This window comes from Podarcis raffonei, chromosome 7 (assembly GCF_027172205.1).
Source record: "Podarcis raffonei isolate rPodRaf1 chromosome 7, rPodRaf1.pri, whole genome shotgun sequence".
Classification (NCBI taxonomy): domain Eukaryota; kingdom Metazoa; phylum Chordata; class Lepidosauria; order Squamata; family Lacertidae; genus Podarcis; species Podarcis raffonei.
Window position 1 is genome coordinate 7,560,305 of NC_070608.1, and position 71,376 is coordinate 7,631,680.

Sequence of the window (71,376 nt, forward strand, 5' to 3'; positions counted from 1 at the left end):
TACACTTTTTCTTGGCTGCTGCCTTCTTAATCTCAGTTTTAATCTCTCTTTTTTTAATTTGCTGATGGTTTTAATTGTTGTTTAAACCTTTTAACTAGTTTTCCTTAACTGTAACCTTTTGCTTTTAACTGTTTCTTGTAAACTAAAGAAGCGGATAAAATCAGCAAAATAATAATAAAAAGCAAATAGTAATTTACATGTCTGGATAGGCTTCCTGACATAAAAAAAGTTTTTCACGGGCATCCATGAGAGTATAGCAAGTGTGCCCGCCTAATGTTGGCAAGTCTTGAGATAGTTTCAGCTCTAAACTGGGGAAAAATATCCCTCCATACCTACAGTACAACATGGGAAGAAGCCTTAAAGAAGTGCGACCTGATGGGTGCTGTCCATGGTTCTGAATTTTGCTTAAAGTGCTCACTCTGCCTGAACTGACTGATGTGCTCAGTGTGAGAAAAAGAACAGGGTCGGGAAGTTTGTGAGGATTTTGTGAGGTTAATACCCTTCAGTGCAGAGGTCAGCAAACTTTTTCAGCAGGGGGCCGGTCCACTGTCCCTCAGATCTTGGGGGGGGGGTATATACTGGGGGGAAATGAACGAATTCCTATTCCCCACAAATAGCCCAGAGATGCATTTTAAATAAAAGGACACATCTACTCATGTAAAAACATGCTGATTCCCAGACTGTCTGTGGGCTGGATTTAGAAGGCGATTGAGCCGGATCCAGCCCGTGGGCCTTAGTTTGCCTACCCATGCTTCAGTGGCAGGCCAGACGATGGACAGAGTAAGAGAAATTATGATGTGATGGTAAGAGCTACGGGCACACAAGTGTGACATACTCAACCAAAGAAGAATGGCAATGAGCTGACAGAATATGCACAACTCACAGACTTAATATATAGAATAAGAGAACAAGAATAATATATGTTTAAAGAAGATTGGAAAACGTTTACTGAATATATGGAAAATAATTGTGTGCAGTTGACAATGCTGGCAGCATTAAGATAGTTTTAACAGTGTAAAAAAGTTTTGATGGGTGCAATAATGGAATACTGAATGGTATAGTTTTTGTAAAATATGCAGGGATTTACGATATGTAAAATGAACCAATGAAAGAGAAGAAGGGAAGTCATTGATATCTTAAGGATGTAAAATGTTCATTGTGTATATATATATATATATATATATATATATATATATATATACACACACAATGAACTAAAAAAAATGTTTAGATATACGGTACCTTCCCAAAAAGGCTGGAGGCATTTCTTTTAGGCATGGTTGGGGATGAGATACCAAAAGAAGGTGAAAAACTATTTTTGTATGCGACAATGGCAGCCGGAGTTTTGATAGCTCAAGGATGGAAACGTCAAGATCTGCTGACTATTGAGGAATGGCAAACAAAGATGGTAGAGTACGCAGAATTAGCCAGGCTGATGGGACAAATCCATGAGCAGGATGACCAGACGTTCCACAAAGACTGTAAGAAATTTATAACTTACCTTGAGAAACACTGTTTACCTATAAAGAAGACTGGCAGGTCGGAGATAAACCTTACAACGTATGGAGCATTATATATGAGATTATAGAAAGAACCATGTATAGATATGAACAGTAAGGTAAAGGTAAAGGTACCCCTGCCCGTACGGGCCAGTCTTGTCAGACTCTAGGGTTGTGTGCTCATCTCACTTAAGAGGCCGGGAGCCAGCACTGTCTGAAGACACTTCCGGGTCACGTGGCCAGCGTGACAAAGCTGCTCTGGCGAGCCAGCACCAGCGCAGCACACGGAAACGCCATTTACCTTCCTGCTATAAAGCGGTACCTGTTTATCTACTTGCACTTAAGGGTGCTTTCGAACTGCTAGGTGGGCAGGAGCTGGGACCGAAAGACGGGAGCTCACCCCGCCGCAGGGATTCGAACCGCCGACCATGCGATCGGCAAGTCCTAGGCACTGAGGTTTTACCCACAGCGCCACCCGCTGTGAACAGTATGCTGATATAAATCCATGTGTAAATGTTATAATGTGGAAACAAGAAAACCAGAAGAGGGGTAGAGGGAAGTGGTAATCCTGAGAGTTTTAGGTTACTAATATTGTAAGAATGTACTGTATAAATATACAATATGAAAATCAATAAAAAATTGCAAAAAAAGGATGTAAAATGAGTATTTTAAATTGTAAAACAGAAAACTTCTTTATTTATACCCCACCCAAATGGCTGGGTTTCCCTGCTGGGATCAAGCAGGTGTGAGATATCACCCTTCAGAATGTCAGAATCTTATTCACAATCTTTTTCTAGAGTTCATTCTGGGTGGAGAATATCGGTGAAATGTTTTCACTCATTTCAGTGAGGGTGGCACATCGTAATAATATCGTGTTTAAACTTCCTACCAGCCTATTAGGTAATGTTCCATTATCCTAGATGCTTTGACAATGTTCCCAGTGTGAAAGAAATTGCTTCCTGTGAAAAAAATTGCACTCTTTTGGGTAATACCTTGCAGGTTATTTATGAAAGAAAGGGTAGCCATTTAGGCAACTTGAAAATTCAGCTCTTTAGGTGTGCCCTTTTTTTATAAACTATAAGAATGCCATTTCCCATCATTTTTTTTGTAACTGTGGGATGGCATTCACCTGGCAAACAAATACTTCAGGTTTGCATTTTAGGTTTTTTTATGTCTGTCCAAGAAAATTGGGTGAAGAGGAATGGCCAGATTCAACGCGCACACACACACACACACACACACAGAGAGAGAGAGAGAGAGAGAGAACTGGTTTTGCAGTATTTTAAAAATTAATTTTATTAAAAACACAATTATCCAAAGTTACACTTGTTTTCTTGACTGCCATAATACCACAGAACAATGACTCTGATCCTCAATTCATCATCACTGTCATGTTGACTCACCAAATACTCTCAGTAGGAACCCAACTATGGATCTGGGTTTACTAGACATTTTCAATCAATATATCCCCTCCACAGACACCTCTGTGATGATGATGGCGTAAAATTATCCTGTTCTTCTTCAATAAAAAAGGAGACTAAATTGTGTCAAAGACTTCTTTTTGCCTCTGACTATTTGCGATGACACGAGAGGCCTTCTGAAAGAGCAATGTTCCAGATATTATTAACTTAAGCCTCTAGTGGTATATTAGAGTTTTCTAATCATAGGGCAATAACTAGTCTAGCTGCTGTTAACAGGAAGGAAATTAATTCTTTTGATTTAAGGGTAGAATTTGTGGTCAAATCTAATGATAGTAAGGCAAGCACCTGATAGATAGTTTAGTGATTTTGGAGGTCAGATAAAAGTATTTTCCCTAAAAGGCGCGGACCAGGGTGCACTCCCACCAATCATGAAAATAGTAACCTCATTCTCCACAGCTTTTCCAACATAACGGTGAGCTTGAAGAATTTATTTTTGGTTTGCAGTATTAAATCAAAGAAGTTCATCCATCTATTTAGCACAGCACTATTGGACCCACTATTGGACTGTTTATAGTGCCCTAGCTGTTGAATTCACAACTGAGAGGCCATCAGATTAGCAATGGAAATCTGCAGCTTTCACAGCATCACAACCTGGCTTCTATGTGGCTGGTCTCCTGCACAGATTACATGAAAAGGGAGGATTTGGCCAAGGGCTTCTTGAACAGCCAGTCAAAAAACCATCTTTTGTAGGCTGCAGAGGAAAGGCATAAATAAGTAGATCTCCTTTCAAATCATGACTGAGTCAAGAGCCCAAACCAAACAATTTGCAGAAGGGAGACATTTTGCCACTTTCTATCCTGTTGGAGTGGGACACGAGTGGCACTGTGGTCTGAACCACTGAGCCTGAAGTAGAGAACATTTCCTGGATAAGCTTGCCAAGACATCCTGCTACCACTATCTAAAGGTCATGATTCATGAGACTCCTAGAATATGTGTGTGTGAAACATGCGTCTACCAAAAAGGATTGCCAACAGGGGAATAACAGCATAGATGGACTATTGTGCTCATGCGCTGTTTGTGGGCTTCTCACAGGCATCTGATTGGCCATGGGAAGGAACAGGATGTTGGGTTAGGTAGGCATTTACTTAGGATGTTGGGTTAGGTAGGCATCCAACCAAGATACATCTAGACTCCTCATAAAGTACAGAAAGTAGTTCCTACATGTTCAGACTGTTAATGGAGAAATCTGAGAGCTCCCTTGGACAAAAAACAAGGACACCGGCCAGGAATACCAGAGCAAAACAGCAGCCAGTAGGCTTGGTCTTTATTGAAGACTGCCACGACAGGACTCCCACCTGCCACAACGTAGAACAAGATGGAAGCCCCGAACAAAAGAGCACCCAAACTTTCATTAGCTGTTACATTCCCCCCCTCAAACTGCATCACTAATACATCATGGTTACATCATGAGAGGGGTGGTCTGGTGGCAGTAATCTGAGCATCCTGGACCCTGCCCCATTCCTCCCCTTGCCCTCCACCAAACACCCATCAAGTGTAACAAAAGAGATATTTACATTTCCCTGTTTCCCAGCCAGGTTAATCACACCCTTTTGTCTTCATCTGGGTTTGTTATTTCTGGAATGGCTACCTGTCTGGCACTCAGGTATCAGGATGCCAGGAATTATCACTCAGGCAGAGGGGCTGCTGAGTAGCTGAGCTCACATGTCTATATGAATTTCTGAAGTTTTCCCAGTGAGCCAGTACATAGATACATTTATCAGTGAATTGTTACATTTGGTATCGTGCAGCAAAGGCCCTTTGAATAGATAGGAAGAAATTGTGATGAAGTGTTTTGTGGGGACAAATCACAAAAGCCACAAAAGTGATTGTGCTGATTTTGGTAGTGGGCTGCATGTGCATGATATCTGCTGGAGGGGCAACCCCCCCACCTGTACATAAATTCCTGCAACAAGACAACTCCACGTCTGGGGAAAAAACCAAGTTAGAAGAAAGGAGATTCTAACTAAACATCAGGAAGAACTTTCTGACAGTAGTTTGACAATGGAACAGACGCCCTTGGGAAGTGGTGGACTCTCCTTCACTGGAGGTTTTGAAGCAGAGGTTAGATGGTATCTGCCAGTTGAGACCCCTGCTTTGCAGGGGGTTGGACTAGATGACATTGGGTTCTTTCCAAATCTACTATTCTATGATTCCATACAGTGGTACCTTGGGTTAAGTACTTAATTCGTTCTCGAGGTCCGTTCTTAACCTGAAACTGTTCTTAACCTGAATCACCAGTTTAGCTAATGGGGCCTCCCGCTGCACTATTTCTGGGTTAGCGGAGTCTGTAACCTGAAGCATATGTAACCTGAAGCGTATGTAACCCGAGGTACCACTGTATCCTCCACCAGCTGGAAGAAACAGAAAATCCTCTTTTCGTTTGTAAGCTCTGGGTTCACAAAGAGTTAAATCTTCCGCCATGCAAAGTTTCCTGTGCGCAGGAGATCGAAATCTTCACCAGAAAGACTGCTGGATCACTTTGCAAAGTCTCCGTGGCCTGTCTCTGGTACATCAGCACCACAGATAACCAGCTCCTTCTGCAAATTGTACTTTCCTTTTTAACTGAGAGTAGCATTCAAGCCTCTTTTTAAAAAAAATGCAGTCTGTGTAGTTCCCTCCCAGGCTCAGCATGCACACTGTGTACATGTGCTCTCAGATCAGTCAGCAGCGAGAGCCAGGGGGAAAGCAGTTCGTGCCCTCTCTTCTTCAGAAACAGCAGTACTTGCTCTGGACTGGGGATTTCCTAGGCTGAATGAACATCCGGAGATTCTCAGGAATCTGTGAAGTCTGGGAGGGGGTGGGGTGCGTGGGAAGAGGGCGGATCTGGCTAGAAGGGGTAGAGGAGGGAAAGAGCTGCTGGAGAGACGCCAGTCGAGAAAAAGCAGCGAAGAAGAGCAAGAGAGCGAGAATCAGAAGGGCGTGTGAATAACAGGAAAGCAAGCAGGGAGAAAACATTCCCGCGCGGAAGGAGGAAGGAAGGATTGCTACTAGCCAGCCAGATCGCGCGTTTTGCTGGAAGCTTTAGGTCCCCCAGGAGGGACTGGACAAAGAAAGGATCTGTAAGTTATGTCTGTAACTTTTATATCTGTAAGTTTTGATTGTCCTGTTTTTGTTTTTTTAAAAAAGAGTTTTGTGTTCCTATCTCCTCACTTGGTCCTCCTTCAAAAGTTCCAGGTTTTGGTGGGGATCTGTGATGTTCCTGAGGACCGCTTCTCTGGTTTCTCAATCTCTCCTTAACCAGGCACTCCAGAGGGCACCAGTAGCCATGGGTGTAGCCAGGGGGGCACTTAACTGCGCCCCCTACATAAAGCCTGCCCCCCAATATAAATCCAGGCTATGCCTTGCATTTAGGTGGGGGTCAAGTCACTCTGGCTTGCATCCTGAGTTGCCCTCTGTGAACACGGAATTGTGAAATGAGAAGGAGCCTGGAAACTCATCCAGCCCTCTGGTGAGGCTGGGGTCCCACCAGGACATCGTTGCTGATAGGTGGCCATCCAGCCTCTGCTTTCAACCTCTAATGCAGGAAGGTGTCTCTTTGAAGGGACAGGAATAAATCAAATCCCTTTCTCCGGACAGAGTCTGATCCAAAGGAGGCTGCCACTGTTGAGAGCATGGAGAAGTTTTTTTTTAGTACTGTTCTCAATATTTTTCATGGCCAGGTCAAGATATTTCTCTCCCCCACACTCACCCCTTTTCATTTCTTAAGTAGTATTCAAAATTGTAAATTTTTTTAGTGGTTTCTATCTAACCACAATGAGGCTCCAAGAATTTTTAGATGTCTGAGTGTGATGTAAAAGCAGTTTCTCTCCCAACACTTCATCTGTGAGCTGATTCAGCTTCTGCTTCCATTCATTCTTGTCATTCTTCTGCCTTAACCTCCCAGCCCCCATATTTTAGCAACGTAAGTGTTGCTCTTAAATATCAGTCGCCGGATGCATAATAACAGTAGAATGAATAACAGTAATCTTTAAAACAATTTTATGGAAGGTTTATAACATTTTGAGCATTAAAACCCAAATGCACTTATAAAAAGATAATAAAAAGGAGTATATAAAAAAAGAATAACAACAACAATAAAAATACCCATGATCCTTACAAAACACAATTAAATAAAAAAAGAGAAAGAGAAAGAACAAATTAAAAATAACTAAAAGAATAGAAAAGACTAGGAAAAAATGATTAAAAAGAAGAACTCCTGCCTCCCTATCTGACAATTATCTGTTACAACAGTTATTCAAAGTATTTAACATATGTACTCCGTAATAGTTTTGTCCCCTCTGTAGGCTGTAACTTTGCCCAAATTTCCCTCTAGCCTTTAATGTTCAGTTACTCAGACAGCACAAAACGACTCTTCTAACATCCATCTAGTAATCCAAATTGATATTTCTCCTGTTTCTATTTAAAATCTCTTATAAAGTCCTTTTAAACAGTTACAATAATAGTAATGGTAATGCTAGAATTCAGCTGGAAAATCTACTATTTTGGATGATTGTTTTTTAACTCTGTGTTTGGGCACCTATCGAGATATTGCATTCTTATTTTGCATGATGGTTCCTGAGATCAAGGGACAGGGTTTGTCTATGTTTTAATACAACTGGATGTCATTATGAATCAAGATGGCAGACTGAAACTTTCAAAACTTCGCTGATTTTAACCACTGATTTCAAAACTTCACTGATTTTAATCACTGATTTCAAAACTTTGCTGATTGTTTAGGTTTTTTGGGAATTCTCATGCAAAGCCATATCTGGAGCTTCTAATGTCACCCGTTCATGCCAGCTTTCGGTTGCCTCGCCTTATAAAATAGTAAAAGTGTTGATGTGAAATGTTCAAATACTTCTGTAGTCCAGCTCAACCAGAGTGACTAATTCCCCTCTGTTTCCACTCTCCAACAGAACAGAAAACGGTGTGGAGTATTATGAGCAGCAGTGAGTGGGGCAGCAACATTTTCACCATGGGCACTGAAAACACATATGAAGTACATGGAGAGCAACTTCGCGCAACATGTTTCGAAGAAGAAATCTACAGATATGCATTTTTTGAATTGGTTTATTATACAAAACCAATTGCCATCCTTATCTGCATATTTGGGTTGTTGGGGAATGGATATGTTTTGTGGCTCCTTGATTCCCATATTAAGAGAAATCCTTTCACCACCTACATCCTGAATTTGACTGCAGCTGACTTTGGCCTGCTCATGTTTTTGTCTCTGTCCCTTATCTTTTTGTTCGCTGATGACCTCTGTGGATTACCGCTCCCTGTCCGCATTTCTGCAATACCCCTGTTGCACTTATGCCAATTTTGCTATACTGCCAGTCTCTGTTTCCATACACTCATCAGCATAGAAAGATGCCTCTCTGTCTCTTTTCTGAGCTGCTACCAACATCGGCGGCCACAATCCCTTTCGTCTGGGCTATCTGTGCTAGTCTGGATCCTGTGTGTCATGTTCTGCGGAATGGAAATTTCATTTTACCTGGTCTATAATATGGTATTATACCCAGTTGTCAAGAACATGTTCATTGTGGTCATATGGGTTTTGCCTCCAATTTTAGCTGTCTTCACTTTGCTCCTGCTGGCCAAAATGTGTTGCAACTCTCAGCGCCGACTGCCAGGAAGCCTAACTACTGCCATTCTTCTCTCCCTCCTGTTTTTCCTCCTCTGCCATGGCCCATGGAGCATCGCATTTCTGCTAACCTCCCCTAAGCATTCACAAACTCTTATTGCACTTTCACAGCTCCTCTACTCTGTCAATGGCAGCATTAAGCCAGTGCTTTATTACTTGGTGGGGAAAGGGGGCAAATGTTCCTCTACAGAACCCCTAAAGGTCATTTTCAGGAGGGTCTTCCAGGATGAACACTATCCTCTGCAAGAGAATGTGTTGACTGATGCAGAGAAACTTAGTGCAGTAACTTGTTCAACCCAAGCCATCAACTGACTTAGCCAGCATTGTTCTTGAATAGAAATGCTTTGATCCTGGAACATGTAAGAATAATTGCTCATAGTGGACTATACCATGAAGCTCAATCTCCTTACCCAGGAATGAAGATGCAAGATGTAATCAATAGGCACAACAAAAAGCCACAGCTTTGTTAACTCAAAGGAATGCTTTTCTCTTGCCATACTGATTTAACTGCCACTTCTCTCTAGCTCAGTATTGATAAAGTTGCTGCAGCATAGTCCATTGCCGTCAGGAACCTCAGGGTACCTCCCTGTGTGGAGTAAAGTCAGCCATGTTGATGACTATCACTGCCTCTTGTGGGAGCATAGTCCCATAGTAAACTGCTCAGGACCACAATACCTCAAGGATGACCTCCCTCTGTGTGAACCTACCTGGACCCTGAGATCCTCATCTGAGGCCCTCCTTCATGCGCCTCCTCCACAAAGAGGTCTCAAGAACGGACCTTTTCTGCAGTGGTCCCCCATTTGTGGAATGCTCTTCCCCAGGGAGGTTTGCCTGGCACCATCCTTATGCACCTTTAGGCACCAGGCAAATACTTTCCTGTTTAACCAGGCCTTTGGCTGATTCACATCCAATACCCTTTTAAAATGTGTTTGGGGGCGTCGTCAACTGTTATTGAGTTGCTTTTGTTTGTATTCTATATTTTGTGCTTTTATATTGTGATTGTATTTTGTGAACCACCCTGAGACCTGCGGGTATAGGGAAGTGTACAAATTTAATATATAATAATAATAGTTTTAACTATGCACTGTGTGAATTGATTTGTCTGTGTGAAGAAATACTTTCTTTGGCCCCAGATGCTGTAACCTTTCCTCAGGGGGTAGTTTGCTGTGAGATTGCTGGGTTTTTACTGCCTATGTGTTTGTCAGGAGTCAGGGAATCTGCTCCCTCCCAGAGTGGCAGCCAATAAGCAGATAAAAAAGAAGAGTTCTTACCAAGTCTTTTATTCAAGATTCACAGTAGAAGACATAGCAATGCCACCTCTTTCAGATAATGGCATTGCTCTGTGTAAAGTTCCACCGCCTCCGTCTCTCCTATCATACATCATCCCTGCTCTGGCTGATCTGTGCTTTCTGGCTTTAATCCTTCTGTTCTACTACTCTCAATGCTCTCCAGGACCTGGGATAAGGGGAGGGGTCTGACATGCTTTCCAAAGACGCTGAGTCTGTCAGCTGTCTCTACCCTGGTGCTTCTTCCTCCTCCTGCTCCTCTCCCAATATTTCCCAGCTTCTGCCCTCTGCAGCCTCTGAACTGTGACCTTCTGCAAACCACTGTTCTAAATCTATACTGTCTCCCTCTTCTCTTTGAAGTGCAGGAGGAGGAGTGGGGTGGTGGTGGTCTCCACCATTCCTCCTCAGACCAGTCCCTGACAGTGTTTCATATGTAGTCTTTTTAGGCACTGCCATGGGTTCTTTGAAACATTTGATTAGGAGGAATTCAGTGATGTACTAAAGCAGGGGTCAGCAACCTAAGGCCCATGGGCTGGAAGCGGCCCACGGAGGCCACTTAACCGGCCCCCAGCCGCCCCCGAACTGAGCTGCCTGCTCAGCGAGTCCCTGTGTGCTGCACTAAACCAGCGCAGCGCAGCATGGGGACTCTCTTCCGTGGCTCCGGAAATCACTTCTGTGCATGCCCAGATGCTAGAAATCGTGTCTGCGCATGTCTGCGGTGCCGGATATTGCTTCTTCACAAGCATAATTTCCAGGGTCTGGGCATGCGCAGAAGCAACTTCCGGCACCACGGAAATGCGCAGACTCGATTTTCGGCGTTGTGCTGCACCGGCCCAGCCCATGAAGGATCTCTGCAGGAGTGATCTGGCCCATGCCCAGTAAGCCTTGCCAACCCCTGTACTAAGGCATCCATTCTGTCTAATTAACCATCTTTGCTTGCTAGTCAGAATGATCACCCTCTTCTGCCGCACTTCATATTGCAAGGTTTATCCCAATCCCTGCAGGCCAATTTGGGTGAGCACATAGGGGTGGAAAATTTGCTCAGGGCTTCTGCTGGTGTGGTTTGGTAGCTGAATTATCAATGGAAATCTGCAGCTTTCACAGCATCACAACCTGGCTTCTATGTGGCTGGTCTCCTGCACAGATTACATAAAAAGGGAGGATGTGGCCAAGGGTTTCTTGAACAGCCAGTCAAAAAACAATCTTGTGCAGGCTGCAGAGGAAAGGCATAAATGAGTAGATCTCCTTTCAAATCATGACTGAGTCAAGAGCCAAAACCAAACCATTTGCAGAATCCCTCCCGCTTTATTTGCAATTCACCTTGGGGTCTTGAATAAGACAATGAATGAATAAGGTTATTCAGAAGAATAACAACAGCATATGCAGCTGCTGTCCCTTTCTATGAACTTGCATGTTGCCTTCTAAAGTGGGAAGCAGGTGGCCAAGGAGGTTGGAGGAGGTGGATTTAGAGCAGTGTGGCCTTGGTTCAGTATACCTGAAGGAGCGTATCCACCTCCATCGTTCTGCCCAGACACTGAGGTCCAGCTCCGAGGGCCTTCTGGCAGTTCCCTTGCTGCGAGAAGCCAAGTTACAGGGAACCAGATAGAGGGCCTTCTCTGTAGTGGCACCCGCCCTGTGGAATGCCCTCCCACCAGATGTCAAAGAGAAAAACAACTACCAGACTTTTAGAAGACACCTGAAGGCGGCCCTTTTTGGCGAAGCTTGTAATGCTTAATAGATTATTGTATTTTAATATTCTGTTGGAAGCCGCCCAGAGTGGCTGCGGAAACCCAGCCAGATGGGCGAGGTATAACTACTTCTTCTTCTTCTTCTTCTTCTTCTTCTTCTTCTTCTTCTTCTTCTTCTTCTTCTTCTTCTTCTTCCACTGCACTGGGGTCAATGGAAGACATCACCACTCTGACATAGTGCATGTACTGAATGGAAGGCAAGAGTTGCAGGGCGCAATTTTTTTGCCTTGCAGAGGGTGCCAGTGAAATAGTGAAATTTGAAAGTCCAAAGACTTTGAGGAGGACTGACCTGATGATGTACCACAGCCAGATCCACAGTTTCTTCTGCTCCTGTCCAGGCGAGCCAACAACCATGACCCCCCTTGCCACTGATTTGCCTGTCATAGCAACAGCTTATTATTAGATGTAAAAGGTTTGCCTTTTGTATTCTTTGGGGTACTACTGAATATCATGTTGCTTTTTATGATCCCAGAGCTGCACCACCCCATTCATGGTTAGCAGTTTTTAAGCCTTTTGACAATGTCAATAAATAGGTAATGAAATGAAAGACTAAAGCTAGTCAATATTGATTCCTTTCTCTGTTCCAACTGTTTCTTTCTCTTTGAAAATGTCCCCATGTGTACAGGAAGGAGTGATGCTTAGTTCTCATGTTCAGTGTGTGTGCCTTTGACAGTGCAAGTAGCCATGTTGGTCTGACGCACTGAAAATATATAAGAAAAATAATAAAAATGTCCAGTAGCACCTTAGAGACCAACTACATTTGTTCTTGGTATAGGCTTTTGTGTCTATGCATGCAAGAACAAACTTAGTTGGTCTCTAAGGTGCTACTGGACAATTTTTTTAAAAAATATATATTTTAAAAGATTGTTTAGGTAGAGGTTTAACAACCACCACCACCACCACCACCACAACAACAGTAATAATTTTATTTATATCCTGCCTTTGCCCTGACAGGGACTCAAGATAACATACAGATAAAAACAAGAATGGCTAAAAACATAAAAAGAAACAATAATTAAAAACAAACAAACAAGTAAACATTGATGGAACAACTTCACTCTTAAACTGTAACATTTGATGCAATATATTAGTTAACTTGAGAAGAAATGAGATATTCCAGCATATTGTGTGCACCATAATATTTAACCTTGAGTTGCATCACATTGGCCAATGACCCAAAGCAAGGTCATGACTCATGTTTTCCCCAGTCAAGCTAGCTCTCTGAAGAAAGGAAAGTTCATAGCCTCCATTCTGCCCTTCTTCCACTGCCTGCACAACACATCACTCTATATATTTAGTAAGATAAACAGTGGCCTACTTTAGAAGAACAAGAGGAAGGAAAATAAAAGACAGGATACATGACAGCAGAGAAGAAACCAAGGCAATTCTCTGAGTGGCTACCAAGGTGCTTACTTTATGTTGCCCACAATGATTGCCAAGATGAGCCTACGATTCAGCAATTTCCATTATTGCTATTATTCATTTCATCACTATGCCTCTATATTTTTTTAAAAAAACCTCAGTGGGGTTTAAAACACATTAGAGCATCAAATCCAGGATAAAACAATACTGAAGAAAGTTAAATATACATTCAAAGCAAAATGGTTACCAGGAAACTATTATATTGTCTTAAACATTTCAAAAGAAAACATTACTAGAAGAAGCCAAATTTTTTAAAAATGCACATTTAAAACAGCACAATTGACAAGGTAATAAACTGTTATTGTAAGCATAGAACATGTCTGCTCCTGTTGTTGCCAATCCTGCGGAGTCCGCAGTGTCATTAAGAAGTATGGCTTATTTACACATATTTACACCTGAGTTTTGAGGGAGGGAGTTCAGGACCTCCTCCCCAAGAGTGCCTCTTGCTGCTTCAGTCAGCTTGAGTCCAGAGCAGTCAGTTATGCTCGCCAGTCTCTAGGTTGCAGCCTGCACTCATGAAGTTCTCACTTTTGTTCTCTTTCCTCTTCCCAGAACATATCCAGGAATATATAGGGGGGAATCTGACACACAGGGATCTGGGGATACCTTGTAACAATATTATCTGTGGTGGAACCAGGTTGGATTAGAGATGCAGGAGGTTCTGCCAGGGGACCAGGTGGCTTTTATAGCAGCTCAAGCTTCACACCTAATGACCAGGTGTGTTAAAGTCACACTTTCACACCAAGCGTGTGCAGAGCTTCCAAAGGGATGGAGTTGAAAAGAATCCTGCTTATGCCTTTGAAGTATTGGAGCCCTTGGTATTTGAACAAATCCCACTTGGTGAATGATTAATTTTTCTTTATTAAATTGTATGCCACCTGATGTTCATGTTAGCTACTAAGCAAATAACAAATATAAGAACTAAAAGAGCAAACATTAAAAGATAAACACCCATGATTATAAGATGCAGAAAAGAAGCAGAAAAACACGAATCTACAGACTTTTTTTTTAAGAATAAACCTATGTTGTTGGTCATCTCTAATGCCATCCCCACAGCTTAGCTTACAAGGAGAGACTTAAGGAGTCATCATCATTGAATCTGTTGCGGCTGGAAGACTCCGATCTTCTCTGCAATCAGCTTTGTCACTAAAAACTCTTTCCAGCACCACCTTCAAGGGTTCTCTGGATCGATGTGTCTTTTTCCTTCCGATTAAGAAGTAAATGAATGGATTAACACTGCTGTTGATAACAGCAGATACTACTCCAAATAATGCCGTTATTATATTAATATCACCAAGAAGATATTGAACAGTTATTATGACACTGAGTGGAACACCAAAAATGAAGAAGAAAAGAAGAGCAAGCAAGAGCGCTGTGTAGAACTTTCCTCGTTGGCGTTGATGTAAACTGCAGCAGACCTTGATGAAAAGGATCACAGTACAGATGACCACAACAAGTGTGCAAAATACAGAGCTGATCATATGAACAACACAAATCATTATGTCAAAGTCTGCATATTGGGTTAAAATGAAAAAGTGATAGATTCCAAACACCAGAATGGACATTGCCCATATTAATGCACAAACAATTTCAGACAGGTGTTCTAGACGGTGGCATCGATACCAGATTGGGAAGACAACAGAGAGACATTTCTCGACACTGATGGCTGTCAGTAGATATAAGCTAATGGCATGTGTGGAAATAAACAGTTCAAAACCCAGCCGAGAGGAAATTCCTCCTACATCCCAAAATCTAGCTGAAATTGAAAATGCTAAAAATACAAGGACACAAGAATCAGCTACAGCCAAGTTCAAGATGTAGGTGGTGATGGGATTCTTCTTCACGATGAAGCAGAGAAACCAGATGACAATTGCATTCCCCACCAGGCCACATATGAATATTGCAAGGATGAAAAGAAAGAAAAAGAGCAGCAGGTAATATGTGAAGGAAGAAAGTTCAGATTCATCATCTTCCTCTGGGAATGCTGAAGGGCTGTAGTCTCCAGAAAACCCATCAATGGTTAAACCAAGTGATGCTGCTGTGCTCTGCTCAGCCATAATGAAATCTTTTCTTTTGGATTCTTCCTTCTTCCCCGTTCTCTGCACTATGTCTGCAAGCAGAAGGGATGAGGATCAGAAGGGATAATCACTAAAAGTAAGTGCCTACACAATTCCAATATGGAAAGCTTCTAACTCATTTTATATAGGAGCCCAGGAAAGAGATTAACACTACTCACCTGCTACAGCTTCAAGAAGAAGAATAGAAATATAAAATTGTCGAGTCTGAAGGGACCATAAGGATCATTCACTCCAACCCCCTGCAATGCAGGAAAACGTTTTGGGCAAAATAAAGAAGAGCTTCATATAAGAGGCACAAGACTCCCAGTGCATATAAGAAATAACTCTCGTTACACAGTCTTCTCTGCCCCTTCCTCTATGATGGTATCTCAGCCAACTGTTGTAATTGTTTATCAGGCTAAAATTATCATGGTCGAGAGAGGAAGATAAATTGAACACAAGTTCTGAGATGGCATGACTTCAAACAAGCCTCCTCCAGTCTGATGTCATCCAGATTTTTTGGAGTACAGCTCCCACCATGTTGTGCTGGATGGGAGTGGGAGATGTAGTTCCAAACATCTGGAGGGCACCAGGTTGGGAAAAGTTCCTTAAGCAAAGGCATGGAGTTGATCCTAAAGCAAGGGTGCAATGTTCTTAGATGGCAACTCAGGTGTGTCTGAGGACAGCCTCTAGCAGCAAAATGTCTCAGGACCAATCCTGAAAAGGCCTTCAGGTATCATTGTAACGATGTTCTTTTTTTTTCTTGACTACCCTTGTATTTAAGGTTGCCAGCAAATTTGGAAAAGATAAGAACAGATGGCTCTGTAGTTGTGTGAGCACAAGTTGTTCAATGTGGACACATCAACTAGTTTAAGTTTTCATAGCACAAAGATAATGGATTACAGCCAAAGGATACAGTGGAACTTCTTCTGCAGTGGAGTCTGCAGAGTCTTTAAGGAATGTGGTTTCTTTACTCATATTTACACCTGAGCTTAGTTGGAGGGAGTGCAGAACCTCCCTCCCCAAGAGTGCCTCTTGCTTCTTCTCTCATAGCTTCAGTCAGCTGAGGTCCAGAGCAGTCAGCTATGCTCGCCAGTCTCTAGGTTGCAGCCTGCACTCATGTAGTTCTCACCTTTGTTCTCTTTCCTCTTCCCAGAACATATCCAGGAATATATAGGAGGGAATCTGACACACAGGGATCTGGGGATATGTTGTTCCCCCACAAACCTGTAACAATATTATTTGTGGTGAAACCAGGTTGGATTGGAGATACAGGAGGTTCTGCCAGGAGACCAGATGGCTTTTACAGCAGTTCAAGCTTCACGCGTAATGACCAGGTGTGTTAAATTCACACTTTCACCCCAAGGGTGTGCAGAGCTTCCAAAGGGATGGAGTTGAAAAGAATCCTGCTCATGCCTTTGAAGCCTTGGAGCCCTTGGTATTTGAACAAATCCCACTTGGTGAATGATTAATTTTTCTTTATTAATTTTTATGCCATCAGATGTTCATGTTGGCTACTAAGCAAATTACAAGTATAAAAACTAAAGGAGCAAACATTAAGAGATAAACACCCATGATTATAAGTTGCAGAAAAGAAGCAGAAAAACACGAATCTACAGATCTTTTTTTAAGAATAAACCTATATTGTTGGTCATCTCTAATGCCATCCCCACAGCTTAGCTTACAAGGAGAGACTTAAGGAGTCATCAACATTGAATCTGTTGCGGCTGGAAGACTCCGATCTTCTCTGCAATCAGCTTTGTCACTGAAAACTCTTTCCAGCACCACCTTCAAGGGTTCTCTGGATTGATGCGTCTTTTTCCTTCCAATTAAGAAGTAAATGAATGGATTAACACTGCTGTTGATAACAGCAGATACTACTCCAAATAATGCCGTTATTATATTAATATCACCAAGAAGATATTGAACAGTTATTATGACACTGAGTGGAACACCAAAAATGAGGAAGAAAAGAAGAGCAAGCAAGAGTGCTGTGTAGAACTTTCCTCGTTGGCGTCGATGTAAACTGCAGCAGACCTTGATGAAAAGGATCAGAGTACAGATGACCACAACAAGTGTGCAAAATACAGAGCTGATCATATGAATGACACAAATCATTATGTCAAAGTCTGCATATTGGGTTAAAATGAAAAAGTGATAGATTCCAAACACCAGAATGGACATTGCCCATATTCATGCACAAACAATTTCAGACAGGTGTTCTAGACGGTGGCATCGATACCAGATTGGGAAGACAACAGAGAGACATTTCTCGACACTGATGGCTGTCAGTAGATATAAGCTAATGGCATGTGCGGAAATAAACAGTTCAAAACCCAGCCGAGAGGAAATTCCTCCTACATCCCAAAATCTAGCTGAAATTGAAAATGCTAAAAATACAAGGACACAAGAATCAGCTACAGCCAAATTCAAGATGTAGGTGGTGATGGGATTCTTCTTCACGATGAAGCAGAGAAACCAGATGACAATTGCATTCCCCACCAGGCCACATATGAATATTGCAAGGATGAAAAGAAAGAAAAAGAGCAGCAGGTAATATGTGAAGGAAGAAAGTTCAGATTCATCATCTTCCTCTGGGAATGCTGAAGGGCTGTAGTCTCCAGAAAACCCATCAATGGTTAAACCAAGTGATGCTGCTGTGCTCTGCTCAGCCATAATGAAATCTTTTCCTTTGGATTCTTCCTTCTTCCCTGTTCTTTGCACTATGTCTGCAAGCAGAAGGGATGAGGATCAGAAGGGATAATTACTAAAAGTAAGTGCCTACACAATTCCAATATGGAAAGCTTCTAACTCATTTGTTATAGGTAGCCCAGGAAAGAGATTAGCAATACTCACCTACTACAGCTTCAAGAAGAAGAATAGAAACATAGGATTGTTGAGTTTGAAGGGACTCTAAGGATCATTCACTCCAACCCCCTGCAATGCAGGAAAACATTTTGGGCAAAATAAAGAAGAGCTTCATATAAGAGGCACAAGACTCCCAAGGCATATAAGAAATAACTCTCGTTACACAGTCTTCTCTGCCCCTTCCTCTATGATGGTATCTCAGCCAACTGTTGTAACGGTTTATCAGGCTAAAGTTATCAGGGTTGAGAGAGGAAGATAAATTGAACACAAGTCCTGAGATGGCATGACTTCAAACAAGCCTCCTCCAGTCTGATGTCATCCAGATTTTTTTGACTACAACTCCCACCATGTTGTGCTGGATGGGAGTGGGAGATGTAGTTCCAAACATCTGGAGGGCACCAGGTTGGGAAAAGTTCCTTAAACAAAGGCATGGAGTTGATCCTAAAGCAAGGATGCAATGTTCTCAGATGCCAACTCAGGTGTGTCTGGGGATAGTCTCTAGCAGCAAAATGTCTCAAGACCAATCCTGAAAAGGCCTTCAGGTATCATTGTAATGAATTACAAATTGTAGTGAAATACCAGCAATTTCATGAAGACCATGATTTAGAGAAGCCACTTTCAAGGGAGGAGGAAACAATGGAGAACATGGTACTATGACAATACTTGTGGTTATTTACCAATCCTCCACAACACCAGCATTTTTATGTGCATGTTTGGAGCAGTGGTGGACTTTGGGGTCTAAAATTTCAGTGGCGCCCTGTGCAATTCTCAAAATTTTTCGCTCCCTTTGCCTCTCATCTTCTGTTCCAAGTCATCCTTGCCCCTTACAGTGCCCTCTTGGCTTGATGCCCAGTGCTGGCAAACTGGTTGTGCTTTCCTAAATCCACCTCTGTTTCCATTGGTGAAGACTGGAATTGCCATCTGGTTTCTGTACATATGCCTTGTGCATCTGCACCAAGAAAAGTACTCCCTCGATCGCCTAACTTGCTGAACTTGCCTGTTGTTGACTTCAGCTTCTTCCCTTTTCACTCCCTTTTTTGGCACCGAGCACTCTCAAAAATGACCAACAAGATCATTGTCACTAAAGAGGCCAGTAATTTACCTCCTTTGGTTTGCTTATACTGGACAGCCCAGTGTGGCTTGCTTTCCAATCTACGATTGTTTTGCCCAGTCAGAATACATTTCTGCTTTGCCTTCATGGCTGCTCTGGCCCACTTCTGGCTTGTTGCCTGGAAGAGCAAAGCTATTTTGCCATCTTTTGTCATATGAATGTTTTCTCCACAATTATCAGGATAATCTGTACCAAGAATGCCCTTATCATCGCTCTTCTTGTCTCTACATTGATTAGGTTCACCAAGATGTGCTACAGCTCACAAGATCAGCCAATAATGTTTTATGGGACCGTTACTGCTCACTCTCACTTCCTTCATTTCCTTTGCTATTCCATTTAGAATATTGTACTTCATAGACTGTTTAGCTTATACATCCATTATTCTTCTTATGTTGCTTTGATTTCTCCTTACTGCTTTCAGGATCACCATTCATCCTTTGCTTTGCTTTGTCATTGAGGGAAACGGGAAACGTGGAATTGAAAGAATCTGAGATATGTGTTCCCGGCACATAATAAAGCACTAAGAAGCTTCTGGAGAGCAATGATTTCCAAATAAGGATGAACAACGTCAGCCTGTTTCTGTTCTGTGTCAGTCCTAACTCTGTTTCTGTCCCCTTAAAAACAAGAGAAACAAACATTTCACATTTAAATTGTCTGCACTTTTGTACTCAGTTTCCCTAAAATACACGTTGTGTACAGATTTCCTGCCTAAAATAAGCATTGCCTTATGTTTTCCTAATCATTTCAACTAAAAATGCTTATAAATGCATGCTTTCTCATAGAATATATTTTTGTGTACATTATGTAATGTGTTTTGAACTATACCTGCACTGCAAAATTCAGAGAAGTGCATGATTTTTCTCCTCTGTTGCTTTGATGGGAGTGTTTCCCCCCTTGCTAGGGGCACCCCTTGCAAAGGTGAAAAGCATGGTGCTACCTGGCATCTATGATATTGTGTGTGTGTGTGTGTGTGTGTGTGAGAGAGAGAGAGAGAGAGAGAGAGAGAGAGAGAGAGAGAGAGTCTCATGTGGACCAATAGGAGTAGGGCAGGCATAGCCCTATTTAGGCTAATGGCTTCATCAATTAAATGCAGCAGCCTGCCCACCCTCCTCATATGGTAGTATTGGATTAGCTGGTTGCCTATTGGGAACGTGAATAGGAATACTTTTAGTGTTTCATGATTGGCTGTGGGCGTACCTTTCATCTGTTACTCATGCATCTACCAGCATATTCTTCTGCTGTTGTATCATCCTTGTTCTGGGTTTTGTCTGACCTACTTTCTGGAATGACGCTTCTACTTCATCAGGGTCCAATGATCATTAGCATTGTGAACTTTCTGCCCCCCCCTCCCTTTATGTTTGGCTCCATGCCTTCATCAAGATCTGATGTAGCTCACACAGATGTCAGCCACCAAAGGCGCACACAGATTTCTTGACCGCTCTCCTCTTCTTCATTATATTTGCCATTCAACAGCATCATTGACCCAAGAATATATTACTTGGTTGGGAGAGACAATCCAGGGAGCTCTTCATGTGCTTGGAAGGATGTTCAAGGATGAAGCATGTGCTAGTGAAGGGAACCAGATGGATGTTGCAAAAATGGTGGTGAAGCCCAGGCAAATACAGTCACAAATTCTACCTAATGAACTGAGTAAGGGAGAGGCAATTAGACAATGACATCTGATGACTCTATCCGTTTGTGGTAGGCATGTGATAAACTAATCAGTGAACACATGTGGAGCTACTCTATTCAAGATAATACTATAACAGTTGATGGCAAGTATTTGATATGGTCTTTTTGTGTTTTGATTCAGTGAGCATGCCTTATGGTCAGAAAGCTGATCAGAGGAGGGTGTTGAGGTTCCTTTAATTGCTGTAATGATAATAATAATAATAATAATAATAATAATAATAATAATATATTTATAACCTGCCCATCTGGTGCACATGCTTCCCTTATCTTTCACCTGCAGGTCTTGTGATTAGTGTCTGAAGGACACTGACCTGGCAACCAGCCAAGCAGGTCACTGTGACCAGGTAACTGGCCAAGGATGTGGTCATTCTTAGGTCTATTAAGAGGGGGCTGTACATTGCATGCTTGCTTCGCAAATTAATACTGAATTCTGTGCTGTATGTATGCTGTGAGTTGTACTTGCTTTGCATTTGAAGCCTGTACCTTCTACTAGGGATCTAGGGGAAGTCTGTATATAGTGAAATTGCCTTAATGCCTTGGAGTTGTCAGTAAAGGACTGAACTGACTGAAAAATTGGAGTCTGACTGAATGTCTTCCAGCACAAAACTGCACTGCCACAAACCTACATGCTTGGGGAGCTGCACATGTTTGGCACATGCCATATGCCAGGGGTCAGCAACCTTTTCCAGCCGTGGGCTGATCATGTGGTGGGCCGGACTATATTTTGAAAGAATAATAATGAACGAATTCCTATGCCCCACAAATAACCCAGAGATGCATTTTAAATAAAAGCGCACATTGTACTCATGTAAAAACACCAGGCAGGCCCCACAAATAACCAAGAGATGCATTTTAAATAAAAGGACACATTCTACTCATATAAAAACTAATTGATTCCTGGACCATCCACGGGCCAGATTTAGAAGGTGATTGGGCCGCATCTGGCCCCCGGGCCTTAGTTTGCCTACCCCTGCCATACGCCAAGAGATGAAAGGAATGTTTAGGGTGCTGATAGCTTGTACAGTGCCTCCTCTCATCCAACTGATACCTATTAAGCTAATGTGAAGTCATTTTGCATATGTAAATTATATGCCTGGCCAGAGATAATCATGAGGTCCTTGCCAGAAATGAGATGAAGTTGGCATATTCTGGGACATTACTGTGATTTGAACTTCAATGTGTGTCTTTTCCCAATAAAAAGGTGAACACAGCAATTTTTCACATGAACAGACTCTCCAGGTTAGAGAACAAAACTCTCCAGTGGAGCATAGCTGTCAATGTTTCCCTTTTTTAAAGGGAAATTCCCTTATTCCGAATAGGATTCCTCGCAAGAAAAGTGAAAAGTTGACAGCTATGCAGTGGAGTTAACTGTAACCTGCAATTCTAAGCACACTTGTAAAGGAGTCTCCCCATGAAATGTGATTAGGATCGCATTGCATGAGAGAACTGTGACAAATATCCCCACTTCTGCTGGTTCCAGTGTTAGAACAGGCCCTATACCTGATTTTCCCTACTCCAATGCAACACCAATTGAGCTTGTTGAAATGGGAATAAATGGTATTTTTGTAGCATCCTTTGGAGACAGGCCAGGCCTCCATACCAGACTTGTACATCACTACTCCCCATTCACAATCTTGAAACATAATGCCTGCGGAAAGAAAACATTGTATTGGCTTGATTTAATCAATCCAGCTTTATGGATTAATTTAAAAGCTTCTAAATACATTGAATGCTGTTTTTGACATAGATACTTTTAGTATGCACAGATACAAATTATTGTATCATTTAGGTTTTGATAATACTTTTCTTTTGAAGAAAAAGCTGCCACAGAGTCCCAATCCATAGCATGTTTCCTATATCATCAGGTCTCTATTCTGCCACATTCTGGATTAGTTGTAGTTTCCAGGTTTCCAAAGGCATTGTTTCCTGAGTAGTTTGACCATCAAATCAAATACCATGGCACATGAAGTTAGATAGAGGTAAAGGTAAAGGGACCCCTGACCATTAGGTCCAGTCGTGACTGACTCTGGGGTTGCGGCGCTCATCTCGCTTTATTGGCTGAGGGAGCCGGTGTACAGCTTCCGGGTCATGTGGCCAGCATGACTAACCCACTTCTGGCGAACCAGAGCAGCGCATGTAAATGCCGTTTACCTTCCCGCTGGAGCGGTACCTATTTATCTACTTGCACTTCGTGCTTTCGAACTCTAGGTGGGCAGGAGCAGGGACCGAGCAACGGGAGCTCACCCTGTCACGGGGATTCGAACTGCCGACCTTCCAATCGGCAAGTCCTGGGCTCTGTGGTTTAACCCACAGCACCACCCGTGTCCCATCAAATCAAAAACCATGGCAGATGAAGTTAGATAATTTTCGTTAAAAGAACACCCCCCCCAACCTATAATTAAGATCCTTTATAATCTTTTCTACTATTTTGTTTTCCCAACTTGGTGACCACCATGTTTTGTACTACAACTTCCAACAGTCCCATCCAGCACAGCCAGATGGGAGTTGTAGTCCAAAACATCTGGAGGGCACCAGATTGGGGAAGGCTTGTTTCAAATCGTACTGTCTCAAAACATGTGCACAAGTTCTCTTCTGTCCTACATGCTTCCCTTGGGTTGCAGTCTGATAAACAGCCTCAACCGTTGGCCTAGATAGCATCTTAGAGGAGGGGTAAGCAAAGATTGTGTAACCAGAAGTCAAATTCATATGCATTTGGAAAGTTATGCCTCTTCTTTGCTTCACCCAAACCCTTTTAATTTTTCTTGAAGCTGCAGCAGGTGAGTATTGCCAAAAACTTACCATAATCTCTTTCCAGTGCTACTTTTTTTAAAAAAAGTTATAAGCTTTGCAATTTGCTGCTTACTTGCAAATTATGTCCTGTTTAGTTCAACGAGATTTCCATGAGTAGACTGGGATATTATGCTATAGTGTCCTAAGTGCACTTATTATGCAAAGTAAGTTCCCACCAAGTTAAGTAGAACTTGTTAATTGAAACTTACTTCTGAGTAGACGTGCTTAGGAAGCCATCTATAGATATTATTCAGAAGGCATTCGGGAGCGTTATTTTTAATATTTTTAAAAACAAATGTTTATCTTTTTATGTGACTGCTCAAGGCAGTGTATGCAATGAACTTGAAACAGTTTGTAATGTTAAAAACATCATGGAAAACCACCCAAATGTGATTTTCATTTTCACAAGAATTTGAGCTTCTTATTTTCCTCAGATTCATAAGGCACAATTCAGGGCTTTGAATATATTTTGTTCTAAATATGTTATGTTCATGTGTAATGTTATTTTGTTATTCCTCCCAAATAGTTCTTAATTAGGTTTGAGTGAGCAGACATAAATGGGGTTATGAGTGACTGCCTTGGGATAAGCCCTGGAGAGTATGCTTGGAGAAACTTCAGTTAAGGAAAAAGATATATTGCTATGCATTAGGTATGTGTTTTAACTGGTCTTTAGTGATGATTTCTTCTGATCTTCATCCTTTCTGCTTGTAGCAGTCGTGCAGGTAAAGGAAAAATCAGGTAGAATCCAAAGGAAGAGATTTCATCATGACAGAGCTGAGCACAGCAGTATCACTTATTTTAACACACACCACTGATGGGATTTCTGGAGAATTCAGCCCTTCAACATTCCCAGATGATTTTGAATCTGAGCTTTCTTCCTTCATAGACTGCCTACTGCTCTTTGGTATTTTCATCATCCTTATAATATTTATATGTGGTCTGGTGGGGAATGCAGTCGTCATCTATTATCTCTGCTTTATTCTTAAGAAGAACCCCATCACCACCTACATCTTGAACTTGGCTGTTGCTGATGCTTGTGTCCTTGTTTCTGCGGTAGTTTTTGCTTTCTCTTTGACTAAAAGTGATCCTAATTCCCTAGGCTCCATACCGCAAGAGCTGCTTTTTTACACATATACCACAAGTGGATATCTCCTGACAGCCATCAGTGTCGAGAAGTGTCTCTTGGTTGTCTTCCCACTCTGGTACAGATGCCACCGTCCAGAACACCTGTCTGCAATTGTTTGTGCATTAATATGGGCAATGTCCAGTCTATTCTTTGGAACTGATTTCTTTGAAATACAATCTACCATAACTTTTCAAGTCATTTCCACGATCAACTCTGTATTTTGCCCAATTGTTGTAGTCATCTGTACTGTGGTCCTTTTCACCAAGGTCTGCTGCAGTTTACATCGACGCCCACGAGGAAAGTTCTACACAGCTCTCTTGCTTGCTCTTCTTTTCTTCCTTATTTTCGGTGTACCATTCAGTGCACTGATGACCCTTCTAAGTTTTCAACTTATTGACATTCCAAGTATGTTATGGGAACCACTAATATGTATGACATGTGCTATTATCAACAGCAGTGTTAATCCATTCCTTTACTTCCTAATTGGAAGGGGAAAGAAACATCGACCCAGAGAACCCTTGAAGGTAGTGCTGGAAAGAGTATTTAGTGACAAAGCTGATTGCACAGAGGATCAGAATCCTCCAGCCATGACAGATTCAATGATGATGACTTCTTAAATCCCCCCTTGTAAGCTATGCTGTGGGGGTGACATAAGCGATAACCAAATGCAATATTCGCTTCTGGAAAAGCTTCCACAGATCCAGTTTTTCTGCAGAACTCAATGCATATTTTAATTATGGATGTTGATTTTCAAAAATGTTTGCCTCATTGGATTTTACACTTACAATTTGCTTAGAAGCTAATACGGGAATTATGGGGCATATAAATCTATTTTTACTTTATTCCATTTACAGTGGTACCTCGCAAGACGAAATTAATTCATTACGCGAGTTTTTTCTTCTTGCAAGTTTTTTGTCTTGCGAAGCACGGTTTCCCATAGGAATGCATTGAAAATCAATCAATGCGTTCCTATGGAAACTGCCTTCAGACGAGGTCCGGGGACAGTCTGTCCCCCGACCTCTTCTGAAGGCTGGGGGGGGGGACAAGGGCTTTTCTTCCCACCGCTAGCCTTCAGAAGGCTGTTCTGAAGGCTGGCGGTGGGAAGAAAAGCCCTTCTCCCCACCTCCCGCCCCACAAGCTCCGGGGACAGGAGGGCTTTGCTGCCGACCGCCTGCATTTTAAAAGCCCCCAGAACAGCGGAGACTTCTCCGCTGTCCCGGGGCAATCTTAAAATGCTGGCGGGCGGCAGCGAAGCCTTCGCTGCCGACCCCCGGCATTTTAAAAGCCCCCGGGACAGCAGAGAAGTCTCCACTGTCCCGGGAAGGCAGGTGGGGGGGGAGCAAAGACTTTTGCCCCCCGCCGGCCTTCAGAAGAGGTCCAGGACCTCTTCTGAAGGCTGGCGGTGGGCGAAAGTCTTTGCTCCCCCCCGCCTGCCTTCAAAAGCCGTCCGGGATAGCGGAGAAACGCGCTGCGCTTCTCCGCTATCCCGGGAAGGCAGGCGGTCGGGAGCAAAGACTTTTGCCCCCCGCCGGCCTTCAGAAGAGGTCCAGGACCTCTTCTGAAGGTGGGCGGTGGGCGAAAGTCTTTGCTCCCGACCGCCAGCATTTTAAAAGAGGTCCCTGGAGATTTCCCTATGGGCTTTCTTCTTGCGAAGCAAGCCCATAGGGAAATTCGTCTGGCGAAGCACCTCGAAAAATGGAAAACTCTTTCTTCTTGCGAGTTTTCCGTCTTGCGAGGCATTCGTCTTGCGAGGTACCACTGTAGTTGGATAATGCGTTCTATGGGCTTCTTATTTTGTTTTTAAATGCAAAACTAATCTGGGCATTGGGAGGCATATAAATTAATAAATGACAACAATTCCTGTCTGTTCCCTCACTGCGAGAAGTGAAGCTACAGGGAACTAGGCAGAGGGCCTTCTTGGTAGTAGTGTAAACTGTTTAATTATTATTTGCTGATATTTAATTTTAAGAGTTTACTATTATATGCAAATGGATTATTGAATATTGCTATATTTGGTGTAGGTTGTCTATTTTAAAGTTAAGTTTTCATTATGACTTTCTATATTGGATCAGATTATTATTAGGTGTGTGATAGATTTGCTGTCTATGTTGTTGTTTCTTCAGCTTGTAAACCATCCTGTGTATAGCAATATAGAAAAGTGGTATACAAATTAAAAGTGAAATGAAAACTCATACCAGCTCCCTAGGCCTGGCATCTTCTCCACTCATCATCCTCTGCCCAGCATACCTGAAGGAACATCTCCACGTCCATCGTTCAGCCCGAGGGCCTTCTGCTGGTTCCCTCCCTGTGAGAAGTGAGGTTACAGGGAACCAGGCAGAGGGCCTTCTCGGAAGTGGTGCCCACCCTGTGGAACACCCTCCCATCAGATGTCAAGGAAATAAACAACTATCTGACTTTTAGAAGAAATCTGAAGGCAACCCTGTTTAGGGAAGTTTTTCATGTTTGATGTTTTATTGTGTTTTTAATATTCTGTTGGGAGCCTCCCAGAGTGACGGGGTAGAAATAATAAATTATTATTATTATTATTATTATTATTATTATTATTATTATTATTAGCAGTAGTAGTAGTATCCTTGTCACTCATGTGCCATTTGCTTTCTCAGTATCCTTCCTATTGTTTCTTTTTTCTTTTTTAAAAAAGTTTTTATTGTTAAAATAATTCAGCATATTGCAACACACATATTGCAAATAACACACATATTGCAAATATACAAGCATACAAACATACATTTTATACAATCCTTAAAAATGTTCAAACATACCTACACTCAATCCCACAGATAATTCCTTTTCCCATCACCATCCACCAGCCCTCAACCACCACCTTCCTATGGTTTCTAATCTGATCAGGGTTTATGCAGTTTGCCTGTATACTTCTATGGAGGAGGAGGAGGAGCAGGAGTAGTGCTGCTTATTGAGTAATGAAGCAAACCTATGCACAAGATGGCCTGAAGCAAATCGGTGTAATTTAAGCTTCCATTAACAGTAAATCAATATGGACAGTGCACAGATGCTGCATCATCAGCTGTCACAAAATACAGATCAAATCAAGTACACATGCTCTTGCAGCTCTAAATCTACCCCCCCACTTAAAATTAGGAGTTAGGAGTTCTCTGCATATGACAGCTGTTCATCCATATTATTCATGTTGTATTTTAGCAGTGCAACACAACCTCCTTTAATACAATGTCAATACTACTTCTGTATCTGCATTTGTTTCCTTCAACTTGGCCCTTTTTGCATGCCTCCAGTTTCTTCTGAAACTGCTTCAGACCAACAAGCCACCGCACATAAACCTCGCGTTCACAATTTGCAAGCAATGAAACCCGCTCCTTCCTTACTCCAAGCTCTGCTTCTTATATCAGATCTGACCAGAATAAAGTGCTGATGTCAAGTTACAATAGATTCAAACCCTGTTCAGCAGCAGTAGGTGCAAATCCCCCAAAATGGGGTGGGGGTGGGATTGTGCTATAACTAAAATAAATAATTGATAGGTGGTGGTTGTTTTTTAAGTAGCAACCAAGCAGCTATCAATAACACAAATCCTGTGTTCTAAACTGCATCTTCCAATCTAATTAGTTCAAAGCTTATTTAATTCCAAAGTACATAGCAGTTCGACCTAAGGATCAAGGAGGGATCTGCTGAACAGGATCCTGTGGACTTAGGGAGAGAGTTTGGAAAAGTGAACGGAATGCATGAGGCTCAGAGGGGTCCCAATAGAAAATGAATTCAGGTTAAAAAAAAGAAAGAAAAGATGAATGTGTCTAAAATTGTAGTGAAGTTGAAGCCTTATGCAGGAATAAACAGAAAATAAAAATAAAATGGATTTTGGGAAATATCAAAACATCTGAGGGAAAACCATGCATCAACCCAAAACCCAAGTATCTAGGCCCAAAAGAATGTCTTAGAACAAACTGACCAGGATGATTTTTTTAAAAAAAGGGAAAAAGAGGGAGATGCTTAAAGCAGGAAAAGTCATATTTGTGTGTCCAAGAAAGACATTCAGGCTTTAATAATAATAATAATAATAATAATAATAAATTTATACCCCACCCATCTTGCTGGGTTTCCCCAGCCACTCTGGGTGGCTCCCAACAGAATATTAAAAATACAATAAAACATCAAAGGTCTTTCATAAGCCACAGTGTCTTTCACCAATGTTTGCTTCCTTTCCACTCCATTCACTTTTTTTGGTCTAACATGCATTGAGACACCCCAGATCTCCATATATATATATATATATATATATATATATATATATATATATATATTGCCATCTGAGTCTTTAGTAGAACACATGAACTTTAGTGACATCTATGTGTGAGGCTGTACCACTCAACCTACCACTGCATAAAAGCTGTTTGAAGCAGACTCCATGCCGAGGCATCATAGATTAGAGCCTCATCCATAAACTTCCTTAGGACCTTCTGTGTGTTGAAGAGGTCTGCCATTGGGGAATTTCTGCTTGCATTTTGATGGCCTTCTGTATTCTTCATACTGAGTGATTTAATTCAGATTGAGGTTCTTTGGGCACATTCCAAGCCTCTGGTCCACTGGCCTCTGCCCAAGGAGTGACCCTATAGTCCCCCCATTGGCAAAGAACTTCCTGTTCTGCCTGGCAATATAATAGTAGGTAGAAAGACATTCCAGAGGGCTTCCCAGGCTCCTGGAGACAGAAATGAGCTGAGATACAAAGGGACCTGGTGGATTCTGAACTGACACTATAGTCAACACTAGTTGGGATCGAGCCTGATCACTATATAGCTGCAAGTGGTTTAGCCTAGAGCAAGCTTGTGCCTGCCCCATGGCTGCCACCTCAGCAGCATGAGCAAAGGGCTGTAGTTATGGTGGTGGCTATGTCATGCCATGATGCCCCACTGCTTTCTATGGGCCAGAACTCCGGTCAACATTATAATGGGGGAGGCATTGAGAAAAGATTTAGCACAACCCTTTAGATTTTATAGGGGTGGAGAAGTTCGTGCTCAAGCATAAATCTGTTTCCTTTGGAAAGGGTTCCTCTTTCCAAAGGAAATAATTCAACTCAGAACTCCTAGTCTAAATCGCATTCTTTGGACAATATGTAGAGGTAAAGGTAAAGGACCCCTGGATGGTTAAGTCCAGTCAAAGGTGGCTATTGGGTGCAGCGCTCATCTTGCTTTGCAGGATGAGGGAACCACTGTTTGTCCACAGACAGCTTTCTGGGACATGTGCCCAGCATGACTAAACCTCTTCTGCTGCAACAGAACACTGTGACAAGGGCCAGAGCCCACAGAAAAGCCATTTACCTTTTTGCTGCAGCGGTACCTATTTGTTTATTTATTTGCTTTTGAACTGCTAGATTGGCAGATGCTGGGATGGAGCAATAGGAGCATTTAAAAAGGGTAAAGTGAATTCCAGAAAGAAGGAAAAAGAAGGTCCATACCAGGGCACAGATAATGGTGAATAAATGTGTTGGACTGTAGCATTGATGCCAAAGTGGGAAGAGAACAGCTACAGACGTGTCAATGCTGATGGCTGTCAGTAGAAGCTGGCCAACAGAATATGTGAAGAAAAATAGTTCAAATAATAACATTTTAATCACATAAACAGAATAGAATTCCCCACAGTGAGTTACAACAGGCAAAATAATATTGAGGAGAGCTGTAAAGACACCAAAGTCAGCTATGGAGAGGTTCAGGATGCAGGTGGTGAAAGGATTCTTCTCAATGTGGAAGTCAAGTAGGTGGATGACTTTTCCATTCCCCAGGAAGCCAAACATGCTGATAATGATAGTGATGCTGTTGGCAATGCTTAGGGTTAACTTCAAGGAAGCTGGCAACTCAATGTCCATATAAAAAAACTCTTCCCTGGAAGAGACCAGAAGAAATAAGTTCCTGATGTCCCCCACAGCTGCCACCACAGTCAGCATGAGCAAGGGGCTGTAGTTATGGTGGTGGCTATCAGTGGTGGATCTACATTTTGGGGGCCCTGAAGCTCGAATTGCTATAGGGCCCCCTTTGCAACTGGCAATAAGGTCTGAGTAACCATTGTTATCTTCTTCAATGGGGTTTTTCCACAACAGATCATCATATCTTTATAACATTCATGCTACAGACTCTCAAACTTTGGGATTGTTGAAATAGATACAACAAAAAATTAATTAATTTGAAACATGCGACTCAAAATAAGTCTACTAGATCCACAGTTTTAAGCAATGTGAATTAAGTTGTTTCTGGGTTGGCTGTAACTCCCAAAAACATTATGGCAGTTGTTCATGGAGAGAGAAGCCCAACCCATTGGCCAATATAGGGTTAAAGAAATCTATGCTCACACATATTTTCCATCCAAGCTCCATCTTCACAGTAGTGCTCTTTCCAAAGCAAACATTAAAATGCAGAACTCCTAAAGTAAAACACGTGCTTTCGACAATAGAAAGAAAGACATTACAAGAAGACATTCAGACAACAGATTATTGTCTATACATCATGTTGATCATGATACAGTGGTACCTCTGGTTACAAACACTTCTGGTTACGAATGCTTCAGGTTACGAACTCTGCAAACCCAGAAGTAGCTGCTCCTGGTTGTGAACTTTGCCCCAGGATGTGAACGGAAAGCGCTTGCTGGAGGCGTGCATGCAGCGGGAGGCCCCATTAGCGAAAGAGCGCCTCAGGATAAGAATGGTTTCAGCTTAAGAATGGACCTCCAGATCAAATTAAGTTCGTAACCAGAGGTACCACTGTAATACAGAAGTTGACATTTCTTGTCTTAAGCCTTCAAGGGAGCCATCGTAACTGAGTTTTCTGTTCCAGACTTTGACTCTTCCAAAACTGAGTTTTCAGTTCTGGACTCTGACTGTTCCACACAGTCCTCCTCATCCTTGAAAATCCTCTGGAGTGCAACTTTCATGGAGACCCTGGACTGGCCCTTCTTCTGTCTCCTCCCAACTAGGAAATAGATCAGCGGGTTGACACTACTATTCAGAGAGGCACACACAAAACCAACTTCCATTAGAATCATATTCTTCTCATTAAAATAGATGGCAGTGTAAATGGCATTTAGTGGGAAAGCAAAGATGAAGAAGAAAAGAAGTGCAAGCAAAATGGTGGTGAGCAGCTTGCCGCGTTGATTCTGCTCTGATTTGCAACAGACTTTGAGGGCCAGTATCAGAGTGGAGGTGACCATCAGAGGAGTGCAAATGAGGGCATTTACAATAAGCTGGTACACTAGGTTAGAGTTTGGAAAGCTCTGAGTCAGTAGGAGAGTAAGGTGAATGCCTGAGAGCAGGAAAGAGAGGGTCCATATCAGGGCACAGATAATGGTGGATGAACGTGCCGGTCAGTGGCATCGATGCCAAAGTGGGAAGAGGACAGCCACAGACCTGTCGATGCTGATTGCGGTCAGTAGAAACTGGCCCGCAGAATACGTGAAGAAAAATAGTTCAAATAATACTCTTCTAATCAAAACAGCAACATGGGATTTCTCATAGAAAGTTACAACAGGCAAAATAATAGTCAGGAGAGCTGCAAGGACACCAAAGTCAGCGATGGAGAGGTTCAGGATGTAGGTGGTGAAAGGATTCCTCTTAATGTGGAAGCCCAGAAGCCGGATGACCATTCCATTCCCCAGGAAGCCAAAGATGCAGATGATGATAAAGGCACTGTTGGCAATGCTTTGGGTTAACTTCAATGAAACAGTTGAGCCATCATCTGAATCACCAGAAGAGTGATTTGGCTCTCCATACTCCATCCTGGAAGAGATAACAGGAAATCTTTTTTGGATATACACTAACTATAGCATTAACTATCATCAAAAGTTAGGATTATCCAATTGCAAAGAGATAATTTGATTTTCTTCTTGTCTAGTTCAACACCTGTGTAGCTAAGGCACTGCACAGTTTTCGTGAGTCTTCAAAATAAGCTGGTTGGTAGCTTTTCAATTTTTTTAAAAAAATAATTTTTACTGGTTTTCTTTTCTCGTAAGAAATATTCAATGTCATCTGTACATATTTTATGGGCTAATAGCCGTAAATAAATTAAATTAAATTAAATTAAAAAATGTCATCATTTAACATCCATTTTCTAGTTTCCCCCTCTCTGTTGACTTCCCCCAACTTCCATTTCTGGTTTATTACACCAAATGTTACATTCTGCTGTTTATACATAATGTTCTGTTGTGGTTTGAGGACCCGACCCCCCCAATGTGGAATGAATACACAAGGACACGTGATATAAGGTTAATGGGCAAGAAAAGGCCACAACTTTATTGATTACAGCAGTGAAAAGGTATTGGCTTAGGCATTGGATGTCTAAAACAAGGAGGGTTTATTCACCAGTAGGTGGAGCCTGTTGATGCTAATCCAACTATAGGCTCTCCCCTGATATCACCGAGGGTCGTGCCATGGCCTCCCGCCAAGCAGGCATCGGACAGAACACACGACCGCCAGATTCCTTTTTACGGAATACCCAAAAAATTGAAGGCATAGGCGATGGCCACACCTAGCTCTTCGACACCACAACACATTTTTCCAATACCTAACCTACCCACCAATACCACAAAAGTTGTGACGATTGCTACGAGGTAGGCGAAAAAACCAAAAAGCCTAATGCCAAATGGAAAAATTCCTACCAGGCCCCCCGGACAACCGGGGCGACCAACCTAAGGTCCATAGCAAGGCCAAGGAAAAAACTAAGACCCTGAGCTCAAAGGGAGTGGAGGGTGGGTGACTCGCGACGGGACGACGGAGAGTGAGGCCGAGGAGGGGCTGGCGCCGCAGCATATAGGCTGCTGTAAACGCCCCCTCGGAGGCACCTGGTTGGGTGCCTGCCGATGGGCATAGGCGCCAGCCAGGTGAGTGGGGGAGGCAGGGGGCTAACGCCCCCTGCTAGGGGCGGAGCTCGGGCTCCCGCCCACAACCACTCCCCTCTCTTCCAGGGAGGAGAGTTTTTATCACTAATTGTATTTCTTGTTCTGTGTAAATAAAGTTGTAAATGTTTATTTAAATCCTGCCAATAGCTTTTCAATTTTTGAAACAAATAAGTTGATAACTTATCACAAAATAAGGGAACTTTGGGTTTCAAAGCATGGCAATATCATACCCAAACATTATCAGTTAGGAAATGATTCTCATAACAGGGAAAACATTTTTCCTAGAGGTTTTCCTGGAAAACTACAAATTCAAAAACATTTCCAAATAAAGAGAAAGCACCATTTTTTCTTCAATCCAACATTGTTGGATTATGTTAATCCAACTGAATGATCAAGTTAATCTGATGTAATGTTGCAATGATGCTTTTCATAATTGCAGAACTAGTCATTGGGGGGGATTTGAATCTCCTTGCATTTTGCTTAGACATTATCTAATTTAAACTTCCTGAGCCAATATGCAAAACAACATTTTCTTTGAAATTCAAATTTACCCACATTTTTGGATGCAGTTCTCCAACCAAAGTGTTTACAAAAAACGCATGTTTTATGGGAATATGCTTGTTAAAGTGTGTTCATTCTTCAAAACAGCACAAACATTACATTTTTTTAAAAAGAAAGTCACACTAACATATTTTTAAATATTACATGAAGTTATTTCTTTTTAATCCAATTTGTTGCAGAAATGTAGAGAATTCAAAATGTGAGAAACTGAGAGAACCCAAAATGGAAATCTCCACCTATCCCTTATGCAGGCTATAAGATGAAGTTATGGTCCTGTATTAATCACATATGCTGTACCACATCTTCATTCTTAGGTGTGTTGAAGTTAATGTATACAGTGCTAATACTGAACATGATATTACTTTTTTATGTGCACTTACCACAGTCGAATAGATATATTCTTCTCCTTTTTTTGAAAAAGAGGATTTATGTAAGAGAAAATAAAATTACAATTAGAATCCAGTTACAGAGGCTACTTTTGGTTTAACAGATTAGTTGTCTATAGCAACTGAGCAAAGAGGTCAAGGAAAAGGAAGAATGCAAATATAAGGTAGTTTAATTTTAATAAAATGCGTTGCAATTTCACAAACCAAATATACGTATTGAATCAAAGGAGGTAACATTGGTGAACATTATATAATAGCACGGTGCATGAGATACTCTTATGGTGCATTCAATATGACCTTAACAGATTGTAGAACTGGACCCAAACAAAATGAATTTCAATAGGGACCAGTTTCAGGTTCTAAACTTAGGTAGGAGAAACCAGTTGCACATATATAAGATGAGGGAAACCTGTCTTTCCACTAGTACATTTGAAAAGGATCTAGGGGTCTTAGTAGACCAAAAGCTTCACATGTCAGCCATGTGGTGTAGCAGGAAAAAGCAACTGCTTTCTAGGCTGCATCAACAGATATACTGTATAGTTCCTAATCAAGGGAAGTAATAGTTCCATTCTATTCTGCCTTGGTCAAACCACACCTGGAATACTGTGTCCAGTTCTGGGTGCCACAATTTAAGAATTATGTTGAAAAGCTGGAATATGTGCAGGGTGTGTGTGTGTGTGTGTGTGAGAGAGAGAGACCAAGATAATCAGGGGTCTGGAAACCAAGCCTTATGAGGAACAGGTGAGGGAGTTGGGCATGTTTAGCCAGGGGCAGAGGAGATTGAGAGAAGAGAGAGAGGAGAACAGAATCATAGAACTGTAGAGTTGGATGAGACCCCAAGGGTTATCTAGTACAGCACCCTTGTTATATTAAAGGGCTGTTACATGGATGATGGATCCAACTTGATTTCTCCTGCTCCAGAGACAGGACATGACCCAATGGATTCAAGTTGCAAGAAAGGAGTTTCCAACTAACTATCAGGAAGAACTTTCTGACAAGAAGAGCTGCTATACCTGAAGGAGTGTCTCCACCCACATTGTTCTGTCCGGACACTGAGGTCCAGCGCTGAGGGTCTCCTGGTGGTTACCTCACTGTGAGAAGCGAGGTAACAGGGAACCAGGTAGCGGCGCCCTCCCTGTGGAACGCCCTCCCATCAGATGTCAAAGAGATAAACAACTACCTGACATTTAGAAGACATCTGAAGGCAGCCCTGTTCAGGGAAGTTTTTAATGTGTGACATTTTAATGTAATTTTAATCTTTGCTGGAAGCCTCCCAGAGTGGCTGGGGAAACCCAGCCAGCTGGGCGGGGTACAAATAATGAATTATTATTGTTAACCTTGGAGGTTTTTAAGCAGAGGTTGGATGAAAATCTACACTGCAGGTAGTGGGACCAGAAGACCTCCGGGGTCCCTTCCAACTCTACAATTCTATGATCCTATGTATCTGGAATATATATATTTCTTTACACATTATCCTCAAATACTTCCCTTCTTAACCTTGTTTGGTTTTAGCGTTTTAGAATGTTTGGGAGTGTAAATGGCTGAACTGGACAGCCAACCTCCCCGTTTCTCTTCAACAAGCTGCTATAAGTGTCAAGCCCCACCCTAACTCATGAAAACATGCAGAGAGAAATTGCACAGTAACAGCAAACAGGGACCTAAATCAGCATCATGTAAGCAATTAAAAGGGAGCTTTTGTTTAAGAGTGCTTACCTCGTAATCATCCATCATGGAATAGCCCATAAAATGTACTGGTCCCCCAAGAAACCCAAGCTACAGTTGTAGCTAGAACAGCCTCTAACACATAATAAGCTAGTTAGCAAAATAATTAAGTGGAAAACGAAAGAGGAAACTCAATCACCAGCTAATTTTGCAACATATCTTGGTAATGTTCCAGCATCAACACAGGAAGTAGGTGTTAGAGAAAGAAGAATTTAGCTTTTAATATTTACTGTGCTTGATGCCAGGTTGTGCTGCTGTGGGTCGCCCCTTCCCCACCTCACTTGACCTCCGCACCAATGCGTCAAGTGAGGAGACCCCCAGTGGCAGGCAGAGAAGGACAGGAAGCTGGGGACAGGGCCTGCCACAACATGCCTGGGTGGAACAGAAATCCCCATGGAAGATGGCACCTGTGTTGGGGCACCTGGTTCACACCCTCTCAAAATTGTGTGCCTGGGGCCATGCCACCTCCCCATCTGTCTATAACCCTTTCCTTCCTCATGGATAACAAAGTGGAGTAAGTAACCCATAGGATAGGAGGTGGTCTGTCATCTCTAATCCCCTTGGCCCCCAATATGACTCTGGCTAACTGGTTTGATTGATTAGCCACTTGCTACGTATGATATATGTTCAGAGGCATGTAGAGGAGTGTTCATAGTGGCAAGTCCAGGTGTAGGAATTCCATCAAAATTTATCTGAAATGAACATTCAAAGAAAATGGGGTAGTTCTTTCATGCAAAACATCTAAGCAATATTTTGAGTTTTGTACATCAAGTCCTAAAGATGGTGTGGTGTTGTTGATTTTTCTTGTGCAAAGGTTCTTCCTCATTTTGCTGAGAGATTTTCCCTTGAGGAAGCCGCCCTCTCCTTTCACTGAAGATTCAGTTTCTGCAAGAGCTTGTGTTTTTCAAGAAGTTTCCTTGATATGAAGTTTGTTACATATGTTTCATAATCAGCTTTCACCCACAGGAAGTATCTCACCAGTTAATCTGCTGATTTCTGTGCATAGTTGCCTTGACCAAATCTCTTCAAAAACTAGCATTGTGTTGTCCAGAGCATTTGTCTTGTAACTGCATGTGTTTTGGGGTGTGTATCAGAGTGCAGAATCAACAATATGGTTTATCCCCCTCACAAATAGTAGATACTGTGGTACCTCTGGTTACGAACTTAATTCGTTCCAGAGGTCCGTTCTTAACCTGAAACCGTTCTTAACCTGAGGTACCACTTTAGCTAATGGGGCCTACTGCTGCCACTGTGCTGTTGCCGCATGATTTCTGTTCTCATCCTGAGATAAAGTTCTTAACCTGAGGTACTATTTCCAGGTTAGTGGAGTCTGTAACCTTAAGTGTTTGTAACCCAAGGTGTTTGTAAACTAAGTTACCACTGTATTACAATCTGAAATCTCTGGCTGGGTCCTTTATCTGGATAATGGCACTTGTGGTTTTTTGTGTTATGATAGTGGCCCAGCCACTTGAAATTCTGCTGCTCCCTGCACTGATGTTGCTTAGATATAAGCTAAAAACAGATTTTTCCATAGACTTTTGGAGATAGTGGTTAACACTCAGCAGCCCTGGGGTTGATATACTTACAGCATCATTCTAATCCAAGGCCTGTTGGAATTAGCAAATTTGGAATAGATGGACTTTAGGCTACGGCAACATAGCTCAACGTGGCTCTGCTCCTGGTTCAGCCAGAGGTCCACTGTACTGTAAGATCTAACAAATCTTGCCATATAGGCTGTTAGCGATATGCGGGGTGGCCAGAAAACAGCTTGCTCCAGTGAGTGTAAGGGAGTCATTCATCCACAAACAGGGATTCCAGAACCGTCGTATGTAAGTGGGAGAGGCACTCTGAGCATACACAGCTTCAGCTGGAAGTGCCAATAAAAGGAGAACTAGACGACTGACCAAACTGCTGCTTCATGACTGCCGATAGATTGTGTCTGCCTCCATCACTGCTTAAAAGAAAGAAGGACTGAAACTTAAGTATGCCATTACAGCTATTGCTATAATGATTGTAAATAGTGCTACCGTGAAGTGTTTATGACCAGCCAAGAAATAATTCACTTGACTGAGTGTTATGGTGTCTGTGTTTCTTCTCAAAGTGTAGCTTCAATTGTTGACTACTGCTTCCCAGAAACTCTGCTAAATGGATGGAAGCTGCTAACAAGTTGCCTATACATGAGTATACCCACGCAGCAAAAATGTGATGGACTGTGACCTTCAATAGTGAGTTGTTGTGTGCTGTTCAGTAAGGACTGGAGTCAGATGCAAAGTACAATAAAATCGAAAGATTTATTTAAATTGCAGCTGAGAAATGATTAAGATAAAACTCTGTGGTATAAGAATGAAAAGAATACATAAATGAAATGCAAGTGAGCAATGGAGAAGCGAAAAAGAACAATATAAGATACCTGTAATTATTATAATTATTTCATTCTGCATTCAATTAGTATAACACCCTATACCTTTTGATATCAAGGCGGTTCACAGCCACTGCAGTCAGCGTGAGCAAGGGACTGTGGTCATGTCCCTCTGCTGTCTAGCTTGGAGTTGTGTGCTTTGTCCAGTCTACTTGTGTACTTTCTGAAAGCCTGAAATGCCAATCAACATTATGGCATGGGGAGGTGGTGGGGAGAAAAACTTTAGCCCAACCCTTCAAAAGATATAGGGGTGAAGAAGACTACGCTCAAGCTGACCTTCTGTCCAAGGCCCATCTCCACAGTCTTACTCTATCTACAGCAAATGTTACAATACAAAACTCCTAGTTTAAATTTCCTATGTTGGACATGAGATAGAAAGGCATTAAAAGAAGTCTTTCACACCAAAGACTACCCTCTGTACATTATTGTGCTTATGATAATAAAGAATTGACCAGTCGTGCCTTAAGGCATTAAGTTGCTATCATAACCGAGTTTTCAGTTTTGGATGCTGATTCTTCTGCATCCTTGAAAATCCTCTGGAGTGCAGCTTTCATGGAGACCCTGGACTGGCCCTTTTTCTGTCTCCTCCCAACTAGGAAATAGATCAGCGGGTTGACACTACTATTCAGAGAGGCACACACAAAACCAACTTCCATTAGAATCATATTCTTCTCATTAAAATAGATGGCAGTGTAAATGGCATTTAGTGGGAAAGCAAAGATGAGGAAGAAAAGAAGTGCAAGCAAAATGGTGGTGAGCAGCTTGCCGCGTTGCTTCTGCTCTGATTTGCAGCAGACTTTGAGGGCCAGTATCAGAGTGGAGGTGACCATCAGAGGAGTGCAAATGAGGGCATTTACAATAAGCTGGTACACTAGGTTAGAGTTGGGAAAGCTCTGAGTCAGTAGGAGAGTAAGGTGAATGCCTGAGAGCAGGAAAGAGAGGGCCCATATCAGGGCACAAATAATGGTGGATAAACGTGCCGGTCGGTTGCATCGATGCCAAAGTGGGAAGAGGACAGCCACAGACCTGTCGATGCTGATGGTGGTCAGTAGAAACTGGCCCGCAGAATACGTGAAGAAAAATAGTTCAAATAATACTTTTCTAATCAAAACAACAACATGGGATTTCTCATAGAAAGTTACAACGGGCAAAATAATAGTCAGGAGAACTGTAAGGACACCAAAGTCAGCGATGGAGAGGTTCAGGATGTAGGTGGTGAAAGGATTCCTCTTAATGTGGAAGCCCAGAAGCCGGATGACCATTCCATTCCCCAGGAAGCCAAAGATGCAGATGATGATAATTATACTGTTGGCAATGCTTTGGATTACATTTCTATCACGTATTTCCTCAAAATATAATTCCCTGAAAGAGATAAAAGGATTTCAGTACCTGATATGATGTCTAGGTTCACCTTCATTAACTCTAAAGTCAGCATGACCCAATCAGTGATCAATCTAAGCAGCAAAGAGATAATACCACCTTCTTTTTGTCTAGATCAATACCTGTGTAGCTATGGCAGTACACATTTTCCTGGAATCTTCAAAGTAAACTGTTTGGTAGGTTTTCCATTTTTACAACTATTGAGTAAATATTGACACAAAGTAGGTGAAATGTTGAGGTTCAATAGCAAATTAGGCAATAGCTAACACTATTCTAGGCTGCATCAATGGAAGTATAGTGTCCAGATTGAGGGACGTAATAGTACCACTCTATTCTGTCTTGGTCGGACCACACCTGGAATACTGTGTCCAATTTTGGGCACTCCAATTTATGAAGGATTTTGACAGGCTGGAACATGTGCAGAGGAGGGCAACCAAGATGATCAGGGATCGGGAAATCAAGCCTTATGAAGAGAAGTTGATGGTATGTTTAGCCTGGAAAAGAGGAGACTTAGAGGAGATATGATAGCCATCTTCAAATATCTTAAGGGCTGGAACATGGAAGAGAGTAGGACTCAAACCAATGGCTTCAAATTGAAGGAGATTCTGACTAAACATTAAAAAAAAACTTTCTGACAGAGCTGTCAACAGACTCCCTCAGGAGATTATGGACTCTCCTTCATTGGAGGCTTTTAGGCAGAGGTTGGATGGCCATCTGTCATGGATGCTTTAGCTGAGGTTCCCACATTGCTGGAGGTTGGACTAGATGACCCTTGGGGTCCTTCCAACTCTAAAATTCTATGAATCTATGATTATGAGTTAGGAAATGATTTTCAGAAAAGGGGAAGTACTTCCCTGTGGTCTTCCCCTCCATTTTTAGTAACAATGGCCCCAAACATTTTCTTTAATCCAGGAAATTTTAAATAAAGGGAAGGGGAGTGAGTCTATCAGTGGTATTTATTACCCTCCACTTGTTGTGACAAAGGGCTAAACCTTTTTCTTTAACCCAGGATTGTTGGATCAAGCTGAGATTGTTGCTATGATGGTTTTGCTAATCCCAGAACTGGAGATGGCGGATAGATTTGAATTTCTTTGCATTTTAATTTGAAACTATCTAATTTGAACTTCCTGAACCAATATGCAAAACAACAGCACATTTTTTATTTGAAATTCACACTTATCTGCATTTTGTGATGCAGTTCTCCAGCCAAGAAATTCCTACAAAAATGCATGTATTATGGGAAATTGCTTGCAAAAGTGTACTCATTATTCAAAACTGCACACAAAATATATTAATATATTTCTTTTAACAAATGTAACTTTCTTCTAAGTTTCATTAAAATATTTTTAAAGTACGTGAGGATGTCATTTTTTTAAAAAAAAATCAAAATTCTGCAGAACTGGAAACATGAGAAATTGAGAGAATCCAAAATGGAAATCTCTGGCTATTGTTATGAAAACTCTATAAGATATTGTTCCGCATTAATCACTTATGCTTTGTCACACCTACATTCTCTTATGTAGGTGTGACACACATAAGATGCTTTGTCACACCTACATTCACTGTATCCATTCACTTCACTTTAAGTGAAGTGAATGGATACAGTGCTTATACTGAACATGAAATTATTTTAAAAATGCACTTACCCCAGGTAAATTACACCTTCTTGATATTGAATGCTAGAAAAATTTTCTGATATCTAAATAAAATCACAATTACAACGCAGTTACAGAGAGTACTTTAGGTTTAAGAGAATAGATGTTAATAACAACTGACCAAATGAGCAAAGAGGTGAAGGGGAGGGAGGATAATGCAAAAACAATGTAGTTTAATTAATAAAAAATACTTTGCAATTTTACAAATCAAATATCATTTTTCAACAAATAACATTGCTGAACATTGTATAACAGCATGGTGTATGTATGATGCATTTAAGATGATCTTCACAGATTGGAGAACCAACAAATGAATTGGAATAGGTACCAATGTCAGGCAGAAACAACCAACTGCATAAATATAAGTTGGAGAACACCTGACTTGCCAGTAGTACATGTGAAAAGGATCTAGGGGTCTTAGTAGACCAGGTTTCCTCAACCTCAGCCCTCCAGATGTTTTTGGCATACAACTCCCATGATCCCTAGCTAACAGGACCAGTGGTCAGGGATTATGGGAACTGTAGTCTCAAAACATCTGGAGGGTTGATGTTGAGGAAGCCTGTAGTAGACCAAAAGCTTCACGAGTCAACTGTGTGATGTAGCAGCAAAAAAAGCTATTCTAGACTACAGAACTATAGTGTCCCAAACAAGGGAAGTAATAGAACCGCAATATTTTACCTTGGTCTGATCAAACATGGAGTCCTGTGTCCAGTTCTGGGCACCTGAAGACTGAGAGGAGAGAGAGAGGAGAACAAATTACCCTCAGGGTCCTTTCCAACTCTAAAACTCTTTGATTCTATGTATCTAGAAATACATATTTCTATTACACATTAGCTTTGCATGCTTACCCCCTTAACCTCATTTGGTTAATGGTTATGACAAGGTTGTTTGTTTGTTTTTACAATGTTTGGTAGTGGAAATAGCTGAAATGAACAGCCAGCCTATCTGTTTTCTCTTTTACAAGCTGCTATACATCTTAAATTCAATCTCACGCCTAACTCATGAAAGCATGCAGAAATTGCCACAGTATCAGCAAACAGGCACCTAAATCAGCATCATGTAAAAGCAAATGGAGAAGCAATTAAAAGGGAGCTTTTGTTTAAGAGTACTTACCTCGTAATCATCCATCATGGAATAGCCCATAAAATGTACTGGTCCCCCAAGAAACCCAAGCTAGAGTTATAGCCGGAACAGCTGCTGATGAGCTAGTCAGCAACAAAAGTAAGCAGAAATCAACAGAGGCAACTGAAGCCCCAGAATATTTTGAAATAGTTCTAGATAACAAACTACATAGGAAGTAGGCGTTAGAAAAGGAAGAAAAGAGCAGACACAGTACTCAAACCAATGGAATTGGTAGGTAGATTGTTTTAGTGGCTAATTTAATTAGATAATTCAAATTGAGTAAGCCTATATTTTTATTCACAAATGAATTTGAGGGATGTACAAGATGGTGCATAGTAAACAGCATGAATGACCATTTGAAACAGATGAATTGTTTATTGTTGTTGTTGTTGTTGTTGTTGTTGTTGTTGTTGTTGTTGTTATTTATTCAATTTATATACCACCTTCCATCGATGAGTGGTAACTGTAACCCTGGTCTCTTATGCGCTACTCCATTTGATATTCTGCCACACTTTCTGGAAACAAAATGTACAAGTAAATTAGTTGGGGTGAGGGATGATATTTTTCCAGAGGGCAGAAACTTTAATGAGGACCTAGTTAAACATTCTGTGTGGCACCTTTCAGACTAACAAATTCAGGCCCCAGTCCTATCTGGGAGACATGCCCATGAAATTTAGTAGGTCTTACTTCTGAGTAGTATGGTTATACTGACATTAAGCTACACTAGAAATTGCACAACAGGGACCCCTCCTAAACCAAGGGTAGATATTGGTCAGTTTACTACTATTACTACTTACAATAATAATAATTGGTTGGCTCCCAACAAAATATTTAAAACACAATCAAACATTAAAAACTTCCATATACACAGCTGTATTCTGATGTCTTCTAAATGTTGTGTAGTTCTCTATCTCCTTGACATCTGATGGAAGGGGGCATTCCACAGGATGGGCCCCACTATTGAGAAGGCCCTCTGCCTGGTTCCCTGTAACTTGGCTTCTCGCAGTGAGGGAACCGCCAGAAGGCCCTGAGAGCTGGATTTCAGTGTCTGGGCTGAGCTATGGGGATGGAGACGCTCCTTCAGGTATACAGGTCAGAGGCCACTTCGGGCTTTAAAGGTCAGCACCAAAACTTTGAATTATGCTCAGAAATATACAGTGGTACCTTGGGTTACATACGCTTCAGGTTACATATGCTTTAGGTATTCCGCTAACCCAGAAATATTACCTCGGGCTAAGAACTTTGCTTCAGGATGAGAACAGAAATCGTGCAGCGGCGGTGCAACGGCAGCAGGAGGCCCCATTAGCTAAAGTGGTGCTTCAGGTTAAGAATAGTTTCAGGTTAAGAACAGACCTCCAGAATGAATTAAGTTCTTAACCCGAGGTACCACTGTACTTGGAGCTGATGTCGATCCTTTAGGACTGGTGTTATATGGTTCTGGCGGTCACTCCCAGTGGCTAATCTATTTGCTTCATTCTGGATGGGTTGTAGTTTCTGAGTCACCTTCAAAGGTAGCCCCACGTAGAGCGCATTGCAGTAGTCCAAGTGGGAGATATCCAAAGCATACACCACTCTGGCAAGACAGAATTGACCTGCGTCTCCATGAACAGGAGGGTGAGCAGGGGGTCCCCCATACCAAGTACTATTTTTCTAGAAAAAGAGGTGCTGGAACACACAATGAACACCTCCGTCATTCTCTTAGAATGGCAATGGCGACCATATGAGAGGATCATGTCCTGATGTTGGTTTTTCCTTAGGCAAAGGTATTTCCACAGGTAAAACATTTTCCTGACAAGTTTCCTGACCCCTCCTTTACTGATAATAATAATAATAATAATAATAATAATAATAATAATAATAATAGTTTAATAATAATTTATTCTTTATACCCCGCCTATCTGGCTGGGTTTTCTCAGCCACTCTGAGTGGCTATTACTATATTTAGTTTCTGCAAGAGTTTGTGTTTTTCAACAACTTTCCTTGATATGACATTTGTTGCACATGCTTCATTATCAGCTTTCAACCACAGGAAATATCTCACCAATTACTATGCTCATTTCTGCTCACATAGTTGCTGTGATCAAATCTCTTCATTTTGCTGTGAAGGGCATTCTTTTTTTTTGTATCTGCATGCAGAGCACAGAATCAACAATATGGTTTGCGTGGACAGGCGGAGTCCCCAGATCCCGAGCGGTTCCCCCCGTCATGTGGAATAACGACTCAAGACAACGTGCTATGGGATTAAATTGGCCACAACTTTATTAAATTTCAAATGTGGGTAGACCTTGGCTCAGGCATTGGGCGTTCTCCCTCCCCAGTCCCCAGCCTGGGACCTAGGGAGCTTCAGGGTTATCCAGTGTTTGTGTGGGGGATGGGCCGGCTCTGGAGAACATATGTTCAAGCATAGATAGCCACCCCTGTTACGCCGCCACCGCAGGGGAGAGCAATGACGGCCTTTCGGCGTACGGTCAAAGCCTCCCTTCAGAAACCCCTTTAACGGGGAACCCTGGTATCGCCGCTGCAAAGAGGAAGATGGACAAAAGGATTCCGCCCAAGGCCTGATACCGCCCGCATATCTGTTAGAAAAGTTAACCTGCAAAACCTGTGAAGAAAAGTTAACCTGCAAAATAAGGCATTAACTGAGGGTGGGTAGGGTGGGAGAAGCTCTGGAGCCAAGTGAGGATTCCCAGGTAAGATCCTCCCTCTATTGTGTGGGCAGGTAATCCCTCCCCTACCTGGCCTGGTCTCCTTGGCAACGCTTCCCCCACGTGGGCTTGGACAACTGACTGAGGTAGGCGGAGACCTCCAGGTATCCCACCTGAGGGAAGGCGAAGCCAAGCCTATGCTGATGGAGCCGCTCCAGATCCGGGGGCTGCGCGCGTCCACGCAAAGGTCGCCCCCCGTTTTATGCAGGGAGCGGTCATTATCCCCTCACCCACAAATAGCAGATACTACAATCTGAAATATCTGTCTAGATCTTTAAATTGGATAATGATGCTTATTTTTTGTGATGGTGGCAGCCTAGCTTTCTAATTTCCTCTCACTTGAAATTCTGCTGGTGTTTGCCACTCAGCAGCCATAGGTTTGATATACTTACAGCACAATTCCAATCAGAGGTCTGTTGGAATTAACAAGTTTGGAATAGTTAGACTCCAAACCTCCAGATATCCCCACAGTGGTTTCATGTAGATGTTAAATAATGTGGGGGATAGGCTTGAGCCTCATGGAACCCCACATTGTACGGGTCTGAAAAGCATTTCCCAAGCAACACCCTCTGGGAACGACCATCCAAGTAGGACTGGAACCACCGCAAAGAGGTACCACCCACTCCTAATTCGGACAGTCACTTCAGAAAGATAACATGGTCAATGGTATCAAAAGCCACTGAGAGGTTGAGAAGAATTAACAGGGACATGCTTCCCTTGTCTCTGTCTCAACAGAGGTCATCAAACAGGGCAACCAAAGTAGGTTCTGTGCCAAAACCGGGCCTAAACCCCGATTGAAATGGATCCAGAAAATCAGTTTCTTCCAAAAGTGTCTGGATCTGGTCTGTGACCACTCATTCTAGAACATTGCTCAGAAAAGGGAGATTAGCAACTGGCTGGTAGTTAGTTAGGTTTTCCAAATTCAGGGAAGGTTTCTTAAGGAGTGGTTTTAGCACTGCCTCCTTCAAAATTGTGTGCCTGGGGCCATACCACCTCCCCATCTGGCTATAACCCTTTCCTTCCTCATGGATAAGTAACCCATGGGATAGGAGGTGGTCTGTCATCTCTAATCCCCTTGGCCCCCAATATGACTCTGGCTAACTGGTTTGATTGATTAGCCACTTGTTACGTATGATATATGTTCAGAGGCATGTAGGGGAGTGTTCATAGTGGCAAGTCCAGGTGTAGGAATTCCATCGAATTTCATCTGAAATTAACATTCGAAGAAAATGTTGCGGTAGTCCTTTCATGCAAAACATCTAAGCAATATTTTGAGTTTTATACATCAAGTCTTAAAGACGGTGTGGTGTTGTTGATTTTTCTTGTGCAAAGGTTCTTCCTCATTTTGCTGAGAGATTTTCCCTTGAGGAAGCCGCCCTCTCCTTTTTACTGAAGATTCAGTTTCTGCAAGAGCTTGTGTTTTTCAAGAAGTTTCCTTGATATGAAGTTTGTTACATATGTTTCATAATCAGCTTTCACCCACAGGAAGTATCTCACCAGTTAATCTGCTGATTTCTGTGCATAGTTGCCATGACCAAATCTCTTCAAAAACTAGCATTGTGTTGTCCAGAGCATTTGTCTTGTAACTGCATGTGTTTTGGGGTGTGTATCAGAGTGCAGAATCAACAATATGGTTTATCCCCCTCGCAAATAGTAGATACTGTGGTACCTCTGGTTACGAACTTAATTCGTTCCAGAGGTCCGTTCTTAACCTGAAACCATTCTTAACCTGAGGTACCACTTTAGCTAATGGGGCCTACTGCTGCCACTGTGCTGTTGCTGCATGATTTCTGTTCTCATTCTGAGATAAAGTTCTTAACCTGAGGTACTATTTCCAGGTTAGTGGAGTCTGTAACCTTAAGTGTTTGTAACCCGAGGTGTTTGTAAACTAAGTTACCACTGTATTACAATCTGAAATCTCTGGCTGGGTCCTTTATCTGGATAATGGCACTTGTGTTTTTTTTGTGTTATGATAGTGGCCCAGCCACTTGAAATTCTGCTGCTCCTTGCACTGATGTCGCTTAGATATAAGCTAAAAACAGATTTTTCCATAGACTTTTGGAGATAGTGGTTAACACTCAGCAGCCCTGGGGTTGATATACTTACAGCATCATTCTAATCCAAGGCCTGTTGGAATTAGCAAATTTGGAATAGATGGACTTTAGGCTACAGCAACATAGCTCAACGTGGCTCTGCTCCTGGTTCAGCCAGAGGTCCACTGTACTGTAAGATCTAACAAATCTTGCCATATAGGCTGTTAGCGATATGCGGGGTGGCCAGAAAACAGCTTGCTCCAGTGAGTGTTAGGGAGTCATTCATCCACAAACAGAGAGAAGATTCCAGAACAGTCGTATATAAGTAGGAGAGGCACTCTGAGCATAGACAGCTTCAGCTGGAAGTGCCAAAAAAAAGCAGAACTAGACGACTGACCAAACTGCTGCTTCATGACTGCCGATAGATTGTGTCTGCCTCCATCATTGCTTAAAAGAAAGAAGGCCTGAAACTTAAGTATGCCATTACAGCTATTGCTATAATGTTTGTAAATAGTGCTACTGTGAAGTGTTTATGTCCAGTCAAGAAATAATTCACTTGACTGAGTGTTATGGTGTCTGTGTTTCTTCTCAAAGTGTAGTTTCAGTTGCTGACTACTGCTTCTCAGAAACTCTCCTAAATGGATGGAAGCTGCTAACAAGTTGCCTATACATGAGTATACCCACGCAGCAAAAAAGTGATGGACTGTGACCTTCAATAGTGAGTTGTTGTGTGCTGTTCAGTAAGGACTGGAGTCAGATGCAAAGTACAATAAAATCGAAAGATTTATTTAAATTGCAGCTGAGAAATGATTATGATAAAACTCTGTGGTATAAGAATGAAAAGAATACATAAATGAAATGCAAGTGAGCAATGGAGAAGCGAAAAAGAACAATATAAGATACCTGTAATTATTATAATTATTTCATTCTGCATTCAATTAGTATACCACCCTATACCTTTTGATATCAAGGCGGTTCACAGCCACTGCAGTCAGCGTGAGCAAGGGACTGTGGTCATGTCCCACTGCTGTCTAGCTTGAAGTTGTGTGCTTTGTCCAGTCTACTTGTGTACTTTCTGAAAGCCTGAAATGCCAATCAACATTATGGCATGGGGAGGTGGTGGGGAGAAAAGCTTTAGCCCAACCCTTCAAAAAATATAGGGGTGAAGAAGACTACACTCAAGCTAACCTTCTGTCCAAGACCCATCTCCACAGTCTTACTCTATCCACAGCAAATGTTACAATACAAAACTCCTAGTTTAAATTTCCTATGTTGGACATGAGATAGAAAGGCATTAAAAGAAGTCTTTCACACCAAAGACTACCCTCTGTACATTATTGTGCTTATGATAATAAAGATTTGGCCAGTCCTGCCTTAAGGCATTAAGTTGCTATCATAACTGAGTTTTCAGTTTTGGATACTGATTCTTCCTCATCCTTGAAAATCCTCTGGAGTGCAGCTTTCATGGAGACCCTGGACTGGCCCTTTTTCTGTCTCCTCCCAACTAGGAAATAGATCAGCGGGTTGACACTACTATTCAGAGAGGCACACACAAAACCAACTTCCATTAGAATCATATTCTTCTCATTAAAATAGATGGCAGTGTAAATGGCATTTAGTGGGAAAGCAAAGATGAGGAAGAAAAGAAGTGCAAGCAAAATGGTGGTGAGCAGCTTCCCGCGTTGCTTCTGCTCTGATTTGCAGCAGACTTTGAGGGCCAGTATCAGAGTGGAGGTGACCATCAGAGGAGTGCAAATGAGGGCATTTACAATAAGCTGGTACACTAGGTTAGAGTTTGGAAAGCTCTGAGTCAGTAGGAGAGTAAGGTGAATGCCTGAGAGCAGGAAAGAGAGGGCCCATATCAGGGCACAGATAATGGTGGATAAACGTGCCGGACGGTGGCATCGATGCCAAAGTGGGAAGAGGACAGCCACAGACCTGTCGATGCTGATTGCGGTCAGTAGAAACTGGCCCACAGAATATGTGAAGAAAAATAGTTCAAATAATACTCTTCTAATCAAAACAGCAACATGGGATTTCTCATAGAAAGTTACAACAGGCAAAATAATAGTCAGGAGAGCTGCAAGGACACCAAAGTCAGCGATGGAGAGGTTCAGGATGTAGGTGGTGAAAGGATTCCTCTTAATGTGGAAGCCCAGAAGCCGGATGACCATTCCATTCCCCAGGAAGCCAAACATACAAATGATGATGATTATGCTGTCAGCAATGCTTTGGGTTATATCTTTATCACCTATTTCCTCAATATATGTTTTCCTGGAAGAGATAAAAAGATCTCAGTACCTGATATGATGTCTAGGTTCACCTTCATTAACTCTAAAGTCAGCATGTCTCAATCAGTGATCAATCTAAGCAGCAAAGAGATAATACCACTTTCTTCTTATCTAGATCAATACCTGTGTAGCTATGGCAGTACACATTTTCCTGGAATCTTCAGAGTAAACTGTTTGGTAGGTTTTCCATTTTTACAACTATTGAGTAAATATTGACACAAAGTAGGTGAAATGTTGAGGTTCAATAGCAAGTTAGGAAATAGCTAACACTATTCTAGGCTGCATCAACGGAAGTATAGTGGCCAGATTGAGGGAAGTAATAGTACCACTCTATTCTGTCTTGGTCGGACCACACCTGGAATACAGTGGTACCTCGGGTTAAGTACTTAATTCATTCTGGAGGTCCGTTCTTAACCTGAAACTGTTCTTAACCTGAAGCACCACTTTAGCTAATGGGGCCTCCTGCTGCTGCCGCGCCACCAGAGCACAATTTCTGTTCTCATCCTGAAGCAAAGTTCTTAATCTGAAGCACTATGTCTGGGTTAGCGGAGTCTGTAACCTGAAGCGTATGCAACCTGAGGTACCACTGTATTTTGTCCAATTCTGGGCACCCTAATTTAAGAAGGATTTTGACAGGCTGGAACATGTGCAGAGGAGGGCAACCAAGATGATCAAGGGCCAGGAAACCAAGCCTTATGAGGAGTAGTTGAAGGTATGTTTAGCCTGGAAAAGAGAAGACTGAGAGGTGATATGATAGCCATCTTTAAATATCTTAAGGGCTGTGACATGGAAGAGAGTAGGACTCAAACCAATGGCTTCATGTTCAAGGAGATTCTGACTAAACATTCAAAAAAACTTTCTGACAATTAGAGCGGTTCGGCAGTGGAACAGACTCCCTCAGGAGATTATGGACTCCCCTTCATTGGAGGCTTTTAGGCAGAGGTTGGCCATCTGTCATGGATGCTTTACCTGAGATTCCTGCATTGCCGGGGGTTGGACTAGATGACCCTTGGGGTCCTTCCAACTCTCAAATTCTATGAATCTATGATTATGAGTTAGGAAATGATTCTCAGAAAAGGGAAAGTACTTCCCTGTGGTCTTCCCCTCCGTTTTTAGTAACAACGGCCCCAAACATTTTCTTTAATACAGGAAATTTTAAATAAAGGGAAGGGGAGCGAGTCTATTAGTGGTATTTATTCCCCTCCACTTGTTGTGACAAAGGGCTAAACCTTTTTCTTTAACACGGGATTGTTGGATTAAGTTGAGATTGTTGCTATGATGGTTCTGCTAATCACAGAACTGGAGATGGGGGATAGATTTGAATTTCTTTGCATTTTAATTAGAAACTATCTAATTTGAACTTCCTGAACAAAACAACAGCACATTTTTTCTTTGAAATTCACACTTATCTGCATTTTGTGATGCAGTTCTCCAGCCAAGAAATTCCTACAAAAATGCATGTATTATGGGAAATTGCTTGCAAAAGTGTACTCATTATTCAAAACTGCACACAAAATATATTTATTTTAACAAATGTAACTTTCTTCTAAGTTACATTAAAATATTTTTTAAAATACATGCAGAAATGTGAAGAACTGGAAACATGAGAAACTGAGAGAATCCAAAATGGAAATCTCTGTCTATTGTTGTGAAAGCTCTATAAGATATTGTTCCGTATTAATCACTTATGCTTTGTCACACCTACATTCTCAGGTTTACAGTGAAGTGAATGGATACAGTGCTTATACTGAAGATGAAATTATTTTAAAAATGCACTTACCCCACGCCAATGTAAGGGATAGAACAATTTTCTGATATCTAAATAAAATCACAATTACAACCTAGTTACAGAGAGTACTTTAGGTTTAAGAGAATAGATGTTAATAACAACTGACCAAATGAGCAAAGAGGTCAAGGGGAGGGAGGATAATGCAAAAACAATGTAGTTTAATTAATAAAAAATACTTTGCAATTTCACAAATCAAATATCATTTTTCAACAAATAACATTGCTGAACATTGTATAACAGCATGGTGTATGTATGATGCATTTAAGATGATCTTCACAGATTGGAGAACCAACAAATGAATTGGAATAGGTACCAATGTCAGGCAGAAACAACCAACTGCATAAATATAAGTTGGAGAACACCTGACTTGCCAGTAGTACATGTGAAAAGGATCTAGGGGTCTTAGTAGACCAGGCTTCTTCAACCTCGGCCCTCAGATGTTTTTGGCCTACAACTCCCATGATCCCTAGCTAACAGGACCAGTGGTCAGTGATGGTGGGAATTGTAGTCTCAAAACATCTGGAGGGTTGAGTTTGAGGAAGCCTGTAGTAGGCCAAAAGCTTCACGAGTCAACCGTGTGATGTAGCAGCAAAAAAAGCTATTCTAGACTACAGAACTATAGTGTCCCAAACAAGGGAAGTAATAGAACCGCAATATCTTACCTTGGTCAGATCACTGGAGTCCTGTGTCCAGTTCTGGGCACCTGAAGACTGAGAGGAGAGAGAGAGAGGAGAACAGATTACCCTCAGGGACCTTTCCAACTCTAAAACTCTTTGATTCTATGTATCTAGAAATACATATTTCTATTACACATTAGCTTTGCATGCTTACCCCCTTAACCTCATTTGGTTAATAGTTATGACAAGGTTGTTTGTTTGTTTTTACAATGTTTGGTAGTGGAAATAGCTGAAATGAACAGCCAGCCTATCTGTTTTCTCTTTTACAAGCTGCTATACATCTTAAATTCAGTCTCAAGCCTAACTCATGAAAGCATGCAGAGAGAAATTGCCACAGTATCAGCAAACAGGCACCTAAATCAGCATCATGTAAAAGCAAATGGGGAAGCAATTAAAAGGGAGCTTTTGTTTAAGAGTACTTACCTCACAATCACCCATCATGGGATGTAAAATGTTCTGGTCCCCCAAGAAACCCAAGCTAGAGTTATAGCTGGAACAGCTGCTGATGAGCTAGTCAGCAACAAAAGGAAGCAGAAATCAAAAGAGGAAACTGAAGCACCAGAAGATTTTGAACTAGATCTGGATAACAAACTTCATAGGAAGTAGGCGTTAGAGAAGGGGAAAAAAGCAGACACAGAATTCAAACCCATGGAATTGGTAGGTAGATTGTTTTAGTGGCTAATTTGATTAGATAACACTTTGAATTGTGCTTGGAAATATACTGGGAGCCAATGTCAATCCTTTAGGACTGGTGTTATATGGTTCTGGAGGTCACTCCGAGTCACCAGTCTATTTGCTTCATTCTGGATTGGTTGTAGTTTCTGAGTCATCTTCAAAGGTAGCCCCACATAGAGGGCATTGCAATAGTCCAAGTGGGAGATAACCAAAGCATGCACCACTCTGGCAAGACAGTCTGTGGGCAGGTAGGGGCTCAGCCACATAGGGCTGGTAGACAGTTGCCCTGGACACAGAATTGACCTGCGTCTCCATGAACAGGAGAGTGAGCAGGGGGTCCCCGATACCCAGTGCTATTTTTCTAGAAAAAGAGGTACTGGAACACACCATGAACACCTCCCCCATTCTCTTAGAATGGCAATGGCGACCATTTGAGAGGATCGTGTCCTGATGTTGATTTTTCCTTAGGCAAAGGTATTTCCACAGGTGAAACATTTTCCTGACAAGTTTCCTGACCCCTCCTTTACTGAAAATAATAATAATAATAATAATAATAATAATAATAATAATAATAATAATAGTTTAATAATAATTTATTCTTTATACCCCGCCCATCTGGCTGGGTTTCCCCAGCCACTCTGGGTGGCTATTACTATATTTAGTTTCTGCAAGAGTTTGTGTTTTTCAACAACTTTCCTTGATATGACATTTGTTGCACATGCTTCATTATCAGCTTTCAACAGGAAATATCTTACCAATTACTATGCTCATTTCTGCTCACATAGTTGCTGTGATCAAATCTCTTCATTTTGCTGTGAAGGGCATTCTTTTTTTTGTATCTGCATGCCTTTTGGGCATGCATATCAGAGCACAGAATCAACAATATGGTTTATCCCCTCACCCACAAATAGCAGATACTACAATCTGAAATATCTGTCTAGATCTTTAAATTGGATAACGATGCTTATTTTTTGTGATGGTGGCAGCCCAGCTTTCTAATTTCCTCTCACTTGAAATTCTGCTGGCGTTTGACACTCAGCAGCCATAGGTTTGATATACTTACCACACAATTCCAATCAGAGGTCTGTTGGAATTAACAAGTTTGGAATAGTTAGACTCCAAACCTCCAGATATCCCCACAGTGGTTTCATGTAGACGTTAAACAATGTGGGGGATAGGCTTGAGCCTCATGGAACCCCAAATTGTACGGGTCTGAAAAGCGTTTCTCAAGCAACACCCTCTGGGAATGACCATCCAAGTAGGACTGGAACCACCGCAAAGAGGTACTACCCACTCCTAGTTTGGACAGTCACTTCAGAAAGATAACATGGTCAATGGTATCAAAAGCCACTGAGAGGTCAATAAGAATTAACAGGGACATTTTCCCCTTGTCTCTCTCTCTCAACGGGGGTCATCAAACAGGGCAACCAGAGTAGTTTCTGTGCCAAAACCGGGCCTAAACCCCAATTGAAATGGATCCAGAAAATCAGTTTCTTCCCAAAGTGCCTGGATCTGGTCTGTGACCACTCATTCCAGAACGTTGCTCAGAAAAGGGAGATTAGCAACTGGCTGGTAGTTATATATAATAATAATAATAATAATAATAATAATAATAATAATAATAATAATAATAATTTATTTATACCCTGCCCATCTGGCTGAGTTTCCCCAGCCATTTTCGGTGGCTCCCAATCAAGTGTTAAAAACAGTATAGCATTAAATATTAAAAATTTCCCTGAACAGGGCTGCCTTCAGATGTCTTTTAAAGATAGGATAGCTGCTTATTTCCTTCACATCTGAAGGGAGGGTGTTCCACAAGGTGGGCGCCACTACCAAGAAGAACTTCCTTCTGGTTCCCTGTAGTTAGTTAGGTTTTCCAACTCCGGGGAAGGTTTTTTAAGGAGTGATTTTACTACTGCCTCCTTCAAACAGGCAGGGACCACTCCCTCACGTAAAGAGGCATTGATCACCTCCCTTGCCCAGCCAGCTGTTCCCTTCCTGCTGGTTTTTATCAGCCAAGGGGGGCAGGGGTCTAGAGTACAAGTGGTCACGCTGACCAATCCGAAACCTTGTCCACATACTTGAGCCTTACCAACTGAAACTCATTCAACACAAGAGGACTAGACTATGCTCTGGACGCCACATGAAATTCATCTGCTATAACAGCAGAGTCAAAATCTTGGTAGAGGCAAGCAATTTTATCTCCAGAATGCTTTGCAAACAAGTCACCCTCTTCCTTCCCAGTCAAGAAAACAGGTCCAGAGTGTGGCCTGCCATCTGCATTGCACCACTGACATGTTGGGACAGCCCCATGATTGTCATGGAGGCCACGAAGTCCTGAGCTGCCCCAGAGCCAGCTGCCTTGGCTTGGATGTTGAAGTCTCCCAGAACCAGCAGTCTGGAAATCCTCAATGCCACCTCTGAAACCAGCTCTGTCAGCTCAAGCAGGGAGACTGCTGGGCAGCGAGGCGGGCGGTAAACCAGCAGAAGCCCTAATCTGTCCCGATTGTCCAATGCCAGGAACACACACTCTGTATGATAAAGACATACAAACTCTGAAATATAAGAATGTAGTAATGAAATAAAACTGAGCAATAAAGAAATGCATTCCCTAGGCTGGCACAATATGGAAGCTGTTGATGTGTATTTATGCTCATGCCACATTGCAAAAAAGAAAACGTTGGTTTTGCTTCTTGTGTTACTTCCCTTATCTTATATCAGCAGATTTCATATCAGTGTATTATTCAAGGCAACTGCTGTCCTCTTCTTAGAATGCAGTAAGGGGATACCAAGAACTGCTGTAATAGGGAAGTGCTTCAGTTTCTTCGGAAAGTGTTTTTGGCTTGTCATCAACTGGGCCAATAGTTGGTCCTCAGCACCCATTTTTTGTTTCAGGTAAATAAGTTACCAAGAAAGCACCAAGAAGGTGCTTTCCTGGCTTCCTCAGAGGTTACACAGTAGATACTGGTGAATGGGCGCTGGGAGAACGGAGGTTAGCAACTGACATGGAAGAAGGGATCAATGATCTGGGGGTCCCTGTAACAGCCAGGAGACGAGAGTCAGAGACAGGAGAAGCTGAAGGTTTGGAAAGTGAAAAACAGGTGCAGAAGGAGTGAGAGATAGGTGAGGCTGGTGTAGAGTCAAGGCCTTCCACATCTCCTCCTGCTTCCCCCCACCTCTCCTGCTCCACTGTCTCCCAGGACATGAGGGAGGAACAAAAACAGGTTGCATGGAATCTTTTCCTGCCTGTGCACAGCTTGGGTGCGGGAGATGCATAAGAAGAGAGGGTGGGGCTCCTTGGTTGAAGAAACTGCCTCGTCAGGTGTACACCCAGAATTGGCTAAGAGACGTAGGACTGAGGGGCATGTTGCTAAATTGTAAGTGTACTTTTGACAATAAAGAGTTAATTCCTCACTCTGGACATTCTTGACTGACAAATCCACACTTGACCTGAAGCTCACAGGGTAACCTTGGGCCAACCTTTGCTTCTCAGATGAACCTGTCAAACAGGGTTGTTGTGAAGTTCAAATGAGGAGGGGGAAAACCATGTACACCACCTTGAGCTCTTTGGAAAAGAAACAAATAAATGATAAGTAAATAAATCCAGGACTGGGGGACATACTCTCTGTTTAGAAACCTGATAGCAGCTGCATGCTCTGCCTTATTATTATTATTATTATTATTATTATTATTATTATTATTAATCTACTTACCAGATGCCCACCACATCACATTATGAGGAGGCAATGGATTTCCTTCCATGTTGGGATATCTAAAATAAAATAACTGCTATATATTACCAAAATAATTTTAAATGCTGTTACTTTGTTGTCAAAGTGGAAAAGACTGAAAAAGACATTCACTAGAGTTGTGCACAGCCCAATCTATCTGCTCTACGACATTGATCCAGGGGTCACAAATGAGGGTGGCCCACTGGCCCACCCTGCATCTAATGGAGGTCCATCACTCATCCTACACCCAGTACTGAAGTATTGGGGGTTGGGGTTGGACAGGGCACCACCACCCACCCATCGCCACTCTGGATGCAGAGAGGAAGATCAGAAAAGCCCTACTAGATCAGGCTAGTAGCCCATCTCGTCTAACATCCTGTGGCCACCTAGATAACTCTGAAATGCCCAGAAGCAGAAGCTGAGCTCAACAGTACTCTCCAAGATTGTGATTGCACCCACAGCCCTTAGTAAGAGACAAGACACAAAGATTTGGGATTAAATTGGCAACAACCTTATGAAAGTCTCTCTCTTTATTAGTTTTTATTTATTGAATATTTCCTTATGTTACAAAACAAACGGAGAAAAGTGCATGTTGTCTCCACTTTCAATTTATAGAATCTTTTTCACAGTTTGCTTACCTGTAGTGAGAGACACTGTTGTCATAGACATTTTGTGGTTGGAGAGAAAGAGAGGGAAGGGAGAGAGATAATAATGATGGTTAAAATGAAACGAATGTGTAGCTTTTGTCAGATTTTTGTTTCTACCAGGAAGAGTTGAGTTCTATATTTTCTTCTCTCCCTCTCTCTTAAAAAAAAAGAGTCAGTGTGCATGCATGCAGCTTTAATGGCACGTGCCTATGGGAAGAGACTATAGCTCATGGATTACAATGCATGTGTCACAGGCAGTAGGGCTTAATTAAGTTGTGACATCTCCAGTTAAAAGGATAAAGGGGTGTGTGTGGAAGATTTCCTCTCCACGAGATCCTGGAAGATCCTCAGGAATGCCTCTGTCACTCTGAGGAGACAGTGCTGAAGTAAGGGAACAGAAAATCTTACTTGGCATAACACATCTTGATCTGTTTCTAATTCCTTACATATTTTTAACAGACAAACCAACTGTTGATTAGCTGTAGAGTCTTAGCGAGGCAGACCATTAGAATTTCTACTGCAGCATTTCCTTCTCTGGCTTGTAGTGGCTCCCAAGATGTCATGAAGAACCTTCCCAAGCTGGTGACCCAGAATCCTTCCAGCAGAACTACCCATGTACCCCTCTGCCACTCAGCTGTGGTCCCCCGCTTTCTTTTGCAATTGAACTACATCAGCTTGAGACATTCACATCCCTGTGAGAAACTGCTGATCAGCCATCTTTAGACATACAGTATGTGGAGGAGACAGCAAGAAGACACCTGCAAGAAATTTAGGGCTGCATCCATTCCTCTTCATCCGTGTTAAACAGTTTTCCAACATTATGTGAGAGGAAGGATTTTGTTCATTGGTACTCAAGATAGCTAATTTAGGGTGAGATTCTTGACAAAGGCATTATTGAGAATCATGAGTCATCAAGTCTCAGAGGATGAACCAGACAACTACTCTGCAATGTAACTAGGAGAAATCTATTTATTGATTACAGTTATTCTTTGTTTTCATGTTGCCATGCTCAGGCTGGTCAATGGGGTCAGAGATACACAAGAAACCTAAAGATATACATACAATATTACATAAATTGTAAGAAGCAACATAAAGGGGAAAAAAACTCAATGCAAGCCAGTAAGTTGGATGGAGGTCCCTTCTTTCCTGAGTTTTCAAGGTGATGTCCTAAGGCAGCAACATCAGTGGGTACTAGAGGAAAGGAGGATGGGCTCTGTCTTTGTTTTGGATTCTTCTCTGTCCTTTGATCTTGATATTTAGTCAGTCATATTCCTTTTCCTTGCACAGTAAGGCAAAAAACATTCCATTCTTTTCCAGTTACAATTCTGTTTACAGTCTCTCTGCTCATTGCCTACAGGGTGATCTTCTGCTTTATGAATTTCCTTGGTGCGCCAGTCTATTCATTCTGTTATTCCTTGGTACTCCAGCTGTCATTCACTTATCCCATCATTCACATATATGGATCCCCGACCCCCTCAATTCTATTCACAGGATTTCCATGCTTTGCCACCAACCAGCAGAAATGTCTCATACTGTACTTAACTGTAAGGTCCCCCATCCTCACTCACTCATTCCTTGTTTCTCAGTATGTTCCTGGAAATTACCTTTTCCCTTCCATCTCTAAAAACCTCAGCTGACCACAGTTCTCCTGCTTCAAAAAACAACTCTGCTCATTCTCCCTTGATGCCTGCTAAATGTGGCACACACTATCTCAATATCTATTGTGGTGGAAAGCTTTTGGAAGCTGCATTCCAGTAGCAAGCATCCACACACACATATACAAAAACAAAAAACACACCAGATTTCTATGACTCACTTGCAGTAAATTGGGCAATCACACAAAGTAGATTGAAAACACATTATCCTCCCCCACCCCCGATAATTCTGGGGACTTTAGTTTATTAAGGGAACTAGAAAATGTAGCTCTGTGAGTGGTAAATTAAGTTCTCAGAATACTTGGAGGGGCATAATGTGCTTTCAATGTGGTTTCAGTGTATGGTGTGTACCGAGCCACAGAGACATTGCTATTGGACCTAGAAATGGAGACCTTCTATATATCCCTGGGTTCATAGACTCATAGAACTGTAAAGTTGGAAGGTACCCCAAAGGTCATCTAGTCGAGCAGGAATCTCAACTAAAGCATGCATGACAGATCACCTTCCAACCTCTGCTTAAAAGCCTCCAATGAAGGGGAGTCCATAATCTCCTGAAGGAGTCTGTTCCACTGTCATACAGCTCTTAGTGTCAGAAAGTTATTTCTGATGTTAAGTCATAATCCCCTTTCTTCCAACTTGGTTTTTCCAGATGTGGAATTGAATAATAGGTTAATGACTCTCTTAGACCTAATTTTGGGAGGGGTCAAATTAATTTTGACAAAACTAGTGAATTCTTTTTAGAAGTCTTTTTGGGAAGGTTTTTGCATTCGTTGAGGATGCCTCTGAATAGCTGTTTCTGGGAACCTCAAGTGAGGAGAGTGCTATTAATCTCTTTAATCACAGAGAACCAGAACTTTTGTACTTTCCCACAATCCCACCCCATGTCTGTAAGCAGCCATGAGCTGGCATCCCCACCATGACGGTTGATATTGCTGTTTATAGAGGAATGCTTGAAACCAATAAGCATTAGATTGGGAAAGTGGGAATAATATTAATTGATTATATAAACTTCATCCACTGGAGAAGCAAAGGTACAGAGAAGAGGAGTGTAAGGAAGATGGCTATGCTGGTTCACAATGAGAAGCTATTTTTTTTACCAACCCCAGGGATAGAAGTGAGGCCTGCCTATAAAAATCCATTGGGAAATCTAAGATTTCACACAGTAGGAATCCTGCTAAGATGCCACTCATAGGTGGTCAAATCATAACTTTGCTCTCTGTTCTGGATTTCTTGTCTTCTGTACAGTCTCCCACATCCTTAAACACCCTTGAGATTGCAGCTCTCATGGATACCCTGGAAGGACTCTTCCGTCCTCTCCTTCCAACTAAAAAATAAATGATTGGGTTGATGCTGCTGTTTACAGAAGAACACCCAAAGCCGATGAGCATGAGACTGTGAAGGTGGGGGAAATAATAGCAATAGATTACATAAACTGCATTCAGTGGGAAAGCAAAGATGAGAAAGAAAAGGAGGGCAAGCAAGATAGCTGTGATGAGTTTTCCTTGCTGGCATTGTTGTGCTTTACAGCAGACTTTGATGAACAGGATCAGAGAAGAGATGAACATCAGAGGCGTACAAAGCAGAGCATTTACAAGCAGCTGGTAGTGTAAAAGGGACGCCCCAAATCTGCCAGTCATGCGGAGAGCGAAATGGATTGCAGAAAGCAGGAAGGAGAAGATCCATATTATAGCGCATATGATGGCGGATGAGTTTGGTCCCCGGTCAAATCGATGCCAAAGTGGGAAGAGGACAACTACACACCTTCCCACAAAGTGGGAAGAGGACAACGCTGATAGCTGCCAGTAGATACTGGCTGGTAGAATATGTGAAGCAAAAGAGTTCAAAAAATAATAGAAAAACGCTGTTGAGAATGCGAGATTCACTCGTCACACAAAGGGCAGTAGCAAATGCAGCAGTACTGATTAGAGATAAAAGGACAGCGAAGTCAGCAATGGAAAGGTTCAGAACATAGGTGGTGAAAAGATTCCTGTTAATTTTGAAGCCAAGAAGCCAGATGACATACCCATTACCCAAAAGCCCAAAAATGCAAATAATGGCAATGAAGCTGTTGATTAAATACTTTGCTAATTTGGAGAAGACCAGATCATTTGATGCTACAAACTCGGCAAAAACAATGCTGGAGGCAGCAGTTGTGCTATTATTTAAATTTCTAAATATGATACTCTCATTTGAGTTAAGATAATCAGGTATGTCTCCAGAACCACTGTAAGCTTCTGTTATTGCTTGACCATCTGGTTGCTTGACAATACCATTTACATCAATTTTAACTTCGGTAATCCTTTCATGCCAATACCTGCAAAAAGAATGAGATCAAGAGTAATCATTATTCTGCAGTCAATCAAATGATCTACACAAGGGGTACACAAATCACACTACCTACAACCCTGACTCCTCATTTGTCAAAGTCACATTGATTTGGGTGCGAATGGGACTGGGAGCAACTTCCACTGAGTGAGTCTCTTACCTGATTCCCAACATTTCTTTCAAAAACTCCCAAGTCAATGGTGGCCATATCCACACCATGCCTTTACATTGTTATGATAAACATTGATGGCCGCCCAAAGAATCCTGGGAGTTGCAGTTTGTTAAAGGCACTGAGAGTGCTTGGGAGAGCCCTATTCCCACCACAGCGCTACAATTCCGAGAGTTCCATGTGCAAAGAGATTGAGCGTTAATCCACCCTAGGATTAAAGGAGGACTGGGAGAACCATGCATGGCACCATGAGCTCATAATAATAATAATTTATTTAATTTATATACCACCCTATATCCAGGGGTCTCAGGGCAGTTCACAGAATAAAATCAAGATATAAAACCACAAAATACATAATCAAAATAAAAACAACAACCCAATAGCCCCCCCCCAAAAAAACACATTTTAAAAGGGCATAGGATGTAAATCGGATCAACCAAAGGCCTGGTTAAAAAGGAATGTTTTTGCCTGACGCCTAAAGGTGTATAATGAAGATGCCAGGCAAACTTCCCTGGGGGGAGCATTGCACAGATGGGGAGCCACTACAGAGAAGGCCCTGCTCTTGTGTTGCCCGTTCTCTTTAGAGAAAAAGGTGTGAGATAAATGTGATAAATAAACAAAAAACTATAAAATAAATCTGGAGGGTGGAATTCTGAAGGTCACATCCTCTTTTTAGTAACCTGACAGAGGCCACATTCTCTGCCTTATTATTTTTATTATTATTGTATATACTTACCAGATGTCCGTCACATCCAGTTCCCTTGTGATGTTAAAATGATGTATAGAATTTCCTTCCATGGTGGGATACCTAAATAAAATGACTACTATAAACTATGAGAATGGTTTCAAGTGTTGTAAATCAAAGTTATGACTTTATTAAAAAGTAGAAGAGATTGGAAGATGTTCACTAGAGCTGTGCACAACCATCTGCCCCATGACATTGATCCAGGGGTTCCTGAATCAGGGCAGACCATGCTGGTTCAACCTGAAGATCAACTGCCCCACCCTGGACCCAATTCTGAAGTTTGGAGAAGGAGTTGGACACCACACTGGATGCAGAGAGGGACACCAGAAAAGTCCAGCTGGATCACACAAGTGGCCCATCTAGTGCAGCATCATGTTCTCACAGTGGACAGCTAGATGCCTCTGGAATACCCAGACGGAGAAGCTGAGCCCAACAGCACCCTCTCAGATTGTGACTGCACCCACACAAGACACAAAGAACTGGGATTAAAATGACAACAGCCTTATTAAAGTCTATTTGAAGGGTCTGCAAAGGACTAGAATTACGAAAGCTTCAAAGCAGTGCAGGCTCCTATAAATCTGAAACAGTGTATAGCTCAGTCCTTGGATTTGTGGGTGAGCTCCCTTGGTTCGTGGCCTCAGAGTAGTTAACTCTCTAGCCAAGCTGTTGCTGTCTAGGGAGAAATCTAGGGACGTGGGTGGTGCTGTGGGTTAAACCACAGAGCCTAGGACTTGCCAATCAGAAGGTCGGCGGTTTGAATCCCTGCGACGGGGTGAGCTCCCGTTGCTTGGTCCCTGCTCCTGCCAACCTAGCAGTTCGAAAGCACATCAAAGTGCAAGTAGATAAATAGGTACTGCTCCAGCGGGAAGGTAAACAGTGTTTCTGTACGCTGCACTTTTTCGACAGAAGCGGTTTAGTCATGCTGGCCACATGACCCTGAAGCTGTACGCCTGCTCCCTCGGCCAATAAAGCAAGATGAGTGCCGCAACCCCAGAGTCAGCCATGACTGGACCTAATGGTCAGGGGTCCCTTTACCTTTACTTAGGGAGAAATCTACTCTGTCACATTTAGCAGGGAGAAAATTTTTCCTCTCAACTTTATTTATTACATTTTTATCTGATGATTATATATTTTGTTAACTTTGGGGGGAAATTAGCTCATTTGTGCTATTATTTTGATATCCAATGACAAAACTATTGTTTAAATCTGGATAACCAGATAAGTCTCTAGAACCATCATAACAGCTGAAGTTCTGAAACAATCTTGTGGGTCTAAATGATGTCAAAGAGATGTGTTTGAGTTGTATTCAGCTAATGTTCACCCAGACTAAGCCTATTGAAATCAATGGCCATTATTAATTTAGATCCATTAATTTCAATGGGTTTCAATGGAATTTAGGAAACTTAGAGAACATTTTTATTTCATTTATTACAAAATAATTTGAGGCTTTGTTTTGTTTTTTTACTCTCAAGCAGTACATATATTTTATGAAATAAGTATATAATTTTAGGAGACTTTAATTAGGCATCCGATTTTGATACAGAATAAAACTTCCCTGTCACCTGTCCTTGGAGCTTATTCACTTGCAAGTGATATGTGGTTTTCATCTAAGCAAGTTTTACCGTTATTGAAAGATACATACACACAGCTGTACACATGTATTACAAGAATAAAATTATATCAGCATATACTAAAGAATCAGGAGGCATATCTTGTTTAGTAAAGGTTAAAAGTAGCAGTGGTGCCCTCTCAGCCTAGGATCCCATATGCTCCAGCTCTTTGCCCTGGTAGACCAGGTCTAAAAGAATCTTCTTTGGTGATCACTTGTAGCCGAGTAAGATTGTTTTCCATAAACACAGCCTAAAAGGATCACCCCAGTCTTTGACCTGTTATACTTCTAACAGAAGACTCTGGGGATTCAAGCTGGCTGAAAAACACATACCTCCCCTGCCACTCAGATATGGTTGCCCTCCTGCTTTTGCGAACGAGCTACATCAACTTGAGAAATTCACATACCTGGGAGAAACTGCTGATCAGCAATCTTTAGACAGATACTTGGGAGGCAGCAGCAAGAGGTATAATATTCTGTGCTGGAAGATGTGCAGAAATAAATGCAACTACAAAGAAAAGAAAAGAACTGACATGTCATCAAAGTTCCCTGGAAACTGTTTAGAGCTCCACCCCTTCCTCTTAATTTGTGCTCAGTTTGCAAACATCATATGGCAAGAAGAATTTTGCTCGTCAGTTATCAAGATAGCTAGTTTAGGAGGAAATTTATGACTCGAAGGTCCTAGAAAGACATTACTGAGGAATGTGGGTCAGAAAGTCACAGAGAAGGAAGAACCAGGGGATTGGTTTGTGATTGGTTTGTTTTGCTTTGGCTCTATTATGTATTTTTATTTTGTGAACCACCCTGAGGTCTTTGGATGAAGGGCAGTATACAAATTTAATAAATAACAAATAGTAATAATAATAGCTCTGTCATGTAATTGGGAGAAATATCTTTATTTATTACTGAGAGTTACGCCTTGCCCTTATTTTACCATGCTCAAACTAGTTAACAGGGTCACACAAAAACTTATGTCAAATTTAGAAAGCCTCATAATTGTGGGGACTGTAGATTGTTAGGATGCTGAGATCTGCAACTCATAGAAAACGCCCCATAATTCTTGAGGTTCTTGCGGGGGCGGATAATGTAATTTCAGTGTATGGTGTATACAGAATCTCACAGACATAGCAGCTCAGTCTGTGGGATGATTGATTGAAAGGTGTCAGATCTCATAGATGATGGCAGCTGATGGAACCTCAGCTGCCCCAAAATGGAAAAGCTTGCAGGGTTTGTGATTTTCACTTTGGTATGAAAATATGTGCAGTTTAGCATTAGCCAAAGAAACACGTTACATTATTTTAAATATCTCTTGAAAGCCTGAGCTCAGTCTGAGCTTTGACCTACCTGACCTTCTCCCTGCAGCTGTTGGCTACACATCTACATTATACTCTTCCTTTCTGATTTTCTTTTTCTTCCATTTCGTATACCCTTCTTACACCTCAGCTTATCTGTAATGATACTTTCCACCTTCATTTCTGAGTGCATGCCAACTACACTCAGCTTTCCCATGCTTTTGTATCATTAAACCAAACAGGTTATTGTGGAGGTAATGCTCCGCTTTGCGAAGGCAAACCTCACACCAGACAAAAACAGTATGTGAAGGAGCGTTGCGCCTGCTTTCCCTGATCTTTTGCCTTCTTGGCTAGAAAACAGGGTTTCCCCCCTGACCGTTTGTCCTCTCACAAATCACAGATTTGTTTACTAGACATAACGCTTGGCTGGATCATTACCGGGGATGCAGACATAATCAAGTATCAGGGAACATAAAGATAAAGGTAAAGGGACCCCTGACCATTAGGTCCAGTCGTGGCCGACTCTGAGGTTGCGGCGCTCATCTCGCTTTATTGGCCAAGGGAGCCGGCATACAGCTTCCAGGTCATGTGGCCAGCATGACTAAGTCGCTTCTGGAGAACCAGAGCAGCACACGGAAACACCGTTTACCTTCCCGCCGGAGCGGTATCTACTTATCTACTTGCACTTTTGACGTGCTTTTGAACTGCTAGGTTGGCAGGAGCAGGGACCGAGCAACGGGAGCTCACCCCGTCACAGGGATTCGAACCGCTGACCTCCTGATCGGCAAGTCCTAGGCTCTGTGGTTTAACCCACAGCGCCACCCGCTTCCCTTGCTGGAAATGTACTTAGATGGAAATACATCATGTTCAGGGTGGTTTCACTACTGTTTCCAATTGTTGACTTCTGCTAATAAAAGGAGCCGCTACAGAGCTAGCTGGCAGCTTGTTTGGAGCATGCTTGCCAGCGTGCTTCTGCACAGCTCCCCTGCATCCAACCTCCTGTTGTCTTACTTCTAAGTTTCCCAGTGCTTCCACTTCATCACTCAGTTCCTATCTGTTGATGAGGACCAGATCCCCTTTGTTGCTTCTTACCCCTTCTGGGCATTCATATTGTCAGTGAGGCAATGGAGGGATCTGTTGGACCATACATTATGGGCAGAGTTTGAGTTCTGACAGATATCTGGGTAGTTGAAGTCTCCCATCACTAGCATATCTCCCCTGGACTGAGTGATCTTCACTGAGACACCACACCTGCGTCACTGTTCCAGAACATGCCAATCTTCATCTTTCCCAGTGCATGAAAGTGTGGGTAGGCAGGCATCAAGTACAAATCCCCACTCTGCCATGAAGCTCACTGTATGACACTGTGGTAATTGTCAAGGAGGTGGTCGCTTTCCCGAGTCCTCCGTCCAAGCTTCTAATAACTCACACTTAGGCACCAAATGGGTTATCAGGCTTTATTGACATCTCCTTTGGCACCAGCTACAGACATCAAATTGCAGTCTAATCTACAACGTGTTCTCTCCCCCTTTTCAGCTGGTTAATTCAAAGATTTATAGGGCTGAGGAATGCTGACAGCCCCATCACCTGCTCCCACCTGGGGGACTCATTGTTAACACCTGCCTGAGGGACCCCACCCAGAAATACTTGCTTACAGAATCACTCCTTCATGACAGTAATCACTATACTGGGCAACCAATACACGCTGCCTGAAATCATCTGGCTGTTTACTTGAGAGTAAGTTGCAACAAGCTTCTCCCTGAATTGAACAGGGAAACAAATCACAGACTTAATATTACAACCAATCACTCAGTAGTTTGTGGTCTTCCTTTATATTCTTTTACAGGCTTGAGAAAGTACCGCTGAACAAAAATCTAAGTTTGTGAACACCAGTGATGAGATATGACTGAGATGTGGTTATTAACACAGTTCTATGCATTTAACTGAGAAATGAGCACAGGACTGGAATCTCCTAGGGGACACACACACACTATGGGTTTCTGTAAACTATTTAGATGTTGCTACAGACTTTTATGTTTTTATGTTTCGTAAGTCACTGGAAATTAAGATGTATGTAAATTAATAAATTATTATAATAATTTAATTGCATGTATATAATGGTTCAAAATCCCTTTCAATACACATGCTCTAAAAGGTGTGTTCCATTGTGTCTTTTTTCCTGACAAAAACCATATTCTTTCTGCTAAAGAATTTGGAGTGAAATGTGAGGCTTTCATGTAGTTCATTCCACTTTGCAAAGAATCTGTTTTCTACACAATTAAGCAAATCTTACCCACCTCACAGCCTGCTGAAGAAGCAATCTGGTTGTGTGTGTGTGTGTGTGTGATATAAAACACATTTAATCTGTCATTCAATCCAGGTGGCTCTTAACTATACCAGAAATGATACAGAAAACCTCATAGTAGATTAATTTGAAATAATAAAATAGCAAGAACAGAGAAAACAAACACCAAGAAATAAAAGCAGTTCTCATCAACACTTGGAAAAAAAAGGAAACTGGGGAGGGCCATCTCTGTGTTTCTCTAGGCATATAGAACCAATGGGAGACTTACAGCAGGTGAAATGCATTTATTTGAATAAAAAGCCAAAAGGAAACTACAGCAATATAACAAGAGGTAGAAAAATGAAGCTTTATCATTCATTCTTTTGAAAGCTTCATTTCTGGGTTAAGACCTGGAGTTCTAGCTCGTCTCTGCGAGAGGCAGTACGGACGCCCGTATGGATGGTGCGTGAGAGCGGCAGCCCATACGGACTGTGTGCGCCCTCGGCCGCTCTACAGCTGGGGGAGGCAGGGGCCATCTTGTCACACACCCCCAGAGTGGCACCCGGGGCAGACTGCCCCCTCCGCCCCCCACTTCGTACGCCCCTGGCTGTATACGCAAATTCAGATGTCACTATTTCAAATAAAAGAAAGAAAGTAAATGGGAAAGCGAAGATGAGGAAGAAGAGCTCAGGAAAGAGGACTCTTAAAACCTTTCCCCGCTTCCTCTGTTGTGATCCAGAGCAAAGTTTTATCAACAGGGTCAGAGAGGAGATGGTAATGAGTGGGAGTCAAATAATGGCAGTAATCCAAAACAGATAAAAAGCAGAAAGGTTTTCAGCAAATGCAATATCAACAGTAGAGGGAATGACACTGAGCAGGAAAGAAAGGCTCCATATTATGGCACCAAAATGGCGGACAAGCATGGAGGCTGGTGGAATCAATACCAAACTGGGAAGAGGACAGAAACACACCTTTCAGTGCTGATGGCTGTCAACAGAAATGGACCAGTGATGTACATGAGGAAAAAGTAAGAGGAAAGGAACCCTTGCAACAAATCAGAAGAGAAAAGTATATCCGCAAAGAAAAATACCAGGTCCATTACTGAAAAATAAAGTATATAAGGACGCCAAGGTCAGCCACAGCCAAATTCAGGATGAAGATGGTGAAACAATTCCTTTTCATGCCAAAGCTGAGAAGCCAGATGACAGTTACACCCCCCGTAAGTCCAAAAATGCTAATAACTTAAATAAAGGCAGGGTTAATAAGGTCTATGATATTCCATAATTAATATGTTCATAGTTTGGGAGCCCAGTTGCATTGTCTCCTTATCTTCCCCTACAGCATCCAAATGGGACAAGGATTGCGAGCTATAATTGCTCCTCATGTTCAATCTCTGCTTTTGAGCTGCTTCTTGTACGAATCCTCCTCCTATCAGAAAAGAGACAAAAGGGAAGTCGGTTCCCATTAAATAAAACTCAACCATATTACATTTATGTATAGATTTCCCATCCCTCTGATCCATCCCAGTAGCTGGAGTTGGTGGAACAAAGTCGTCGGTGGAACAAAGATTTGTTGAGCAACCAGAAAGTGTGACATTCAAGAGTTTAATTAATTTGCTCTACTTTGAAATCCTGAGTAACAAACCATAAGCAGTTTAGGGGGCAAGAGGGAAAGAGGGGGAAACTGCCAGCAGCAGGTGGTTTAAAAGTTTAAACCACACAGAGAAAGCAAGAACAGAGGAGCAGCACCACATAGTGGTAGGAGGGGAAATGAGGCAGAAGAGGAACCCCTGGAGGATCATGACACAAAAAAGCAGGGCTATCAGGAGCTATGCTGTGTCTCCGGAGCTACAAAATTGATTCCATGCCTTCACCTCAGAGGAAGGAAGGAAGTGTTGCTGGACCACCTTTGAGATTTACAGTTGGAGATCATAAAATCTTCTTCAACATTCTCTTTTGATGAACCCCCAAAGTGGAACTTGTAAGGTTCTCCATCCCTACTCTCACGTCTTGCTTCTTTGTTGTGCTTTGTCATCCATCTGAGTCAATGGAGGAGGACACCTTTGGAGGTGAGATCAAGCAGTTGGACAGTTGTAGCTTCTTTTTATGTTCCTGCCAATTATCTCTTCCCTTCCACCTCTATCAACTTCACCTCACCAAAGTTTTCCAGCTGTAAAAATCAATCTGAATATATACTGTGGTGGAAAACGTTTGCAGGGTTCATTTCAAGAGCAGGAGCACGCACACAGACAGACACACACACACACACACACACACACACACACAATAAATCAGGCAATCAAATCAGGTAATCCTTTATCATCCCTCTGGTTGTCAGTGGCTGGAAATCTAAAGCAGGGAAACTGCTGTTGCCCAGGTTCTGCTTGCAGGCTATTCATAGGCATTTGATTGGCTATAATTAGAAAAGGATGCTGCACCACATGGGGTAATGGCTTGGTCCTAGAGTTCTTATGTGTGTTTGAAGAGCTCTGAGCATTTAAGACATCTTTGCATGTCTATCAAATAATAAGCTACACACTCCTGCCACAAATGTACTTTTGAAACATAAATGGACTTTCAAAGCACCTTGTCTTCTCAAATCCCAGATAAGGCTAGACTCTTCGCTACCATTTTCACTGGATCTTTGAAGAGAAAGAAAAGTGTGGCAGATATTCTAGAACAATCTAAAGATTAACTATATATTTTCTGAGATTCAGGAAGGAGCGAATACATTATTTACAACCACTTTTTGGAGGTGGTCTGAAGGCTGGCCACTTTGCTTCACTTTGCTAGAGGTCCTGGAAACATAGCTGAAAACCTAGTCTTCTGGTAAATAAATATTTTTGGCCTATTTACTTTTTTAAAATATTTTTTTTCCTTCCAGTAGCATCTTAGAGACCAAGTTTGTTATTGGTATGAGCTTTTGTGTGCATGCACACTTCTTCAGATACACTGAAACAGAAGTCACCAGACCCTTATATATAGTGAGAGGGTGGGGAGGGGTGATTATCAGAAGGGTGGTGGGAATGGGTGATTATCTGATAGGTGTGGTAAACCTGTTGACAACTGTTAACGACTGCAATTGGTCTTACAGGAAAAAGCAAGGGGTGAGATGGCTCAAAATGGCTTTATCATGTATAATGAGATAAGAATCAAATGTCTCTATTCAGACATCCTTTTTTAAAGGACTCAAAGAACCAGGGAAGAAGGATTAGATGCTTCTGGAAGTTAAGAGTCAATCCAAGGACACCATTATTGGCAGCTTCGTTGTATACATGTAAAGAATGTTTTATAGACATTTAATTTTAGAAGACTTTAATTAGGTACCAAACGTTGATCCAGACGTGCCAAAATATATATATATATATATATATATATATATATATATATATATCCCTATCACGTTTTTATTGGTCCTTGGAGCTTGTTCAATATCAAGCTTTGAGGTTATCATACAAACAAGTTTGACACAGAAGCTCCTGCAAAGTGCCCCCAAACAATTCACTTCTGCTTGTTTCATTGTCCACTAGTTCCTCTTTCCCCATTCTCACCACAGCCCTGTTGCACCACTTCCTATTCTGTTACAGTCAGCACTTCATTGTTAAGGGTGAAACAGAAAAGTGTGAAACAGGAAAGCAGACATCACAGAGTCATTCAAGAGAAATGAATGGTGATGTTACGATGACTCATGTGGACAATTTGGTTGTGTATTTTCATTATTGATTGTTTCTGACTACTTTTGTTATACCTGTAATTACATACCATATTTTGTGCTCTATAAGACTCACTTTTTCCCTTCTAAAAAGTAAGGGGAAATGTGTGTGCGTCTTATGGAGCAAATGCAGGCTGCCCAGCTATCACAGACGCCAGAACAGCAAGAGGGATTGCTGCTTTTACTGCGCAGCAATCCCTCTTGCTGTTCTGGCTTCTGAGA

The 71,376-nt window shown here is 41.9% G+C and overlaps 5 protein-coding genes and 2 pseudogenes across 6 annotated transcripts; 2 read left to right on the plus strand and 5 right to left on the minus strand.

The window, feature by feature from the left end:
• Positions 1–5,783: 5,783 nt before the first annotated feature.
• On the plus strand, positions 5,784–9,680 carry LOC128417041 (mas-related G-protein coupled receptor member D-like). 2 transcript variants are annotated; one of them, XM_053395222.1, is made up of 2 exons: positions 5,784–6,067; positions 7,876–9,680. In XM_053395222.1, the coding sequence occupies exon 2, from the start codon at positions 7,899–7,901 to the stop codon at positions 8,913–8,915; it is 1,017 nt and encodes a 338-aa protein (XP_053251197.1). In that variant the 5' UTR covers positions 5,784–6,067; positions 7,876–7,898; the 3' UTR covers positions 8,916–9,680. The 2 variants fall into 2 exon arrangements, with proteins under 2 accessions (XP_053251197.1, XP_053251196.1); XM_053395221.1 differs by having other exon boundaries at positions 5,793–6,039.
• A 4,336-nt stretch (positions 9,681–14,016) lies between these two features.
• Positions 14,017–15,163, minus strand: LOC128416838 (mas-related G-protein coupled receptor member H-like). The gene has a single exon (XM_053394857.1). The coding sequence runs from the start codon at positions 15,114–15,116 to the stop codon at positions 14,136–14,138; it is 981 nt and encodes a 326-aa protein (XP_053250832.1). The 5' UTR covers positions 15,117–15,163; the 3' UTR covers positions 14,017–14,135.
• Positions 15,164–16,811: 1,648 nt separating this feature from the next.
• On the minus strand, positions 16,812–17,792 carry LOC128417276 (mas-related G-protein coupled receptor member H-like; annotated as a pseudogene).
• A 6,519-nt stretch (positions 17,793–24,311) lies between these two features.
• On the plus strand, positions 24,312–25,320 carry LOC128416893 (mas-related G-protein coupled receptor member H-like). The gene has a single exon (XM_053394950.1). The coding sequence runs from the start codon at positions 24,343–24,345 to the stop codon at positions 25,318–25,320; it is 978 nt and encodes a 325-aa protein (XP_053250925.1). The 5' UTR covers positions 24,312–24,342.
• A 4,961-nt stretch (positions 25,321–30,281) lies between these two features.
• On the minus strand, positions 30,282–34,549 carry LOC128416839 (mas-related G-protein coupled receptor member H-like; annotated as a pseudogene).
• Positions 34,550–38,784: 4,235 nt separating this feature from the next.
• Positions 38,785–42,822, minus strand: LOC128417277 (mas-related G-protein coupled receptor member H-like). The gene is made up of 3 exons (XM_053395710.1): positions 42,808–42,822; positions 41,686–41,738; positions 38,785–40,021 (listed from the first exon to the last, which is right to left on the minus strand). The coding sequence occupies exons 1-3, from the start codon at positions 42,820–42,822 to the stop codon at positions 39,130–39,132; spliced, it is 960 nt and encodes a 319-aa protein (XP_053251685.1). The 3' UTR covers positions 38,785–39,129.
• A 5,677-nt stretch (positions 42,823–48,499) lies between these two features.
• On the minus strand, positions 48,500–62,311 carry LOC128417279 (mas-related G-protein coupled receptor member H-like). The gene is made up of 6 exons (XM_053395714.1): positions 62,250–62,311; positions 61,203–61,333; positions 55,282–55,517; positions 52,735–52,821; positions 51,626–51,663; positions 48,500–49,828 (listed from the first exon to the last, which is right to left on the minus strand). The coding sequence occupies exons 1-6, from the start codon at positions 62,309–62,311 to the stop codon at positions 48,937–48,939; spliced, it is 1,446 nt and encodes a 481-aa protein (XP_053251689.1). The 3' UTR covers positions 48,500–48,936.
• Between the last annotated feature and the right edge of the window lie 9,065 nt (positions 62,312–71,376).

Excerpts from the sequence above, each read along its gene's own strand:
- LOC128417041 (XM_053395222.1), top strand. The coding sequence starts at position 7,899 with ATGAGCAGCAGTGAGTGGGGCAGCAACATTTTCACCATGGGCACTGAA.
- LOC128416838 (XM_053394857.1), bottom strand. The coding sequence starts at position 15,116 with ATGGCTGAGCAGAGCACAGCAGCATCACTTGGTTTAACCATTGATGGG.
- LOC128416893 (XM_053394950.1), top strand. The coding sequence starts at position 24,343 with ATGACAGAGCTGAGCACAGCAGTATCACTTATTTTAACACACACCACT.
- LOC128417277 (XM_053395710.1), bottom strand. Across the intron at positions 40,022-41,685 it reads GAAGGTGTAATTTACCTGGG|GGAATTATATTTTGAGGAAA; the intron begins GTAAGTGCATTT and ends TATCTCTTTCAG.
- LOC128417279 (XM_053395714.1), bottom strand. The coding sequence starts at position 62,311 with ATGGAAGGAAATTCTATACATCATTTTAACATCACAAGGGAACTGGAT. Across the intron at positions 51,664-52,734 it reads CCATGATGGGTGATTGTGAG|ATATCAGAAAATTGTTCTAT; the intron begins GTAAGTACTCTT and ends GATTTTATTTAG. Across the intron at positions 49,829-51,625 it reads ATCCCTTACATTGGCGTGGG|GAAAACATATATTGAGGAAA; the intron begins GTAAGTGCATTT and ends TATCTCTTCCAG.